The 60,948-nt window shown below is 37.5% G+C and overlaps 1 protein-coding gene across 3 annotated transcripts; it reads right to left on the bottom strand.

The window, feature by feature from the left end:
* Positions 1 to 18,881: 18,881 nt before the first annotated feature.
* Positions 18,882 to 51,987, bottom strand: AGL (amylo-alpha-1, 6-glucosidase, 4-alpha-glucanotransferase). Of its 3 annotated transcripts, XM_062497580.1 has the most exons (34): positions 51,440 to 51,987; positions 50,867 to 51,016; positions 47,781 to 47,991; positions 46,747 to 46,913; positions 46,107 to 46,310; positions 41,982 to 42,163; positions 41,662 to 41,773; positions 41,255 to 41,375; positions 40,975 to 41,077; positions 40,789 to 40,886; positions 40,070 to 40,209; positions 38,132 to 38,319; positions 36,446 to 36,569; positions 35,732 to 35,895; positions 35,113 to 35,214; positions 34,727 to 34,879; positions 34,496 to 34,646; positions 33,232 to 33,356; positions 33,007 to 33,119; positions 32,766 to 32,900; positions 32,125 to 32,255; positions 31,412 to 31,548; positions 29,792 to 29,925; positions 28,510 to 28,685; positions 26,752 to 26,854; positions 25,308 to 25,533; positions 24,800 to 24,911; positions 24,284 to 24,419; positions 23,004 to 23,116; positions 22,084 to 22,295; positions 21,442 to 21,539; positions 20,807 to 20,894; positions 20,595 to 20,728; positions 18,882 to 19,232 (listed from the first exon to the last, which is right to left on the bottom strand). In XM_062497580.1, exons 2-34 carry the CDS (start codon positions 50,946 to 50,948, stop codon positions 19,115 to 19,117), a joined length of 4,593 nt encoding a protein of 1,530 aa, XP_062353564.1. In that variant the 5' UTR covers positions 50,949 to 51,016; positions 51,440 to 51,987; the 3' UTR covers positions 18,882 to 19,114. The 3 variants fall into 3 exon arrangements, 2 of the variants coding, with proteins under 2 accessions (XP_062353564.1, XP_062353565.1); XR_009933382.1 differs by lacking the exon at positions 20,807 to 20,894; XM_062497581.1 differs by lacking the exons at positions 18,882 to 19,232; positions 20,595 to 20,728; positions 20,807 to 20,894; positions 21,442 to 21,539; positions 23,004 to 23,116 and having other exon boundaries at positions 22,137 to 22,295.
* Positions 51,988 to 60,948: the final 8,961 nt, after the last annotated feature.

Here is a 60,948-nt window from a genome sequence, read left to right on the forward strand (position 1 = left end):
TCAATTGAAAAGTCTTTTCTCATTGAAATGGGAAAAGTAAAAAGGGAGAAAAGGAGCCAACAAAGTCAAGTATTTGACTGGACTGGATTGAGTTCCCAAAGTAAGAGTTGCAAGCAATATTCAATTTCCACCTTAACGTTGTCAAAGCTTCAGGTTTGAGCGACCCTAAAATAGATCTAAAGGACTGAGAATACTACCAGACATCACCTCCATATGCAGCAATTTTCCCCGTCAGCTTTTTGTAAGAGCAATTAGAGGTCTTTGAAAGTCATAAGCTTTCTATTTTCTCCCCACATAAATCCCCATGCAGAAAGTTACAAGAGCAAGGCAGAGATGACCAACAAAATGATCACTGGCCTAGCTAGCCTCTGAATTAAATTTGCCCTTTTCTCCTATCTCAATATTAAATGTTTAATAGGCAACAACAGGGAGTTTATAATTTCAGAGCATAAAAATTAACTTCCATTATAATTCATGTTTGTAATATATGCTGTTAGGAAGTACAGAGTAGAGAAATTCACTCTTTATTATTCAGATATATATAAAATAAACCTCAAATGTAATGTCTAGGTGCTTAGCTGCAAGGTACCTGAAGTTTTTTACATTTATAATTTACATTCAAGAAAAGTTTAAGTGATGTTTCATTGTAGAGGGCCACTTCCTTGGAAGGGTTCAACACACAGTTCAAAGGTTGACACTGACCTGGAACCCTAGGGAAGTGGGATGGCCCTTAATTTATTATGAATTAATATTGTCACTAGTGGAGACACACCACAAATTTTCTGGCCTTTTCATTAACAGAAACCTTGATTCCAATTCCCTCATTGTGGAAACAAGCTAGTTGGATACACGTGTCTCACTGTGCTGCGGCAGCTGAATGCATATGATGTGGAGATGAGAAAAAATTAATAGAAATTCTGGACAAAGTCATTTTGAGACATCCAACTGATAGGTTTTTGGCGCCCCCACAAAAAAAAAAGGAAAATATTGTCAGTATTTTAAGTACTGAGAACAAGGATTATTATTTTTCCACTCCCCTAGGTTTGTATGGTTGAATTTGCAATCCTGGATTCTCAGTGTTTTTGCTTTCCCAGCTAAAGGGAAGAACTGCTGGTTCTGCTGCTGTAGAAATCCCTCACACCAACACTGGGGTTAGACCAAAATCTAATGATTTCCATGGCTTTGGTTTAGGATGTCGGCCAGGCTGCTGCTATTGACCTGCAATGCCACTTGTGCAAATGACAAACTGAAATTCCTGTAAGCAGTTGAGAGGGACATTTCACACCGTTAAACAACAATGTATTCTAAAAATGTGAATAATAATAATAAATTAGAACAGTGCTTTCCACTTATTGCTGTTTTCCACTTATTGCTACAACAAAAAGTGTGTTTGAATGACTTCAAGGCACAAACTTCTGGGTGTGTTCAGTTTAGTCAGACTCTTTTGACCATCCTCTTGTATATCAAAAACCTTTGAAATTGTGAAATGTTTTTTTAAATTTTTTTTCAATTGTTTCTTTAATTTTTGCAATGCAAGACTGAGAAACACAGGCTGCAGCATTACTGAACTAGATAATTTTCACTATGGTGAAGTTTGGAACAGTGCAACCATGAGTTTATTACTGCAACACGGGAGCAGGTTTAATCCACACTGTCCTACAGAAATAGGGGTCCACTAAGGCCCTGAATTTCTGTCTAAAAAAACATACATGATGGATAACTGAGATAATCTCCAAAATCAGGATAAAAGGAAAGAAAATGGGAGATCGCTGAAAATTGCATCTATTACGGCTCAGACTCCAGTATTTAACAACCACAGAAGCCCAGAAACTAAAATGGAAAGTGTAGCATTAGTGGCACTCTGATTTCAACCCAGCCACAGCTATTTATTTTGAGAGAAAATATAGAAAGAGGAGGGAGGGTTTTGTGAGGGAGCCAAAGGAGTGCTTCATGTTTCATCATATCCTGTTTTCAACAGTTTCATTAGACTTACCCTACAATTAATTTTTGGAACAGATCTTGCAGCACCCTAAGGATATCTGCTCTTTCCTGGCTTTGTGCTGCAGAATCTCACACTGAACTGATGATAATTCTAAGCCATAAACTTTTTTCAAGTTCATCAACAGTCTGTAAAGCAAATTATTTGCTTTATTCCAAAGCTCTAGATGACACATTAGTCTTTATTTGGAATGCTGGGGAGTTTGTTACACATCTCAGTAATCTGATCTACTTCCTACTTGATCAACTATGACCTGTGGATATTATTTTGTAGCTTAGAAGGAGAAAAAACTGAATTTTTCAAAAATTGTTTACTTGACATGAAGGAATGCAGTGGATCATACAAAATTGAAGTGCTAATGAAGAATGAAAATGAAAAGCATAGCATATACTATCTGTAGAGCATGCTCAGTGCATTGAAAAGACTAGAGACAAATTATTAAGTACAGAATCAACTATTTATTAGACTATTTTTCCTAAAAATATGTTTATTAATAATAATATTTAATAATAGAAGGGTGAATTTAATGTTAGAGAAAATGCATAATTATCTGAGCTGAAGTTTAAAGTAGCTATTTTTTTTTGTGGTATTGGATAAAAACAGGTTCCTTAAAATGAAGCTTGGGAACCAGTAACAGCAATGTCACTTAAAGGACCAGAGAATAATGGTAATTATACTTTCCACTTGCAAGCATAGCAAAATTATACTTAGTGTTATGAAAATAGGAGGGTGTCTGCTTCAATCTATTTGCTAATCTAGATGAAGGACCCTTCTTTGCTCAGAAATGGTGTGACAGGAGAGGTGTGGATACACAAAGAAGACTATTTATTTATATGGCTTGGGAAACATGAAGTTAGGTGTGCCAGGCTTGAGCAACACCTATTATCATTTCTGCAGATAGCTTACTGCACTGAAATCAGTCCTGTGATAATTATTTCAGGACTTGATTAGGTGGCATTGCATCAGAACTCCATCTTCTACTTTATAGCCAAACCATTTTCACAGTTCCAAAAGAAGATTCATCCCAAAGCACTTGATAGTAGTAGGATGAGAGAAAATGTACTTTCAGAAAATGATAAGGAAGAACACAAATGGCTCAGGAAGAGGCAGCTGGCACTGATGAGCAATACTGCTCATGGTAGGCTTATTCTTTAATGATAACACATGAGAGGTTGGTAACTGGAAATAAAAATAACTGTTTTGTCTCCTTTTTTCCCCCCAAGCATCTGAAAAAAAACAAAACTTGCTTGGGTGGCTCAACTAGCTAATTTATATAAACAAAGATTTCTCAATGACTTGGAACAAGAGCCATTTCTTGGATGTGAGCTACTTGCATATATTAGGCATAAGCACTGTGTAGCGCAGCTAAATTTACTGCTGCTGATGGTCAATAACTTCCTTATATCTTCATTTTGTGAGCTACTTCTAGACTATCCAATAGAACATTATACTGTAATAAATCATACTCTCACACTAACTTACATGTTTTCAAAACTGATGTACAAAATGGTTATTCAGGAACTAAAATTTCCATCTACATCTTCAGCAAGTTTTCATAAGCTGAACATAACTCTAATATACAATTTTTTTATTTAGATTTACAGCAATTACTATTGGTTTACTTCTAGAACTTATATGCTTGAAACTATGCATAAGACTAAAAACTCCGGCTTAACATTTTAAAAAGATGACCAATTAAGTGATCTATTCTGTGAAACACAAATTTTGTCATACAGATACAGCAATTGAAACCACAGTGAAAAGAATAACCAAAGAAAATGCTTTTATTATGGTCTCCTTTCTCAGAGAATCATTTGATTCTCACCACAATAACAATGACTTCTTAGAAAAAATATAGAAACAAAATAACAATTGCAACAGATCAGTTCTTCAAAGACAGCACCCAAAAAAGGTCTGCTACCACATTACAGATTTTGGAAAAAATACTGTCACTGTTACCTGGTTACTTCTGATAAACTACTCATGCTAGCTTAATTCTTGGTTAAAAGAAAGTAAAAATCAACCAGTAGTATATTTAGCCTTATACGTCAAAGAGATTGGTAAAGGTGTACCTACTCTACTCCTAAAAGTATCAGTATCTTAAGCTTAATTAAATAAGAATTTAATAAGGACCTATTAATAATTGAAGTAGAAAAACATTAATGTGATCCCATAAAAGGATACTCCCCTCCAATGTGAGAACTCCCTAAAGGTGAAAAAATTACCTAAAATCGGAAGTCTCTCTTATGCCCTACTCTCCCTACCTTGGACTGGATGTAGGAAATACATTTTGTAAATTTGACTGTAGATTAAAAGTCCAAATACCAAAGACTGAGCAAAAACATTTTGAAAACTTTGTCCAGCAAATCAAACAAATGTGTCACCATCAACTAATACTTGTAACAAAACTTCAGTGAGAAGATTTTAATGGTCCAAGATGGAATCTGAGAATGTAACCTGTAATCCAAAGCAGATGACTGATTAGGGCAGCTCCATCTCAGGCAGCCTTCCTGATTCTAAGCAATGTCTGCCTGCACCTATGTTAATGATAGTTCAGACCAGGAGTATCTTTCACATCACTCCTGAAGAACTTGTATTCATGAATTTCACAAAATCTATTTTATTCCTCTTTTTTTTTTCAAGGTACTTTGCAGATGTCATTCTAGTTCATCTAGCCCTTGCAATAGCTATACTCTGCCCAGTTCTGCCTGATCCACCAGGTCCTTATTTATGCCAAGTCAGCATCTCTCACTAGCTGTTTACACTCTTCTATTGAGAGGTAGTTGTCATATGGTATCAAGAAGGACTCTTCTATGTGCAAGTTAAATAAATTCCAGGTGGCAATCTATTTTTACATTTTGTGTAAATGCAAATGATTTTTAAAATATTTTAGAGTCTGGAAGTTGCTTCACTCAATTCATCTAAAATGCCTTCACTTTGGTGACGTGAACAAAAAGATTTAGTGAAAGTTAGTGAAAGATTTATCTTGTGTTTCTTTCCAGCAGCTACTGATGAGCTACAGTGAGTGGGTAACATGGAGATGCTGCATGTATCTATTGAATTAAATTCCTACTAGACAGACTAATTGATTTCACTTGATAATGAATTATCATTTCAATCACTTACACTCTTTAATTTGTAAAAATAAAATCCCACTTATTAGATAACTAAAAAAATGTTTGCAAGAAGATTTAGTAAGCTTACTAGAACAAGAGTTATGACTGCTCGTGGCATAAAAATCAACACAAGAACACCTTCTTGGGGCTTCCAGAGAAAGCCTTAATACAAATATATTAATTTTCTGATAGACACTTGGAAGGACCAAGAGAAGGCCACAGAGAAACTGTTTAACTGTGGCCTTTCTCAGCAGAAGGAGCTGATGTTTATTGTTGCATATTTACAAGTCTCCTCCGGCTGTCCCAGAACTGGGACGTGTGTCTTGGCACTGAGCACTTGCCAGTCAATCAGAGTCTAGATAGTTCCAGAGGTATTCCCTGACTGTTTCCCAAGCCCCTCCTTTCACTCTGCATAGCAGTGAGAAGTCAAAGCAGGATGTGTTCTCATGTCACCTGGGTTGCACAGGGTTTTCCCTTTCAAATGCAGAAGCAGGTGACTTCCCATTACTTTAGCAGTTAACACTATAAGGAATAGTCAGCTAACAATTTCTGTTCACTATTTATAACATTTTTTTTATGGTAAATTTGAAATCTACTACAAGGAAATAAACAACTCACTTTCTATAAATAGTCAGTTCCTAGCACCTGAAACAATGTCTCCCTTTTATTTCAAAATAGCAAACATTCCTGGAATCATATCTGAAATACTTAATTTGAAATGCAGTGTATTAAGAATATCTACATTTCAGGCACTTCTCTACTCACCAGTTTGCAATTGTTTGACTGGGATAGAGTTTAATAATGCCTCCCAACACAGTCCCCACAATGCCCACAAAGTCATTATCAAAACAAAAGCACGTGGCTTCTGTTTGGGATCGCCATGGCATGGTAATAGTATTCACAGAAGTACAGCAATAGAATGTGTAACAGACAAAGACTCAGAGCAACCAACGGCATACATGATTTCATAGTGCAAGTAGCTCTAGCTTGCAAAGACTGCTCACTTGTAGTTAGCAGAATGAAAGACAATGGATCTGGAAGCTGAAGACAAAACATGACTACAGAGGCCTTTTGACCTATGCATTTTTTTATTAATTCCCAATCCATTTCCTATGACATCACTGACTCTTCCATCAGAGAGCACATGGTCTTCCTGTGTGAGCTGTGGCTTGTACCAACTTCCTGTTGGCAAAGTCAATTTGTAAACCTTCATACTCTTCTGGCAAGTCTTTCAGTCCTGGGCCTTGATTTATCAGGCCAAAATTTTCCATGTTAAAGACCAAGCCAGAGATGACATAATTTTAACTCAGCTACGAAATCCTTTTTTTTTTTCCTCAGGTACTCAAGAATCAGGTTATTTAGACTCTCTTTTTCAAGATAAGGCAAAATGTTAACAACGTTAACAATGACATATGACTTCCTAGATGAAGTCATAATATGAGAATACACACAACTCCTAGTATTTTCAAGAGGAGAATCCAGTTTGGAAGACAATGGGAATGGAATATAAAAAGTCCTGTCATTTTTCAGTATCACATGACCCTATATATAAAGTGTGTACAAAGACCTGAATATAGAAGAAAATGCAGAAATTAACTGAAGAGAACATAACAACAAATAGCTGCAAATAGGTAAGGGACAGGCATCTAAAAATGCCTGTTTACAAAGAATCATGACGCACTGGGTACCTTTTTGGACAATGGAAAAAGGGAGTCCCTAGTATGTAAGCAAGCCCAGAAATTTAGAGGACCAGTGAAGTGCATATGCTTTATACAGATAAATACTGCTACCCTCAAGATAAATAAATAAATAAATAAATAAATAAATAAATAAATAAATAAATAAGCTTCACACCTGAGTACTATTCCCTTCCATATGCTAGTCATGAAAATGTTTTGAACTTTGACTTTAATAAATTACAGATAACCATCTCGTAAACTAAGGAAAATATCATGTGTTTTTGAAGTGGTCGCTCTTGTCCTTGCGTTTGATTGTCCCCTTGTCTCTTGTATTACTCATGATATTAAGCCTAAATGCAAGATTATCACCTTTTAGAGGCAAAGACCAAGTATTAAATCTTTGAAGCACTATGAATCCTAATTAGGTATAATCAATAATAATTATAGTTGTGTAATGGAAAATAGGAAGGTGAGGAAAAGGAAATGGATGAGATCATAATAATTACTTTCTATTAGGACTGGCAGGGAAAACTAGAGTGAGAAGCTGGTCACCTGAGAAAACAGATACCTATTTATATGGGTTGTCCTTGGAGTTGAAATAGCTAAGTTAAAGGATACCAAGTATACACTGACGATGATTTATAACTTTAACAAACTCTGGAAGCAGAGTGCAGGAAGTTCGTGTATGTCTGAGGGGGTTGCTGTGGTAACCTCTTTGGAACGCAGCAATTACTGCCTACCTGGCAAATGAGAAGTGTTACATTCCTCTGCTAGTAATCCACTCCTTCATTTAGCCAGAGGTCAGGGAGGAGAAGGAGGTGACTCTCACAGAGGGAACAGTCAGAGCCACAGAGCTTTCTGCCAGTAGGGCGAAGATGCACTAGGTGTTAACCTCACAATATAAAAGCCCCACCACACGGAACGTGAAAACCCTGTTAATACCCGTAAGATACAAAATAATTTGGACAAAACCAGAAATGGAGCTCCATGACACTTCTGATCCAATGTTTTATGTTCCTATGGAGTGCAGGTCTAGGCTATTCCTTATCTTCAGTGGGATATTTTTGTTAGGATGGTTCCACAGAGAAGCTGCTGACCATCCGGGCTGTTGGGTACAGAGTCCCTCACTGCTGTGCTGGACCTGTAGTGACTGGGCAAGCTAACCTGTACAGACAGCCAAGGTAATCAGTTACTGTGTAGCATGTCTGGCAAATTAAATTGTAAATCCTCTAATTTTTACTCTGCACCTAGAATTTACTGCCCTGATTTCTTAGGGCCATCACATCACTAAAAACAGGGGACTTCTGCTTATGAGGACTGACAAATTAGTTTTCTTGGGTTCCTCCAATATGATGTTCCATTTACTAAATAAATTCCTTACAGAAAGCATCATTTTTTATGATAACATTTGAACACAATTATAATAGATAAACTTCCTTATGGTGAAGTATTAATTTCCTACAATCCATTATTATAAAGACTTTCAAGCTTAGTATGATGTTATCCACAGTATGAAAGACAGGCTATTTATTAACATCTTATCACCCTTTCACAAAAGAATAGCATCCTTACGGCAACTGTAATTATAGAGGTACAGCAATATCAACATCCTTAATGCATCTTTTAATTAGATTTTAATTAGTGAAAATATTTGGGAGAGTCAACTCAAGGTCAGTTGTCTAAGGACCACTCTGCAGTGATTCAGCACTCTGTAGTGATTCACGGAGCACTGAGCAAGGATTTCCACAGCCACTCAAGAAAATGTGTTATCCCAGGTGCTCAGCCACAGTCACAGTGCCATGTGCATTGCTGAGGCACAAATGTGCCTTTGCAGCTCTGCTGTAAAAGGGTTAAACATCCACATCCACAAGGCACTTGAAATAGCTCCCAACATAATTTCAAATGAAATAATACAACTGAGAATGAAGAGAAGGCTGCAAAACAGCATAGGAAAGGGTAAAAAGGAAAATGGAAACCCATCTCAAGCCAGAAGTACATAAGTACTCATAAGTATTTCAGAGATATTTAGTCCACAGGATTTAGCTGTGGAGTTAGATACTTCCAACTTTAAATATAAGCTTTGCAGAAACAAAAGTTTAATCTTTAGGTATTTTTTTAATATTCCCAATGCTTTCTCTATCGATGAGGAAGTAAAACAAAGGTAGGAGTGTGTGGCTTCCAGTAACAGTAATAGAAACATGGTTTTTTAGTGTAGTAGACAAACCTGTGGGCTACACATCCGGAGATCTAAATTACAGAATAATTTTGCTAAAAAGTCAACCTGTATAGAAGTAATATACAGACACAACTTTCATGACTTAGTTCCTCATATGCCATGTAATTTTCTGCAGAATGTCGCATGGTGAATAAAATCTCCAAAGGCATTCAATTAATATTTGAGCTGTTCCATTGTATAAAACCATATGATGAACCAAAGAAAGAACTTTTCTGAAAACTTTTGTTTCAGAACATTTCAGAACTCAGTCTTTAGACCTTGCTTGAAACAGAGCCCAGAAAGCTACTGTGCACAGCTAGGTCAGACATGAGCATAGGCTGTGAGGTTTCCTGAAGGCTAGGCATGTGATGTGACAGATGTGAGAACAAAGGAACTGTAAATTGTAGGCGATTAGTATTTCTTTCTTATAAACTAGGTATTTAACTACAGGTCGTACAATCTAAAGGCACGTGCACCAGCAGACATGCAGGCCTGCTGCAAAGCGTGGTGAGATTTGGCATGGTGTGAAGTGCTGTATAATCCCTGGCACACGTACAGTGGGGTTACAGATCGAGCACATGCAGGTGGATCCTGACAACAGGGCAGGCAGAAGTAGCTTTTGAGGAGGACAGTGCTCAGACAAAACATCAAGTGTTACTGGGCACTGTGGGAGTGACCTAAGCCAGCAGAATTAACACCATACAGATGGGAAACTAACTCTAGACTTCCTGTGTTTAAATGTCCATGTTCTACTGAACTTGCCACTGTCTAAAATTATGACCCATTACCAGTCACTCTTCATCCATCTGTTAACAACAGGAGGCTTTTTCTTTTAATAGTACCCCCAGCAATGGAAGCAGCATTTAGAAATCACATGCAATACTGGCAGCAAAACCAATGGTTCTTAGCTTAGAAGACAGATTCAGCTAAGTAGGATTTGTGTTAGCAGCATTCTTATTTCCAGCAGAAAATAGTTACTGCTTAACTGTCAGCGGCAGTAAAAATGACTAAGCAAGAAACAAAGATCAAAACTTTCCAAAAAGAATTGTGTCCCCCAGCTAGTCCTACCTGCCATCTACTTTCCATGTGTTCTGAAGCTACCAAAAGTTCTCAGAGCACAGCAATGACAATTTTCCAAGAAAGTAAGATAAGGGCACTACATACTATGCCAATGTCCCTTCAGTGAATTCAGAGCAATTCTTAAATTTTTAGTACTGGAAACATACAAGTATGAGTGGTGTGCATTAATCACTGTCATAAATATTTAGTATTTCAAAGCATCCCCGTGACATTGTCCTGAAAAGAAATTTAACGTAACATGATATTTAAAGAATAGGGGAAAATGCTAAAGATGTAGTATCCTTGACTTCCACTGCTTCCCCATGTTTTGAAATACATATACATCAAACAGATATACGTTGAAAGAGTATATTTATTAGCAGTACATTGAGTATATAATTATAGCAAATTAGAGTACGCTGAGAATTAAATTTATGAGACAAAAGATACTACTACAGCAATTATTATTCTGAGTGACCTTTTGTATATGACATCAAAAGACTTTAAAATGTTACATTCAAGCACATAAAACCTTTGAGTTTGATGTAGCACTTATGTTTCCAGGGATTTTGATGACTTCTGGGTGAAATTCACAGTAGCATTTTAGCTATGCTAAAGAAGGGTGGAAAATGGAGAAATTGAATCCACTTTAAGACACCATAGTGAACTGGCTGAAGAGGTGGAAATAGGGCTGACAAAATAATGCCAAATTTTCACTTCAGGCAAGTGGAAAGTGTTTTCTCAGCTTCTGAAGGAGTTCTCCTTCAGAAGAACTCTCCTCCTGAGAGTTCAATATTTAAGAAGTTTCTAGTTTTCTAGTTTCTAGTGAAAACCAGGTGATAATTGAAATAAATTTGGAAATTAATCTGTGGTTACAACCAGCTCCTCAAGCTGCTCTTCCCTTCAGTGGACCAGAACTCTTGGTCAGGGCAGTGTTGCATTTTGGTGTAACAGGATTAGAGCTCTGTGGCTGTGCTGTCTGCTCCACTGAAACACAAGGTCATACAGACCAGCCAGGAGGCCCAAACTGAGGTAAACTGCAGCTTCCCCCTCTCCATCATTGTTGCTGTGCATGCATACAGCAACACCAAACATCAAAACTTCCTCTCCTTCATGCTTCCCCCATTGGAAACACTTCACAGGTGAGGAAACATTCTCCTTGTCTCTCTTGGATGTTCACTTAGAACATCACCTTCCTGTCATAACCCATCCTCAACCATCACCCAATCTCTGGCCTTCCTGAAGGATTCACTGACCACCAAGCAGCAGGGTTGCTCTTCAGGCAGTCAAACACTAAGTTAAAATTCAAACACTGGGGTTCTGCCCCCTCCAAGAAAGAGAAATACTTCAGCTCTCTCTCTAAACAAATATTGAAGTGCTTTATAATCTGAATGGCAGTAGATCCAGAAACACCCACTCCCCACAGTTAAATGGGGCCTTTTATGTTAAATGAAATCAGGGAGAAGGATAGGAAGCAAGATGTCATTTAACATCAATATTCAGTTTAGAAGAATTACTTCATAACCAATCAAAAGTATCTGCTGTAATTTGGAAGAAATAATTAACTAACTGATGGCTTCTTACCTCAGCGACAAAACTAATAAATAATCACTTTTAAAATATTATAACTTTCGAACTTTTCTGCTCAATCTTCCAGCACAGACAAAACAAGACTTTCTAATAACACAGGTACAAATTTCCAAATCCTAACACTTTTAAGGAATTTTTGTAAGGTCATATTTGAAAACATGATGGAAATAACCAGAGGAACACCTGTCTACTACTACTACCACCCTCCCTCCTCCTCCACCTAACCCTCAACTAGGTTTTATTTGATTCTAATATTCCTGAAGAGAATGTTTTCACCAATTGGATAAATCCAAAGTACAAAATGCTACCAGATTTTTGGGGCTACAGCAGAACTCAGGGTAGGTTTTGTTAGACTCCAGCAAAGATACTGACAAGGAGGGCAAAAAACCCCTCTGCACGTCTGCATGAGTGCATTAAGGAAACTGTTGTGACAATGAACCCCAGCACAGTACAGACTCCCTATCGTGGAACAAAAAACTGTTATCACATTGCTACATCTGATTTATGTTTTTAACTGCTATTTGCAAAGGTGTATAAACAGTCTAAAGACAAAATTATGCAACAATAAACCTGAAATCATTCCAGGTATGGAAATGAAATACTCTATATTTACTCTGAACCAGGTGATCGCAGCATCTCGTTCTTAAATTTAACTAAATGGTGCCTGGAGGCCTTGGACAGGCTCTGCAGTGACCTAGCTGTTCCAAACACATGAATCTGGCCCTCCAGAGGCCTGCAGGGAGACCTCCAGCAGTACTGGCCAGGCAGCCATTACAAGAAAACAAAACCAGCTCTTGAACAGCTGTCCCAGTAGGTCTAATTATAGGCTTTACAAATTACAAAATTACCTTGAAAATATGGGCGTTTCCATCCAGCTTCCAACAAGTGCAAGAACTGCTAGAAAAAAACAGCCCGTTAAACATACAATGAATGCAAATAAAAAATATTCATGTAACAACACATTTAAGTTAAAATAACCACAGATATAGTGAAAGATTGCCCAGGCAGAATTGTTTTCAGTTTTCAGATTAAATTTTTTGTGCATAAACAAAGTATTTAAGGAAACAGAAAAAAGTTGTGAGCAATTACAGAAGCATTAGATGAACTATGATGCCAATAATAAATAAATGCCCAACATACACCTGGTTTCATATTGTAGCATCTCCCATTCTTTAGGAGATAAATAGATATTTGAACTTAGCAATAAAACAGAGAAATAGATTACTGGATTTTTTAATACTGAAATACTCATTAGCTTCAGTTTTCACTTTAAAAAATCAAACTGTCACTAAACCATCAAAGATGTATTCCTTTCCCACTTCTCCTACACGAGGATATATTACTGAAACACTGTCTAAACATGTAAGAACTTATTATGATTTTGCTGGGCTGGAATGGGGAGCTGAGCCATTAAGAGCCAGCCCAGCGAGTGTAGCTGTGCAGAAATGTCGAGCCCTGAAGGGAGAGCAGGGGAGCTGAACGGCCCGGCCCGGCCTGGGCAGGAGACAGCACGGCCACAGGACCAACTGGTCACCCTCTGCTGCCACGTTGGAAACGTTATTTTTTATCTGTAATAAAGAGCTGCACTATTCTTACCCCGTCCATCATCCCCAGCTTTCCATGGAGGTGCTCACCTCCAGCCCACCCTTCGAGTCCTGGGATTACCATATGTTCAAGTAAGAGCCCTTCTAACATGTCATCCCCACCACTTTAATCAGTTGTTCACATCCACAAAATTAATACACTAACTGCAAAATCCTACCCCAAATGTTCCTTAGGTGTAATACTACAGCACGTCTTGGCAACACTTAACTTACTATTGCCCTCCAACGACGGTTCTTGATAAGACACTATTACCTCATTATTTGGCTGCTCTTCAGGGTGTTATACAAGCAGCTGTGAGCCTTACTCCTTGCATTTGGAACCGATTTCTCATTGCATACTATTAAAACAGGTACCCCTCTCCAGGTCTAGGCTGTATCCAGGACCCTTATAGACAATGGCTATAAAACCAATCACAAAGAAATTTAAAAAACAGCCCCTGAATTTATCACACAAAAGAACAGATTGCTAATTTTGTAGAAACCTTTTCCTTGAGATGTCACTTGCAGGAATTAATCTCAGTTTTCTCTAATTATGTTGTTTGACTCTAAAAATCACCTTAAAAAAGACTTCCACTATTATAATTTAATCCTACTCTGGAGTATCGTGCTTTCAAATAGTTGTACTTACACGTCTGTAAATGACATGACTGAAAATATCTTCCTTTAGAACTGATTAGAAAACATAAGATGATGTTTCTCAACATCACACAAAATTAAGCTCCAGTTTATTTGCCAGTCTGAACTCAGAAATACAGAACTCCACAAGAAGCTTACCTCCATTAGTACCTGGAGACCACATCATTCAACTTAAGACCCTTGCCAGGCTGCAGCATAATTCTCTTCTTTCATGACCAGCTTTCATTCTCATTGCAAAAAGGCACTATATGAAGAATAGCCTCTCTGTCTGAAGTTGTACTGAGATATTGCTGTGGCACAAAAATGGAAGGGAAGTGCTCATGGATCTCACAGATTGCCTAAATTTATGTGAATTAAGGTGAACAAGTTTATTATTTGTCAAATATAGTCAGTGGTACTGAACTTTGTGTAATACACTGAGATTATTACACAGGGTGAAGAGCTACCTGTGGCTGAAAGGTTGCAAACAGAACAGACACATGGCAGAGATTAAGATTTTTGAAAAAAACAGATTCAGGGAGGTAGTATACAATGAGACAAACAGGACTGGACAAGTGCTTACACAAACACAGGAGCCTGGAACAGCACAGATGGCTCAGAATGCCACCTGGCTAGCCACAGGCTGCTTTCTTTATTGTTCTCAGGCTCATGTTTGTAGCACCATATGTTAATTCTACTTCAGAATCTGACCCTGTAATAAACAGCTATCGCTAAAACCATTAACAGTCAACTTTGTGCCTTGTTCAGCCACTCATGCTTTGAAGTCAACTCTCCCCATTAAATATGGCCATCGGTCCAGTTGGGCAGCTGCACTTTGATGCAAAATTCAGAACCCGGAAGCCTCCGTTTTAATTTCGTCAGTAACTTCTGAGAAATACCAAACACAAATCTTGCAGAATGTGAATAGAGCTGACTTCTCCCTCGTACCGTTCCATTAGAACAACAGGTGTACAAGCTCCCAAGTTTGCACAAACCCTTAGATGCTCACAGGCAAGTACATTTTCCTTGTTACTATTTCCAGGCACATTCAAAAAGGAAAACAAGCCGTCAACTGGGGCGCATTTCCCGTTTTCCTGAGAGCGTGCGGCTTAGCCGCCCGCAGCCAGCGATGTGCACAGACCCCTCCTGAGACACCAGCGGGCACGCAGACCGCATCCCGCCCGCGCTGCCCCGGGCCCCGTCCCGCCCTGAGGGAGCCCGGCAGCCCCGGGCCCCGGGCCGCCCTGAGGGAGCCCGGCAGCCCCGGGCCCCGGGCCGCCCTGAGGGAACCCGGCAGCCCCGGGCCTGTCCCGCCCTGAGGGAGCCCGGCAGCCCCGGGCCGCCCTGAGGGAACCCGGCAGCCCCGGGCCGCCCTGAGGGAACCCGGCAGCTCCGGCCGGGCTGAGGCCGCATGGTCGTGGTCGCGCCTGGCCCTCACCGCAGCTGCCCAGGAGGGGGAAGCCCTCTCTCTCTGCCTCACCTCACACAGCAACACGGGCAGAGCTGCAGTGTCGTGACTGCAGGCGCCTTTCCAGCTGCCATCTGCAAGCTCCAGAGAAACCTGCCAGTCACCAGTGACATTTCATCCATCTATTCCTCGACTGAGCTGCTTGAGGTGGCATGAGGGCGGAGGTGGCAGCTCCGACCTTACCAATTCCCCCCAACAACTCAGCGACTTGTCACTTCTACATCTCCTTAACCATTTTTCAACAGAAAGTTTATTTAAAGTATATACAATAGAATAATAAACTACTTCTTAAAGAAAATTCTTGAATAGAGAATTGGAAAAAAAATTCCTGTTTTTATAAAGCATGTAATGAAATGGGGACACTGCAAAACATATTCAGTATACCAGGCACATGGGCTGTGAGACTTGAAGTTTTACAAAGCAGAGCTGAAAAGTGAAAATGCCTTCTCCACGATGTTATGGATTTTACTCCAAAAGTTAATCACTGTATCACTTGGGTATCTGTCAATCAGTTAACCAAGACTGTTGTTGCAATACTAAGACCTAAATTATATAAACATCCATAGTGGAAGATCTGCTAACCCAAACCCCCTCAAACTCAGCTAGGACAGCTGACATTGCCACCAACTTAAGAATCTCAAGTTTATGTTGTTTTTTTTGTTTATTTTTCCTAATAAGCTGTTGTTTTTGTAATAAGTGTTGTTAGCACATTTTAACATTTAACCGGAGGAGCTAGCAATCTCTCACCTGTATGTAAAATTGCAAGAAGTGAACAAGCAACATTGGCTACAAAGTTTGACTTTTTTTAAAAAAAGCAATCATAAGAGAGGGTTAACTCTGAATTAAAGAATTTTATTTTGTGCATTTCAGAAATGAATAATGACATTTTCTAAAATCAGTTGTTGCTGTGATAGACAGACATGTAAAGCTCATGTTTCCATTTTACATTACAACATGCAGTATGAGAATGATACATTAGTTTACTTGAATTCTCAAGTTAATCATCTTTGAATAAATCAAGAGCTATTAACTGTGAGAACATGGGTAACAGTTAAAATTATTTCAACTGGGAGGAAAAATAATTCTTAATACAATATAGATCAAGAAGTGCCAACTGGAACACAATGGATGCAGAGTTTTTACTGAGTTATTTAGTTTATTTCTATTTTACCAATTGTAAGTTTGCATTACTAGAAGTTTTTGAGTGTAAAATATAAATGATAATGGTGCAGCTCAGGACCAGTCAGCATAAGTCAGCTATTTTTAGGGGATAATGACTGGATCTATATGGATATCAGCACATTTTATGTTAAGAGTTAACATTGTTTTCTTCCCTCATTTTTAAACTGTCTGGCTTGACAAAGTGTTGAGTAGCTTTTTGAGAAAAAAAAAAAGAAAAATCTCAAAACCAATAAACCACCATCCCCCAAGAAAGTTAATAACCTTAAATCTTACTTTTGTTGCTACTTAACAGCAAAGTCAACCAATACATATTTTTCCCTATTTAAAATATTTGTCACTAAAACTATGCTCAACTAATCAATGTAGAAGCAACATTATAAGTGGGCATGTTTAGAAGTTTCATAACATATGTATTTTTGTGTAAACAGTGGTGATTTATCTTTCAAATTTTACTATTAAATTAGAAAAAAAACCTAGCAGTGACAAATATGCAGTCTCTATCAGCAGTGCAGGCTGCAAAACTGGAAAGCAATCTGTACATAGCATAGGAAGGTTTGGATCAAAAATTTCTCATGTTTTTTTTTTCCAACACTTAAAGAGTGTTATTGCCAATGAATATAATTTTGATACCTGGTAGAAATCTTACAGTCATAGCTCTTAAGCGCTTCACTTCCAATTTTAAAACACTTCCATGAAGTAAGAACAAGGTTCTTTTTTGCCATTTTGTTCCTGCTTTCTAAGTCACAGGAGCCATAAAACATACCTTGAAATAATAAACAAGAAATAAGTAATTTCAGTAGGAAACAGTAGGACATAAACCTCAATATAATTATCAAGAATTTTGGAAAGTTCAGTGCAGTATGAAAAATACTTTCTATGCCTCTTGCACATTAAAAAAATAATCTGTAGCTGACATTTCAGTAACATTTTTGATCAAATGACATTTCTTATGCATTATGTTGAGAGAATAAAAAAAATCCCAACCCATGTACTGCAGCTCAAAAGTTCAGGTATAATATAGACATTACCTATTCCTAACTCTTAAGGACTGAACACTTCAGCAAGGGAGTTAAAATCCTTATTAACCTTTCAAACAAATAGTATTAGTATAGCCACTTGTTACAATTCATCTCTTGAACCTGTTAAATTGCCCTTACAGTATCTACCTGAAATACATCTCCCTGAACAAGACAGCTTATGTGCACTGTACTTAAGACAGAATACAGAAACTTTAAAATACAGACACGATAAAATCTTGATCTATGTGTTTTAGTGCATTATCATTACATCCTGTATTTATTTTTTCAGTGTATGTTGTCTAACATTAAGAAATAGTGCTTTTGCTTTTCTGCCTTGTGATGTGGGAAGCGTTATCAACCTCACTCTCTGCCTGTTTATTGCACAAAGAAGGAAAAAATTGTATGAAGAGTTGAGAATTACCAACTACTCTCCTCTGTGTGTGAACCCTGAACTTAATAAGGACATGCAGCCATCCAGATACGAAAAAACACGTTTTGCATCACGTTCACTGGATTTGTTCCCAAAGGACAGAGGTAGCATGCTTATTGCTACTGGTGCAATTTCAGAAGGTCCAGAAGCCTCATATTCTCCTCTCTGATAACAGGCTACTATGTCTTTCCATTGTGTTAAGCGTTTCCACCTGATTAATAGAGCTAGGATTTTCCCAAGGAAGAAAGGCTCATGTGACCCTATCTCTTCAATAATTAATTTAATAAGCCATCAAGCACGTTGGCCTTCCCTAAGATATAGGCTGTGCATTGTATGCACACTTCTCATGAATTACCCATGGAAAAAACAGATATAAATGAAAAAACAGGTTTGCTATATGGCTCATGGTATTTAAATAACTCTAAAGACAGATTAACATAGGATGTTAGCTCATTATTGCTTGAGTTAACTCTCAAAGTAAAGTTTTCAATATTTTATGTATAACTTCAAAAGTTGATTTATTACAGTATTCATACACTTTATTCCTGTGGTTGCTCAGTGGAGTGTTCAATTGAACACATACAAAAACATCCCCATTATACAGTTCAATGGAGACAGAATATATTATGCCTTCAATAATGCATGGTGCTAGAGCACAAAGCATACCAAACTCAGAAAGCTAGAGGTTAGTCTACTTCCCCTTAAGCATGCATTTGCAAAAACATCCATTTACTCTTTAAGAGACAAAGAAAAAAAAACATAAGAGCTGTGCCACTTATTTTTAGCTCAGGAAGGAGCAAATTTACTTTGTTACATTAAGATTTTGTTTTGAAAAGGCTAAAAAAACAAAGCTACTTTAAGTTTGTGCATATTCTTAAAATCGCTCCTTAATAAAAGTTTCTGCATCAAGTGTGCACTGCCAGTTTTATTTTATTGTCATGCCCTGATTTTCAAAACACCTAAGCCCCACACAGTTATAGGGCACAGAAGCTGCTGGCATTCAGCATCTCTGAAAGTCAGGACACAGCTTAAGTGATTGTGCAGAACAGTTAATTTCCCTTGCAGTGTAAGCCAAGTGTTCATTTATGCCCAATAGTAAGACCACAGAAGTTTCATCAAATCAATCAAAAATAAACTTTTACAAGTCATAAAGGACTTCAAGGATAACACCAATTGACCAGGCTTGAGTTTCACAGCTAAAAGGACAATACTGCCCATTCTCATTGGTTAGTTCTGGAAGGCCTTTCCAGGATGATCTGATAAAAAAAACACAAGTGAGTATTGTTAGAATATAGATTGAAATTAAAAGAGTATTTTATTTTAAAGCCTTTTGGAAGATAAACTCAGTAAGAAACTGAAAATCTTGACTAAAGGTCTGCTCTCCTACAAGCACAGTATATCCTTTAATAAATAAGATCCTTTTTTTTTTTTTTTTTTTACCTGCAGTTAATTGTAGTGGGAGTGTCTCTTCTTCAAAGAAGACTGCTACTAATAATAACTTAAACAGGAACAGCACACCAGTTGTGTATCATTCTAGTAGTTTTGCATTTGGAAGATTAGATAACAATGGTATTCAAACTACACTTGAAATTGATTATGGTGCTAAAAAGTGACAAGGGCTGGAAGACAGCATGATTCCATAAACCTTCTTTTCCTCCTTAGGAATAAAAAAACTCCACAAACTAGCACTCCTACAAAAATACAAATAAAGCCTACTGCTACATGACTTATTCTGTACAGAAAAACTATCAACGCAGAGTAAAAGAACACTACTTTAATAAGAGAGAAAAAGCAAAAGTGTTACCAAACTCTACGTTATTTCTGGTAGCACCAAACAAAACACTTGGTCAAGACACTATACAAGACAAAATGTTGCTTCACAAACCCTTTTTTCCTCCTTGTGTGGTCAGACAAACTCTTTTGTCATGAGTCCTGAATTACTCTTTTGGGTAGAAATAAATATGTGTTTCATGTGCTGCAGAACAGATTACATGGAAGAGATATCAAGGGGAACATGTTTTGTTTATTTTAGTTTGTCTCAAATCCTTATTAATTAAAACAGACAGCAAAAGAAAAAACTCTGTGGATTTGGTGGTTTGGTTTGAGGGAAAACTCAAAATACAAGTTCCTCTGTCTCCTTAGAAAAACCAAAGCTATTAGTATGATAGCTTCAGAATCTTAATTTCCTCACTTAGAACACAAAAAATCCTAATATTTTGCAACATTATATCTGCTTTAATTTTAATCTGTCACTACTTGCCCTTTAATTATTAAAGTCTGTTTTAAAATACTTTGATTTAAAAAAACAACTCACTGATATTTTTTTCTGAAATTGATTCCTTGTATGAAATAAGATTCTAATTTTTACGTAAGATTTATTTCACCCAGTCTTTGCATGGATAAGTATTAGGAATTCTGCAATCTGTAAAAGGCACTAGATCTCACCTGTATTTGAAAGCTGACTTGAGATCTGCAATTGCATATATAGCAGTCAACTTCCTATCTAGAAGAGATCCTGTTTATACAGTAGATCTGTACTCTTACATGCAATGTTGGATGGTGGACACCACTAGATTGTTATTTTGAGTATTTTGAATCTGTGTTTATTGTTACCTTACCTTTCAAGATGAACATAGTGGCGAGAAAGAACATTCTTAATCATAACTACAGTTTTTGCATATATCTCTGGACCAATCAACCTAGAGAAATACAGTTTGGCACGAAGAAAATATCCAATTGGCCACACCCACTCCTAGACAAAGAATGAAAAGAGATGATTATCAAAGCAGATGACTACATTTTTTCTAAAACTGAAGGAAGTGGCTCTTACAGGTCCTTGGTGATAATTAAACCCTCTGGATACATTGTAGTTGTCATTGTCAAGAGCATTATCATAGACTCCACAGTACACCATATCACTGCAAGAAATAAAATGTAGTATGCAATCAAAGTCTTAATTAAAAATGATACACAGAAAAGAAGGAAAACAGAAATTAACCAAAAACTGTAATTTACATTTATTGATAGATAAGTTAGGGAGGTCTCCACCACGTTCCCTACTTTACAGGACAGTGGAATTCCAAAAAAAGTTTAAATTTGGAAGGAAAATGGTCAAGGTCTTGAAAGGACTTGAGTCATAACCCTTTTACTTAAACTGTAGTGCTGTACACTGTATCAAACACTATGTCCCAAAATGCAAATTCAACATCTTTGGTATGATATCAAATTTGACTTGTTTACTGTGAGGCATCCAAAACCACCCAGCCATTGCCTATATAAAGAAATCAATTGCATGGACTTCTAGAATGGCAAAAGAATCGTTCTGGAAGTACTTCCTGCAGCCTTATTTCATTGGTATAAATGAAGATTCCACACCATCACCACCACCCCTGCCCTACATCAAATAATTCCTACTGTCATGTTTATCATCTTTAGGCATTACCACTTGATCTTTACTGTACTTACTCTGGGTCTAAGGTTTTCATGCCTAATGGACCAAGAAGCTTTTCCTCTGCTATCTGCAGAGCTTTCCATGCTCTCTCGGGTGTAAATAACTCAGGGGCCTAATAAAATAATAAAGATTTAATGAATAATCTCTGTGCATATAAATACATAAGCCTGTGTATACAAATGCAGAAGACAGCAAAAAGCCTGAGTTTTGCATTACTGAATCAACTTCTGGAACCTGAAAGTCAGAATAAGCAAGAAACCTGAAGGTACTCAATGCTTTTATCACTTTGGATTTTATATACCAAAAAATGGATTTTATATCATTACTGAAGCTCTTTACAAATCCATTGATGACAAAAGATTCCAGCCTTTTAGCCAGTCTGATGGGAAAAGCAGCATCCCAGACCTAGCCATAAAAGATATTCTGAATACAGTGAACATGGCAAATTGGCAAGTCCTGTCTTGATATATTTTCAGGAGATAGTCCAAGATGGATGAATATTAAAAGCACTGAAAAAAACCTGTTTTCATAAAGTTATTCCAAGCAACATATCTTCCTGATAGAATGCCATGCAGATGGACCTTAACATTTTCTTTATAACTGAACTAAATTTGCATTTAAGTGCAAAGCCCTCCTCCCCACTCTCTCACACTTACCACAACCATTGCTACTGGAAAATTTGGCCTGAGTTGGTAATCACACCATGGACTTGAAGCTCCGTAGCTGTCTTTATAAATACCACGTTTGTGTACAAGGTCTGGGTGTTTTTCATTAGGATCTGCTGGATTCTCAGAGACAAAGAACAGCTTTTCAAAGTTGCCTTGAATTTTCCTGTCCCACTCATCATATGTGATAATCTCCTCCTTTCCTGCAAGATAAGATGTTTCACAGTTTTAATTTTCTGCAATCAACCACAGTGAGAACAGTAGAAGTATGCTTCTTGAATTCCTGACAATATAACAGGAGCAGACCTAGGATCACCTCTCTCAGTGATTCCCTATACTTAAGGCCAGCTGTACAGATCACAGAAGCAACAGCTCACTGAAATTTCTACTGAGACTAAAACATCAGTCTCCAGAGGGCACATACTCACTTGGGCTGGCTAAGCTTAAAGTAACTTTGTGATTAGAAGATTATTCCCTCTAAAACATACAGGACTTCCAATGACATTTATGTAAATATTTCCAGTAAGGGGCTTTATGTCTTATGAATACTGGGGAAGGGACAAAAAGAGAAAATAAAGACAAGCATCATTTTACTCTGCATTCTTGTAATGAATGATACAATAATCATAATACACATTAACCTTATCACTTACATACATTTTGAGGATTTAATTTTCAGGCTCTGAAATTGCTTTATAATCCACAGAACAAACTATTTGAAATATTGAGAAGACAATATAAACTTCTAATAAATTTTTATAGTAAGAAAAGGATTTTGATCATACAAGATTCTTCTCAAGTTTTTGCTCTTTTATCCCTAAGCCTTCTTCTGAGGTTATATGGTCACTATTTCATTGTTTTAGTTATTTTTATACCCCAGTAATACAATTATGAGATGTGCCTGTTTTTACCATGTCTTTTTACAGTGACTCCACGGAATGGAAATATGTTTTTCCCAGATAAATCCATCAACCAGCGAACAGCCGACTTACAGAGGCCAACCATTTCCACAGCAGAGCCATCTCTAAAACAATAATGATAAAAAAGCTCATTTTTTTACTTTAAGAAGGCTATTAAAGTTCAGTGAGTAACAAGAAACATTTAGATTCATAAGTATCTTATTTAGACAACTTCTTTTTTTCTTATTTCCCTACTATTACCCTTTTTCTCAGTCAGGAAATGAACTTGATTCTAAACTGGGTAGCAAAAAAAACCTTTTTCTGTCCAACAGCCTTATTTAAAGTGGTATTATTATACACAGATAACTATCACAAATGGAAGATAATTTTATACCAGTGATTAAGAACATGAAAAAAGGATCAACCCCAAATGTGGTCCTCTGATGTTAAAACTGTGTTCAATACAGTTTCCAAACTGCACATGCAGTTCTGTAACTTAGGTAATAGTTCTGCCATAAGAGATTAAAGTCAAAAGCGAGGGATTAAAACAAGCACTAAATGCAATTCTTGGACTTGCTTCTTTTTTCAGGCAATAGTCATGTAATCAATATATGCAAATATTTCATATTTTATCGTACTCAGCTTTACTGTCTACTTGACAGAATTTTCTCTCTCATATCACCATCTCAGCCTCTTTTGGAAAGTACCTCAACCTCTCTTGGATCCCAATTAACATGCTTGACTTGTAAAACAAGATAACGTTTTCCTCAATTCTCACCCATGGATGACAATTGATTTGAAACAGATACTGTACTAAATGTACTACTGTACTAAAGATGCCTGCAGCAGTTTGTTAGCACATAATAAAGAGCCTATTTCAAAATGCTTAATCTCAATTCTTAAAATGGAGACGTAAATATTTTTGAATACAAATTAAGAAGTATTCAAACAACACAATTATCAATATATAACTCATGTGAGAAGTCTGAATAACAAAGTACTGCTAGTACAGCAAGCATATAGTATTTCCTAAATCACATTTTACTACTTGAATTCAGAAGTCAACTCTTGGCATGGAGCTAGGACTGTGACAGAAACCATGGGCTTCGCCTGCCCAGTAACACATCTTTTTACTTCAAATCAGGACAAAGAAAAAATTTCCATTAACATTTTAGTAGGTAGACACATTTAGAACATTTGAGTGAATCAGATGTGTGAATAGAACTCATAGTGGTTCTGCAGAAGAATTTAAATTAAAAAAAAAAACCCTGCCTAAAACTTGGCTTTCATACCTCGGAGTAGCTGGAATTCCTTTATTGCGAGCTTTGTCGCTCTCTCCCATTTTATCCATCCAAGTGCCACAATTGAAGCGGTTCCCTCCAAAGACAAAGCCAGTTTCTCGGTCAATGCCTGCAGTTATGTTAAAACCTGGAAAGAAAGATTATCAGGTGTTAAGTTCATTTTTCATACAAAATAAAACCCCAACTACCCATACTCCCAACCCAAACATCCTCAAACACGAAGACCTTCCAACAAGAGACCTGAGGTAGGTTTCTGAAGGCAATTGTATTTTTAGTAAATTTTAAAGATAACTTGCACCTTAACATATGACCAGTAGCTAACAATAAACTATTACTTAGGCACTTCAAAAATATTACATGCATATAAAGTAATATAGTTTTAGTTACAATAAATATAATTTTATTTCAAAAAATATGCTCAATAGAAAGAGGAATTAAGAGGAAAAGGAAACACAAAGTATAGTCATCAACTTCTGTTTTGCACAGCAAGTGTTCTGTGTATGTTACCTTCATCTCTCATGTTTTGATCAATCTGGGGACCAGCATTCCTTTCTCGGAAATTTATGCCTTGCATATGTCGTTGCATTGCTTCCTGTATTACTTCATAAAGTGGCTGATCCTACATTCATTGCATATTTGGATAACATGGGAAAGGGAAGACAAAAAATGAGTAGAAAGCATTTCTTAATCCTCTAGTTTACATGATACTCCAAAAAAAGTCCCAAACCATCAAACACTTTCAATTAGCATCCTTGCCAATGGTGATACATTGTATACAACTTTGCATATCAATTTCTTCAAGACAAAAACCAAAAAAAAAAAAAAAGGTTTAGAAGCTGATGGAATTTCTTTTCCTCCTTGCACTTGATCTAATCAGGTGATGCAAGAAGTGCCTAAAATACGGAATTCTTGTGCTATAATCACATTTCAACAGGTTCTTGTAGCTAGAAATAATTACATCCTTTCATTGAGACATTATATTTTTGTTAAATAGTTAAATTAGAAGAATTTTTACCACAGTGCCTGCAGGTTGAGGAGAAGAGTCATCTCTTGGGTACATCCTAGAAACAGGACACCTGAGAATGTCTAATCCATTAGGAACAATTTTGCAGTAGTCCTGGATACACTGAAGCCACCACCAAACAGCATCCCTACAGTTGTATCTGGCATGTGTCCCCCCGCCGAGCAGATTGGGAATGAGACCATGTCTTAAAGTCCCAGCAAATGCTAAAATGATGTTTCTAGAACAAAAGAAAAATCCCAGTCTTGACTAAGTTGTCCTCAACGTCATTATTGGACCAAATATCAAGTACAAAGCATACAGGGTTACATTAATAGCAAGAAGACAAACAGGGTTTTAAAGATAGATGCCAAAAGCTTGCTGTTGAAAGCTACAAGTTTCTCAGTCTAGCATGAACTTTTCCAGTAAAAAAACACCCATTCCCTAACAAATTCCTCAGTATGAATACATTTAAATCAGTTTGTACAAAACATACATCACCTATTCATATGGAAAAGATAATTTGCTTTTTAATAGGCAGTGATATAGATCCTAAATCCAAATCCCACTGAGGTCACAGGGAAGGTTTTTGTTGACCTTGTGTATGATTACCCTGGTATCCATTCTGATGGGGTGGAATGGGGACGGAGGGCAGGAGTAGATGGGAATTTCCTATTAAAATACAGAGAGGTGACAGCAACTGAGGTTATGAGAAGTTTCATTTGAGAACCATTGTGCATACCTTGCAGAAAACATGGATTCCAACTACCTTTTAAAGGCAAAAAACATCTTAGTTGACTGCAGAGCTCTCTGCATGAGAAAGCTAACAGTTGGCCAAATGTACAACAGCATAAATACATGCTGATTTACACCAACTGATTCTTATATTTATATTATGTGCCAAGCTTCATTCAAATTAATCTTAATCAAAATATCAAATTTATCTGGCTTATGTATGACTCATTTGTCAGGTTAAATATTTATAGCTACCAGACTGCAACAATGCACAACTAGTTGATTTCTAGTATCAATACAAAAATACTAGCAGTTACAAAAAAACTGTGACAGACCTGCATTCACACCTTTCTGATTAAAGCAGTATTCTCTTTTGCCACTTGAATTTTTCATGTAAATAATTCTGAAATTATTGCTCAGCAACAATGATGCAAGTACTAGTGAAACAATCACTTTGTTCAAGGACAAACAGTGTTGCTGTGGTTAAAACTACCTTATCTCTACAGAACATGAGCTTTGAAGCAGTGTTAAGAAGGCAAAAGAGAACTGGAGGAGTATCTTAATCCCACTTAGCAGGAGCTCCCAAATATGTCTAGTACCATTCAAGTTTTATACTGCACATCAACTGTTTCTAACAGCTTGTGCACGAGCTCAGGTTTTGAGGGCATGGCTTTTTCCTAACTGCCTACAAAGCCAACAAGACCTAAGGCTAGACCAGTCTTACCTTGCATCCAGATAGCGCCCAGTAACTAACAGCAGACCTCTTAGTGCAATAAAGGTATCCCTTCCCCACGAGCGAAAAATTCCAGAAGAAAAGTGAGGTAAACCTGAAAAGAAATTATTCATCTAATTAACTGATATATCAGAAATCTCTAAGCACACATGTATGAAATAACAGAAGTAAAAAAATATATCCTCATTTTATACCTTTTTCCTAGATAAGGATATTTCAAATAAACAATCTCCTAGACAGAGCTCTTGAGAGAATTAAATACACCCTTCTCTAGAAAGCCGAGAATTCTTCTAGAATTTCAAGCTCACACAAACGCTTTTCTCATACCAGTAACAGTGACATTTTAATTTTTATTAAATCACCTGGCAACTTAATCAAAAGTCAATTTAAAGAACCAGAAAGAAAACAAACCCAAAAAATCCAAACTATGACAAGATTTTAACACTTTGCTGGCAAGAGTTTAGGTATGAGAGCTGTGGTATCTCAGCAACATAAAGAGGGTAAAATTGTTCTCAGACACTGTGGAAGACATCCTGCTTCTCTTTTCCATCAGCTTATAGAACAACATTTTACTGCAGATATTATAACACGTAGCTTTAAGAATTATTCCAACTGATAAGGCATAATCACAACAGTAAGGTCCACAGTTGTTTCTTCTTCCATTTATTTCCTTTAATGATCTATTAAACAGAAATTCCACATGGTAAAGTTTCAAACCAGTAGTCTCTTGTGCATGATTGGCAGAACAACATTTCACTTCTATCACTTACTTTAACAAAGTATTTACTAATTCTCAAATATGGCCTACACACATCTGCAAATCTGTAGCACTGGAGAATCCGTGTACAATTTAAAAATCTCAGGCACAACTACCAGAGAGTATGTGAAAGGAATATTTAAAACCAATCCCTTCAGTATAATTAATCTTTATGACCAGTTTAAGAGAACACTGTGCCTCTGTGCTTCTAGGGTAACACTAAAAGAGGCAAATGGAATGTTATTAAAATCCAGAAACTAAAAGCAATAAAGCTACACAAGAGCGGTGGCAAAAACAAGAAAAACACTCCACTGAGAGAGATGCCGCTGCATCTGTAGATGTTTAAAAGTTTCCATGGCTTCAGAAAAGTAATGAGCCAACTCAGAACCAAAATAAATTCATTCTAAGCCACAGAAGATAATACTTTGGGCATAGGCAAATGCCCACAGGAAGACTGCCAGATGCTGGCAGAACATTTGGAGGTATAAATACTACTTGCTGACTGCTTTTATGCTTTTTCCTTTTGGAGACACTTCCATATGAGGAGTTCTTCTGCTAATGGTGCTTCTTGAGAACTTGTAAACCATAGTCACTCTTGTTACTCCATTACAATTCACTTTTTAAATTCGCATTCGTAAAAGATAAACTAAAACCCTTTATGATAAGTACACTCATCTCAAGCAAGTCTTCTGGAAAGGAAAATGGTGTTTTTGCAGATTTCCATATATAGTAACAACAAATATAGTAAATAAAGCATTTATATAATAGAGCTCTCCCTGCCAACCCCCATGAGTATTACTAGAGAAAACTCCCATACTTTCAACATGAGTAAATCTCTACCTTCAACACAAGGCAAAAGTGAGTGAAATTACATTTTATCCACACTTTCTAATATATGGCTCTCAAACATGATGCAGAAAATTTTAATATAGTTACTAAAACCAGTTTAACTGTTTTGGAAGACTTCTTTTTTTAAGGTTGGTCTCACTTACCAGCTGCCATGGAAACACAACATTGCTCTTTTTGATTTGTAATCTCATTCAGTCTATAGGGAACATCGTGTAAGGAAGGAGACAGATCTGGCAGACAAGAGTATTTTCCTATCCCACATAACTGGATTGAACCCAAGGAAAGGTGTTTAACAAACGTTGATCCATTCTGCACAAAGCTGTAATTCAACATAATTAAATTAAAGTAACTCTGCATTCAACAATAGCAGTCTGTAAAATGCTATTTAATTTACAGATGGCTACAACAAGCATTAAACATAAGGCATGTAAGAAACTACAATGAATTAATACTAGCATTTTGCATTAACTGATTTTTAATCTAAGATTTAATTTGTAAATCACTTGTTTTCCTAAAATGGATGACCAACATTAAGAGTCAAATCTTAATAGATAAATGCCAGTGGAAGCATTTATAACACTTACTTCTAGAAAACAGTTAAAGTTGTCTTGGCTTAGTTAATGCCTATACACAGACCTAAGACTTAAAAAATATGATAAAAAATATTTTGCTATGAACAAAAGTTTGTCAGAACTAGTTCAGTATTTTTAGGGATCATATTTTTACGTATACATACAAAAACTGCAACCCAAATAATCTCTTAAGGCATTGCTTGAAATAGTTGATCTCATTTCCAGACTAGATGATCTCCAAGCATTTATTTATAAAATATATTATATATTACATGATTTCACAGCCATACAGAATTTTATTCCCACTTTAATGTCCCTGTTTTTACAAAACAATATTGACTTGTTCAGCATAGGATAGTCTCCATGAAATCAATCTCTCTTTTGCAAGAAAAAATAAGCAGACTCTGGAACTAAAACAGTTATTTCAAAAAAGTAAGCAGAGTTCTCAGATAATGGGGAGTGATAATGGAGAAGTGCTGAACAAAGCATCAGCATCAAATACAATCCAGTCTTTTCTTAGTTACCTGAATTTTAAGGAATCGTTGCATTGCTACTAAAACTATAGCCAAAAAAACAAAACCAAACCAAAAAAAAAGCTTCCAAAGCCTTTTGCCAAAAGATGCTGGCTTAGGGTTTCCTCCTCCTATTGCACAGTGCCAACAGCAGGTGTCTGAACTCTCAGTCTTCCAAAGCACCACTGTTAAAAGATGGATTTGATAATTCTCTACCAATTTTACACTTTTACATTAGAGGAGTATGAAAATATTCCAACTACATTCTCCAGCAGATAAAACTTAAAAGCTTCTGATATATAGAGATGCCCTTATAGCTCTGCTAGAAAGGCTGAGCATACCTGGACATCTGATGCCATCCCACATCCAGAAGTGTTGTGTATGCTCCCACTAAAATGGCATCAAAGTAGCACGGGATGAGGTAACGTGGAATTCTCTTTAGGTAGACAAACATGGCCTTCAACCATTTACCAACCTATTAAAACACAACAGAATTAGAACTTGATCCATCAGAGTCCAAAAAACAGTGCTTTCAGGATCCATATTGTTACAGTTTTGTACATGTATTACACCCCAACTATGCCGTATCCTTCTGCTTCAAAATTTCAGCTAAAAGACATGAACTCTAAGAAAAACAGTAGAGGAAGATGTATATTGCATCTGTACTATCAAAAAATAAATGGGTCAAAATGTAAAGCATAATAGGAGACTATATTTTGTAGTCTTATAGTCAAAAAATGAACTATCATGAAGTTGTTACTAAAATTAAGTAGCAAATGGCATCACTATTATCCACACATGGGAAGAAGTTTTGCATTGCTCAAAAGGCAGGACAGAAGAGATGAAGCTGAAGACCAGGCATAAAAAGTTTTCAGAGCTAAGTGACATAGAGCCACTAGAGAATGACTGAAGATCTGTGTCTTGGATTCAGGATTCTAGGGTTTCACATCCTTATACCATTGCAAAACATTTGACATCTGGAAAGTATTTTTCTTTCCTTCTAGTCCTGCTAAATAAAATTATGACAACTTTTTATTAAGCCACTAAAGACTTCAGCTTTGCAGATAAAGAATGCACCTTTCAAAACAGCACATGATAAGACTATACTAACAACAAAACTGTAGCTTCACATCACTTAAGTTTTTGAAACAGAATGAGACAATACAAATTAAGAACTCAAAAATACACCCAAAAAACCCAACAGTCTTTGAAGAGCAGTAAATGCAGCAAGTATCAGTCTAACTTGTTTTCTAGAAAAGCTGTTTCTCAGGTCAAATTTAGCATTAGCTTCAGTACATTAGACTGCTTTACCCATTCTTCTGCTTTGTATTACTAGACTTGACTTCAGGAATAAAATGAAATAACAATGTTAAAGCCTTTATTACTGTATTTGTTAGGTAAGTTACAAAAATCAGGTCTTGTCAATCAACAAGCAGCTTCCATGTAGGAAAATAAACTATGACAAAGAAAAGGACTGCACTGTAATGCAACTATAAAGGAACATTGAATCTCAGTAATTCCTGTCTTCCCAGTGCTTAGCTGACTTTAACTGTATCAAACTCATGTATGCAGTAGTATGCAGGCACTCTATTGAAAGTATTTTCTTAAAAGACACAAATGAAAAACCACCAAGAAGCCACCCCAAAACCTAGAGGAAAAAAATATTGGTAATTTAACTTTTTACTCGAGGACAAGTAAAACAGGGAGGAAACCCTGCAAGCCTTCACGCAAGAGCTAACAATACCTTTTTGTCCTATATATTTTTCATTTCCCTTCTGCAGTCTATTCTTAAATAGGATTGAGGGGAGGGAAGAAAAACATATTAGTGGTTTAATCCACTAGGAGAAATTGCCTAGACAGAAATATTATAGATAGTCTGAATTAAAAAATGTATCAGCAATTGAAAATGAAAAACTATCAATTTAGAACTCATAAGTTACCAAGTAAGTATTTTTACTCACTTCTGCACAGGCTCCAGCACGCGAAATCAGACGATTACTGACATAATCAATCATCCAGTCCCCAGATCTTAAATTATCACAAAATGGATGACCCAAATCATTCTTTGGTCTAATGTCTGCCATCACTGACATTAACCCTGAAGATACAAACCCAACTCTGTATTAAAAAACACATTATTATCACAAACAGCAATTATAATTCAGGAGGAAAAGGTACATAGCAACAGATGCTTTAACTGGATTGCTTCTCTCCACCCTGCATAACAAGTTAAGCTACAACACAATTCTAGTTTCCTCAGCATAAATCCTAGAAACCTATGTAAATCATTGCAAATAACCAGCACATTGGAATCTGTATGTCTGATAAATGACAGACATTCCTCAGTAATATAGTAATGGCCCAGGTTAGATGCAACTTTTCACTGGAAGTATATTTCTTTTCTTTTTACTTTAAAAGTCAAGGCAGTGGTGTTAAAACACATACTGGGCTGCAGTGTCGAGTTTCAAAGCATTGAGAGAGAGGGGTTTTGTTCTAGTATGAGATTTCTTAGGTACAAAAACAATTAGTAGCATGGTCAAGCAGAAAAAAAAAAATCACCTTTTTTTACCAAACAATGGCAAAAGCAATACAACAGCATTATGATGTGATCTAGATTGAGCAGCTCTCATTTATTTTTTTTACTTGACAGAAAAAATAACGCTGAAACTATTACCTTGGAGGCCTGCATACTTGAGGGGTGACCAGTTTGGTATATTGTAACAGCCTCCACCATCTTCCTGTTCTTCTGCCTCACATCTATACAGCACTTGATTTAGTTCTGCCAAAGTTAGTTTAGATGCAATTCTAAAAAGACAGTGGAAAAAAAAAAAAAAGAATCAAATCCAAAATAATACCAGTAGGGAAACAGGGAAATGATTTCACAAACAATTCTCATTTCCATCTTAAATTAAAATACTAAAATGTATATAATTCTCTCAATACTTCATCTTGGAAATTAGGAACCTGATTTTTTGGGTGCTACAAGATAGTCTAATATGTTTCAGTGTTTATTTAGAAACACAGTATTAAGTACAAAAACCACACCCAAACAATCACACCTCAACACTGAGAAGAAGACCATGTTAGAAAGTTTATTTTAAGCAGCAATTACAAACTGGGACGTTTTCAAGTATTAGCCCCATTAATATTATACATATATGAAGATCTCTCGGAGTTTTCATAGCACTCTGACAATTCAAACCCATGTGTATCACCACCACCACAACCCAACAACCCCTCAACAGGTTTACACAATATTCTCTGCTCCCCTAGTAGCTCTCTTGGCTCAATGTCAGAAACTTAAAGAACACTCACGAAACAAAAGGTGTTTTTAATACTGGTGCTGAGTGATCATCAGGAAGACTTCCAGACTTAAAATGAGAGCTGAACTGGATCAAATGATTGCGGAGTATCCCCACAGCCTCTTGTGCCTTTGGGTCCAGACTAACTCTATAAATAAGAATGCAGATCTTGTAGAAATACAGCACTTCGAAGAACAATTTTCCAGTCTTCTGTCACTAACTCACACAGCCATATGGCAATTATAATAACATACCTGAATACTATTACACTTCCTGGTGTTAATCTTTCAAATTCTATTTCTTGAACAAACTCATTTGGCCCTTTTATAGCAGTTCCAGCTTGCTTTATGATTTTACTGTCTTTTATCTTAAAAAAAGAAAAAAAAATTGCAACTGAAATTGACTGTCTTCTTTTCTAATACAAAATAACACAAATTACAAAATATTGCATCAGAACATGGGTGAAGGAGACTAATTACCTGGATATGCTCTCTGAGTTCCATTGTGAAATTAGGCAATCCATTTATAAAATGTAGATCTTTTTTGTAAGGGCTAGCACTTCTCTCAATAGTCCTTGCCTCAAGTACTACTTCGTCTATTTTTCCTAGAAAAAGTTAAACCATGTTGCAGCTCTTAGGATATTTGAAATTAAAAAAGTGATTCTTTTGAAATTGTGAAACAAAACCCAAGATGAAAAAGCTGAATGTTCAATATACAAGTTTCTGTCAAACTGCGGAAGAACAGAAACATATGGCAAGTATTTTAAATATCCTATAAATATTCATTACACACTCACATGGTGTAATATATTTAAATGGCAATTTTTTGTTATTTTATAATAAATTAACCATAATCAGATGATGAGAGAATGACAACCTGCCTTTTACTGGTCATCAGCTTTCTTAGTTTCCCTATTATCTTTTAGGAGACTCTGCTAGACTGCTTTCCAAACTGCAGCTACAGATGGTTTATCTTTAAGGGGTAAAAATTTATTATTAATATACAAATTCTCATTTTTTCTCTATCCTTTGAGTAATTTACAGATACAAGGAACATAAATCATGTAAATATCTCAAAATATAATGTGACTGATTTTAAAACAAGCACTCCATGCACTCCAAGAACTGAATATATTAAAAAAGCCAGTTTGGAAAGCTTCTCTTCAGAAACATTTCCAGGTAATGGATAAAAGTCATTATACTTTGCTACTTTTATGGGCAGTAAATACTCTGCATAATTAATAAATATTATATATGTACCGCATACATAATGTCTTTACATTAACTTATTCAATACAGAATTCTTATTAAGATGCATTTTCAAGCTACAAAATAGCTATATACATTTGAATGCTGAACAGCACTGGAATCAATAAATAGGATAAAATTTTAGTCTTTTTCCCAGCATAACAGAATAAGCAGTACTCCCCCCAACTCTATACAATTAATCATCTCACTACTATTACTAGTTCACAAACAGGACCATAAACCCCTCCCCACACACCCTCAAGGGGAGCTTGGAGCAGGATTATACTCAATATGAGTATTTCTGAAAACCCTAAGCATTGCAAGTCTGTTATTGGTTCTTTAACCACTTTTGGGACATACATGTTAGTACATATAAAAGGAATGTTATATACTGAAAGTTCTCATGGATTTCCTCTGCATGTGCTTAAAGTTAAAAAGAATGAGTAACTTGAAATTTTTGTATGTGACAACAGCTCTTGGAAAGGAGTCTGTTTACCTGGAATACACATTTCAGGCACTTCTTTACTGTAGAAACAAGTTTTAGGATCCCTGAAGGCAGTTCGACACACAGCCACAACAGACTGGTGTGTGGTAGGGCAGTGTCTTGTCACTGCAACTATATCTTCATCAACTTGATCTACATACACCTAAAAAAGACATAACATTGCAGCTGTGCTCATTCAGAGCACACATATCAAGAAATTGCAGTGTTACCCTCACTTCTTGCCTGATTAAAGCCTTTAGCCCCCAGCTCCTGATGCAGCCTGTTTATGGCCAACCTTCCTGCTAGAATTCCTGTTTGGAAATTAACTTCACCAGAAGTCAGATGTGCTGCTGGATTCCATTTTGCATAAAACCTCTCTTCAGATACTACCGAGATCTGTAAAAAAAACAAATTTAAGCAAATATGAACTACTCTGGGTAATAAAAACTACCACATCTTGAGGTCTGAACCGTATAAGTTTAAATTTCATATGAAGCTGGACCATCTGAAGTAACATCACACAGAAAATTGCTTGGAATTTTAAACCAACAACATTAAAATACATGTTCTAGGGTGAGAATAAAAGGCATGTTTAAAGGTATCTTAGGAGTTGAACTGGAGACACATACCTGGTGTGGTACTAGTTCATCATAGCCTTTGGTACTTCCTGTAGCACAGCATGCCATGGAGACAATCATTGCACTAGGAAGAGCATCATATGCAGATCGGTGCTGCATCAAAAAATAGGTAACTAATAAATAGTGAAACAAAGAAAATTCAGCATACAGAAGATACACTCAATTTAACAAAGGAAGTGCTAATCCCAAGGTCATAATTTTCTCAATTACAATACAATTACTGGAGAAAATTTCTACAAATTAACTAAGAGGAGCAACTTCAGAAAAATCATCAAAATAAGCACTCCTTGCCCACCACTCTCTCTCATTCCTGCCGGCAAACAAACTCAGGAAAACAGGTCAACAAGCAGTAACAGAATCACTTACAGTAGCTGGATGAAAGACTCAAACCAGCTTATTACTAACTTTATAAACTTCTCCCCTTGAAAGACAAAAATCTTGAATACCAGAAGGTATTATTTTTTTTTTTTCTCTGCATGAAAACTTCAGCTGAACTGCATTTGTTCTGAATACTGTTCAGGATACCCAGATTGCATCAAGCTCTCCCACAGTTCATAAATATCACTCCCAAAAACATTAAAGGTAATTTTTTGTTTGTTTTGGTGCTCACCTGAATTGGACATTCATTATCATGGGTAATATCCATGAACAGTGCATGAGCAATAGCAGGCATCAAAGGCCTCAAACGTGGCTGAACGAAGGATCCGACAGGCTCACCCCCAAAGCGATAGACCAGCCTCCCCTCCTCATGGCTATTGTAGGCAGTCATGGCCTCTAAAGAACAGAACGCTTAAGTATTTGCACAACAGTAACTACCACACAGGACAGCACACAAAGATGTTAATGTGGCATTTAGAAGTTGTTATTTTGATGTGTTCAATCAAAGTCAAACACAGCTATATTCTCCAGTGTGGAAACACAGCCTTGGAATATTCAACTCACTAGAACGTATTAAGGAAGAGAAAGGTAACGGAAAACAAAGGATAAAGCAGAGATCAAACTACTTTAAAAAACTCATGCAACAAAAATCAGACACGATGCACGAGTTGCATAGCAGAACTGTGCTACAGCTCCTTTTCCCTTCACCAGACCAAGAATGAAATATTTAACCTTCTGTAAACTAACAAAGGAGGTCTTCTCTTGTTTTATGGCAAGTACTATAATTTTCACCAAGTACCAAAAAAGAAACAATACAGAACCTGTACTTCTGATTATATGGAATATGAAATGTAAAGTTCATAATCTGGTAGAAGACTTTTTCTTGTAAAAGGCATGTCATCCATAATCTCTCGTTGCAAAGAGACCACACACGCAGCAAGCCTACCTCTTATTAAGGAGGTAATGCCCAGCCTATTCACAAAGATATTGTCCAGCTCCTCATTTCCTGTGAACAGTTCAGCCACTACATACAAATCGGCTCGCAATTTTCTAGCTGTGTCCAGCATGTACTGCAAAAAGCACAGCCAAAAAAGCCACAGAAAGGGGAAAGGTAGATACAAAAAAGGACAAGTTTCAAAGCTAGGCAGGGATTGGACAATGGGAAAATGCCATGCAGCAAAGATAAATAGAAAGCCAAAATTAAGGAACAAAACAAGTTGTTACATAGAAGAGGACAGACAAACATAAGCAAAACCAAGAATTAGCATACAACACAGAAGTTAAACAGAACATGAAGAAGAAAAGGCAATTGCATAAGCAAAGAACATGAATATGTAAGAAAAATAAAAAAGCATACCACTGTTAGTTTCACATTTAAAACTCCAAACCATACATGACAATCCTACATAATTTTCAACTGCTTATTGTACCTCTAATCAGGCTGGTAATTCCCAGGCGGTTGACAAAAACATTGTCAATGTACTCACTGCCCGTGAAGAGTTCAGCTATCACATAAAGATTAGGTCTGACTGATCTGGCTGTTGCTAGCATCTCCTATAGATCATAATACATTTTTAATGCAAGACATCCATTGTCAGCTACGTATACACAAACATTAACATGAATGTTAACAGAACATATATGAATCATTCATATACGCAGCACACTAAAAATATCGGTAACATGGAAGTTTCAGAAAACCATAGTTATTTTTACAGATACTACTTATGGATTGAGTAATTCCAGGAAATTTTCTGTAAACTTCAGGCTAACTACTACTTTGTTTTGAAACAAAATCTTAGCTCAAAATACAAGAGCAAAAAAGTCGGACAAAAGAGATACCTATTGAACTAAGAAATCTGAGCAGCACTCCAGTTTAAGCCTTTGCAGTTACTGTTCCAAAAATAGTAACACTAAACAAAGGAGTGGCAGAAATTTTGAAATGGCTGCATTTAGGAGCTACTTACAACTTGTGTGGACAAATCAACTTGTTTTAGAGAGCTCTTCACAGATCTAAATAAGCTGTGTTACAGAGTTGAGACTAAGCACTAACAAGCTGCATTACTCCAAACCTATTTAGAGCTAATTTACTGGCAAGTACAACTTGCGGATGCAGTCAGCTCCCTGAGGAAAAAAAGCAGCACTAGACTTAATAATACACCTGCCAGACTAAACTTTTTGCAGGAGTTCATTACCAGCTTTTAAATTCTGTGAAGCGAAGCATTTCCTATTTAATTTAGCAACAGCAAAATATACGGTAAAAAAATAAACCAGTCAGACTTTCAATCAAATATTGCAATGACTCCGGATCAAACTGACATGCTGGACACTGGCACTCGTTGCACTATACCCACAGTTCAGTGAGGGAAAAGTTAGCCAGGCCCATCCACATCCACAGTATTTCAGCTAAAGTAGAGAAGTAAAAGATGCAACAGCTCCACCACTCTTCTGTGTAACATAGCTGAAACCATCTCTCAACACCATCAGACAAGAAACCTTGCTTTTCTGCTATGAGCAAGATTCATTCCCACCTAAACTTTGCCACAAGCCCTGCAGCGTTGCTGTGAAATCTGCAGCATGTATTTCACAGACAGGAAGCAGCTTTATAATAAACATGCTTAACTTTGCGTACCTCAGCTACATGAATAGGTGTTGAGTGACAGTTGTCCAGACGAACACCATGGAAATATTTGGCAGTGATTTCAGTGTATTTTTTCATATGTGCCCAGAGATATGGGCAGTCTTCAGGTTTATTACCATAACGCAGCTTCACACTGTCTCCCCAACAAATGAGCTCTCTTCTCAAGTAAACATTTGAACCTGCAAAGGAAATAAATTCACTTTTAGTGTGTGTGTGTATATGTATATATATATATATACACATATACACACACACACATATACACACACACACACACATATATACGTAGTATAGGATGGGCAACAAAATGTGGCATTTTTTTTCTACTTCTGGAGAGCAGAAAAACACTAATGACCAGTAAAAATTATAAAAAAAACATATCAACTCAAAAATCTACATATACACTACACTGATGTACTATTTCAACCTCTTCCACTGGAATATTTAACTTCTATAGTGATACTGAAGTAATTCTTCAGATTGAAATAAAATTCCTTTTAATTCTTCAACATAGTATAAAAACTGTACTTCTGAAAAAGGAAAAAAGTATCAAACAAACAAACAACATCAGTAGTTTTGTTTTGCACACTGGCCAAATTAAAAAAAAATAAAATCACTGTGTTATCATCAGTCACAGCCACAATTTACAATTTTATCTTCTTTTAACAGCAGACTGTGATGGATTTCTAAAGCCAGTAAGTAAAAAACAGGAACTGTAAATTACCACAAATTCCCAAAACATTCATATAAGGACAGCCAAACCTTTTCTACACTAATAACGGCACAGCCAGATGGAGAGAAAAACTGGTTTTATGGATGTACACTGTGATTTTTTCAAAAGGTTATTTAGAGAATTGGCTGCATTTGTTTTGCAATTCCTTTCTTGTGCCTTTGTGTGCCACATTTTCACATGGTGTTCACAGTTGAAGTGGTATAAAACAAAGGCATAACACAAATATAAAGCACTCAAAAACCTTTAGCTGAGTCACAAGAGAAACTTCAGTAATGGAAATTAAGAATGCTAACTAAAACCAGTGTCTGAGACAGGAAAAAAAAACCAGGAAAGTCTGCCTAGAAGAGAGGGCAATAATCTGAAGGCAATTGAACAAAAACACTCAAAACATGTATTATCTCAATCCTTGAGAAAGAGAAAAAAATAAGTAAAATTTAGTGAAAGGATGTAGATTACTTTGCAGAAATTAAACATTTCCTAACTGCAGATCACTCTGCAGTACCATCAGATTAGCTTGTAAAGCAGACTCAGACTTTGAGATTGTTTTTAATTACAATTAAACTGGCCTTTGTTTCATTTAGTTTACCAAGTGAATGGCTACTCTGAACACAAGCTTGTTTTGCTTTTACTGGATATCAGCACTGTCCCCAAAGGAGTCAGAATGCAATATTTTAATGCATGGTGATTTCATGCTCTATTTTACCTTCGCAAGTAATCTGCATACTTAATTTGGATTAACTGGGTCATCTCTTGACTGCCTGACTGCCACTCAGTGGACTTTTCAAGGATCCAGTTTTTGCTCACTAATGCAGTAAAATACTATTCACCTTTTCATTGCATTAGTTTTTCTGCCACACTGTCATTGTCTCATGGAAATGCCAACAAGCACTGGTGTTGGAACAAAGTACAAAGTAAGCAACAAAGACAATGGCAAAAGTGGGGAGGCAGGACATCCCCATTTCAGTGGCAAAAAGCTGGTAATTTCCCTCTCAAATCTTGTAAAACTGTACCTCAAATGCCAGTTCTTACAGTTCATCTGCATGCTGAATGGGAAATTAAAGTGCTATAAATTTAGTGTCTGCTATTCTGCAGCTTCATAGGAATACATCTGGAAAAAAAGACAGATTAAATAAAGTCCTTTTTGCTTTGGCTAGAATATCAAATGGTTTGTAAGAATTCAAATTTCTTTTACAAACCCGGCTCTGCAAAGTTTCTAAGAGGATCATCTCCCATAACCCAGCCATTATGAGCCATGAAATAACAAGCTTTATCTGGCTGATGTATCATAGTTTCTTCTTCCTCCACAGTCAGCTCTTTGAATGGATATGTAAAATACCTATGGAATAGACAGGCAATTAAAAGAGAAAACAAAGAGACAAGCACCAAACACATACGGTAACCTAAGCTGTAATTCACTGTCTTTGAAATTAAAGTATCTGATATTAATTGACTTGTACATAAAACAGATAAAAAAAGAGAGCAACTTGCATAAATGATGGAGAGTTTTCTATTTTGAAGGAAGCTTTGAAGGAGCAAGAACAGATGTTGCCACTATCTTGGTGTCAGCTGGTAATGTAAGATTAAAGCTGTAGCTCTTTAGATATGAGTGGCATCAAGTACATAAAACGTGAAAGGTGTAAACTTTCCTAGTTCTACTCCTCTTCCACCTACAACAGCAATTTGCACTATGTAAGGTTTTGATGTGCTCTGAGTGTTGTCCTGTGCTTTCTGATCACATTTATTTATGAATTAGCTATTGCTTAAAAAACCCCTGTCAATTTGCTAAGTAGCATTTGTCCATGTGAAAGAAAATGTATATTTCTACATATAAATGTATACTTTTATTGAACTTTGAACTTGCTTTCCCTGCACAGATTCTAACAGTTTCCAAACAAACAAAAAACCATGCATATACCTGGTAACCAAGGGATGTTTTCTACTGATAGGTCCCAACTTGGGACCATTACAAGCGATTCGTTCATAAACCACAGTCCCCACAAGGCAGTTGACAGCCTGTAAGTAATTGAATTATGCATTATCAAAATGCCTGCATTTATTTGCAATTTTAAACAATTCAGCATTAAAACAGTAATTTCAACACCTGTTCTTGATGGTGACTAGTTTGTCTGTACTGCTCAGCATTTAGTTCCTCAATCCTCTTGCGAAACCAGTTACAACATTCTTCTATTGCAGCTGGACCATTGCTTATCAGGAGGACATTAAAAGCAGAGAACAATTAGAAAAAAAACTTTAAAAACATTCAGGTTAAATTACTAAAGGAATCAAAAATTAGTTTTTCCTCATGTCTGAAAATAATGTCTTTTTTGGCTTCATAAGTTTAGCTTCACTTAGATTTTAAGTTGCAATCAGCAACACAGTACCTGTGTGGTATGAACGTTGCCAGTGCTATGTTCATATCTACAGTACAGCCAAGTCGTCTATAATCAGGGTCCTGAAGTATTTCAAGATGTTGATTTGGATCAGGTTTAGTGCCCATTTTGCCTGAGAACAAAATGGAAATAAAACAAAAACAGGAATTACCTTTAACAGACATGCAAGTTCTATAATTCTAGCGTAACAAAGATGTGGGTGGATGAAGGCATTGAACGGGTCTTTGAAGATTTTCCTAGCCCTCAAAGCATTCTTGTATGCTTAAATCAGCACAGTGGATGTCTCACATAGCAAAAAATAGCATTTTCTTGTTTTCTGTCTGACTGTTAAGTTTACCTATGTGTCTTGAATTATAAATATACAGCTCACATGCTTCAGCAACACAATCTTCCTTTACCTTGAGTTAGAAGGGTTTTAAATTGCTGCACAGCTTTGTTAACATCCACTTGGAAAAATTCCCATAATTTAATTTTTGGATATATATCTTCATAAATTATTTTACGTAAACACTGTAAAAATAAAAATTGCATTAGTTACTAAGGTTATCTGTTAATATAATCAAGAAAAGTTAAAAAAGGGGAATAGGGGCTCATTTCACTAAACGTATCTGCAAAGTATATATCCTTTTTTGTGCATTTACACAACCCTAGAAATACTAAAGGTTTATTCAGCTATTTATGCAGTTCATTAACTTATACTTAGCTCTCATTCACTTACATTCAAGTGCTGATCATTTTCAATCAAGGGAGGGACCCCTTTGGCAATGCACTTTCCATCAGCCACCATACCAGTCAAATGCCACAGAGCTCTGTCCAGGACCCAAGCTGGCTTCAGGTGAGGAGAATTCACGAGGTTATAGCCACATTCTGGATGCATCCTGAGCCATTCACTGTTAGTAGCTTAGTGAAGAAATGGAGGTGGGGGTGGGGGGGTGGGTAGAAAACCAAACAAAAATGTAAATACATAATTTAATACCTTCATTGTGCTTTGCAAACATCTTAACACCAAGAAGCAGAGATACTATAGCACATATAGTTCATTCACATTTCAACTAAAGTTTCCCATGTCAATAAAAAATAGTAGCTTATGCAGAAATATTATTACTGATTGACTGTTCTTTGTCAAAAACACAGCTGCAGAGACTGTAGAAAAACTTCGTTAGTTACATTAAAATAAGCAATAGTATCACCATTTCTAAATCACTAAAAAAAAAAAAAAAAAATCAAATTTTTGTTGCACGAAATACATCAAATACCAAATGTAAGATACTGATATTTTTTAAGTGTTGAAAGGTAAACATACATCCCAAACTCATTTTATAAAGTTGTTTATTTTTTAATATTCATCCTGTCAAGATGACACATGCAGCCAGAGAGGAAGAGTGCACATACCCAAAAAATAATGAATGCAAAATATAGTTCAATGGGCATTTAACAAAGGATTAGCTGTGACACTTGTGTCCATAGAAAGAAGCTGAGTTGTAGGAAGCAATGTTACTGAGTCTTACACAGCAAGATGAGTGCACTGTCTGGTGCATGCAAATGGAACACTCATTCAGGTCAAACACTACACTCTGTGTCCATTTGCCAAGTGCCCCCTGCAGCATCAACAAGCAGCAGAAGATATGCTGAACATTAAAAATTAACTCAGAGAAGGAAAGGAGCCTTCACTAGAAAACAGGTGTAGTATTCCAATATAGACAGCATACATGCAGCAGTACAGGTAAATACATACATAGCACTGAACTTTGATTTTGGAAACATGACAATGAAGAAATATCCAAGAGTTAATTTCTTTCTATTTTTGCAACTCTTTTGCAACACTGTTTAATTGAAAATAAATTCCATATATTCTTCTGAATATTTTGAATGGAAAAACTAAACTATAAAACTAAAAATAAAAAGAGAACCTCACAGAATGCCTAAGAAAAAAACAAGTTTTCAGAAAAGCTGAGAAAAACTGTAGTACTTCACACATGGGAAAATACGTAACAAATTATTATATTGAAAACATGAAGAGTCACTAACATGTCCAGAATTATAGCAGAAAAAATAACACTTGAAATCCCAAGCTTCCTTAGTTCAAAGAAGTTAAAACAAAAATGTCAAAGGGAAAAAAAATGTACTACCTCAGTCTATAATGTGAATAGATCTCTGAGCACCTTTTTACATTATATCTCAAGATATGGCAAAATTCCATCACAAGGTCAAACCATTTATGGAAATTAAAATCCTTATGGTTTAAATACAAGCTACTACTAAACCCACCACGTTTTCAAGTTATGCAAAGCAATATTAAGCTTAGGCTGTTAAAGACTGTTCCAGGCCAAACAGATTATTTCCTCCTGCTCTTTTCTTCTCTATACTTCATTACTTCTGAAAAACACTTTTCTCCAAAAAAGCAAAACCAGCTTATTCTATTCTTCTAACAAGAATTATAATTTACTATAAAGGAATTTCATAATTAAATACAATTAAATACAACACATAATTTAAACCTAAAGAGTTAGCATTAAAAGAAAAAAAAAAAATAGTCAACAGCCTTCCATTAGTTCTGGTACAGAACAGAGGATGTTTCCTGATCAGAAGGTAAGCTCCAGTGACTCACAATGTAACACCAAGAGAAATCTAACTCTGCAGAAGAAAAATTATCCAAAACATCACCGGTGATTACGTTTGCTACAGCTAAGGAAAAAAATAAGCATAGTAAAGAGTATGTGTATAAAACAAAGTAAGTGTAAGAATATGGAAATACCAAAATGAGGAATTACAGAAAAATGCCTAAAATTAATTACATCATTGTTAGAAAAATCTGAAATTTTCTTAACTGACCAACTCATTTTTATATAAATTGAACACAAACCTACTATCTAGCTGTGATGCCATGACCCAAGATTACTTTTTTTTATCCTTTAAAGCTGGGAAAAGATGGTATTTGATACGACTTAAGTACATGGAAGTAAGATTTACTCAAGTGCAATTGTACAATAGTAGCCTCTCGTGAAATAAAAGTAATACATAATTTACTTCACTTTATTTTTACTACTTTATACAACTTATTACAGCCATGGAAAGCATGAAAAGAAAAAAACTCCAATTGTCTTCTTTCTGTCTCCTGGTGAAAAGTGAACATATTTCTTATTTGAATATACCAGAGAGGGTTTGCAAGTTAATCTGAGATACTCTTGTGAAGATGCCAAAGGCTTGGGGACATTTCACATCAGCACATGACTTCTCTTTTCAAGTTGGGCCATAGATGCTGCCTTTCATTAGAGCCTCACAGAGACATCCAGAGCTGATTCCCATTGCTTCCTGCTGTGCCCACAGTTCAGGCTCCACTCCAGAGTGAACACCAAACACCTCAGCTTAAGGCCTGATCCTGCAGGTGATGCTGCCTGGCTCCAACAGGGGCAGAGGGGAAGAGATGCCATTTTTATACAATGGTCTCCACCAGAAAGCAGAAACTACCAACAGATAGAAGCACTGTAAGCTGAGGGGTCACGACAGGCAGCAAAGCCATGAAGGATACCTTGTCTAATGATCTAAGAACCACAATCACCTGAATATTTCTATCCTCTTAGAAGACACTTCTGAACATCCTTTCATCACAGTACAAATGTTGAGTCATCCATCCCAATGAAGATTACTTAAACTCTGAATGTAACCTGAGAAAGCCCTCCCACAAATGTAGCCAAATAACATGACATTTTCCTTCTCAAATATATTCTGGTGTCTAATTATTACAGTTAAATCTTTCTGTCCATCAAAAAAACATTCTCCTAAGTAGCATGCAAATATACAATGTTAAAAAATGAGAGGACCTCAAGTATCTGTAAAAGAAACTGGGCTTCTAGATGAAAACGTAAGAAATTTTTTATCCAGAACTGGGATTATGTTTAAAAGCCCAATTCCCTCAGACACAGAGCCAACAAGTATAATTAGCAACTTCTCAACAGACAGGAAAAGCACTGTGTTGCAGACTGATTGGACAGGAATGTTTGGCAGCAGTCAACACCAAAGAACTAAAACAAATAAATCTTGAAACTCACAAATTATTTATGTTCAGGCATTTTGAACCTCAAAAGACATCAATCTACATAACCCCTTGTTCTAATCTCTGCTATGAGAATGGTAATTATGATCTTTAGGATTAAAGTACACAGTAACAACTGCATTATAAATGAAGAAAACCCATTATCCAAATAATCAACAAAATTACAAATTATTAAGTACTACAATTTAAATTTCATCAGATCACATGGAAGAAAATCCACTGTCCTTCAGCAATTAAGAAAAGTAACACCTTTGATGTGTCAACATATCTGTGCTTAAAAAAGCCTGCCCCAAACACAAAGCTCTCTCTTCTTTCTTTCTCCACAGACTGAGCTGCAACAACTCACTCCTACCTTCTTGTCCCAACTCTGTATGTTAGACCCAAATTAGAGCAGTTACTTTTAAACAGCTACAGCAGTTTTACAACAAAGTACTCAGTTTATGCTCATAAAACAATTCATAATACAGACTCTGTTCAAATATATGGGAAATGCAAGCCACAGATCATGAAGATAGGTCTACTACATAAATACAGATACACAACTTATTAATTATTTTAAAGAAGGGCTCTCCTCATTCTTTCAATAGCAATACTAAGTTCTTTTATACCTGTCTCTATACAGAGATATATCAGTTCTAATTGCAAGGAGTTTTCCTGGATTTGAGAGACTGAGAGACAACTACATAGTTTAAAACAGCTACTAAAAAGAAGTTCAAGAGAGAGAAGTTAAGGGAAATAATGAAATACAATCATAGGACCAATCTGGTTATTAACACAGGAAAATCATACCAGTATGATTGTAGACTACATCTGTGATGCAAAGCATATTCCATTCATTTTTCATTTTTTCCACAAGCGCTCCTATATCGCTCCAAGTGCACTTTTTATTATGGTTTGAAAATTCAGGATTTACTTCTAACTGGTCAGCCAATGAATAACATGATCTAGATAGTCCAAGCTTCTGTAGTGGCGTAAAATGAATCATGTTGTAACCTATGTAATAAAAAACCATTTATTTAGAGAAAAAAAAAAATCAATCAAAGTTACTTGAAAGAAGCATAATAAGCTGCACCTATGTATTTAGAGCTAGTGTTTGGAATAAGCAATGTAAATTAATCTGAATCTTCCCCTTGAAATTCTATGTAACACAAGCTTTAAAAAATACCCTGTAGGTTCTACAAACTTCCAAGTCTACCTAAAATGAAAACAAGTAAGTGGTTTCCCATATTAGGAAACCCCTGAATTTTCACAATTCTGCCAATACTTTAATCAATTCACTGACTTAACCTGTTAACAAAACTGAATGTAGTGGAAACTATATTATCGACAAAGAATCTACGAATTGTTTACAGTGAAGCTCTTCTGTACAACTTGGTGTTTTGATCATAAAACAAAAACTTTTATCCTTGAATATGTGCATTAGCATTACCTGTTTCTTTTGCCACTTTAAGCCTATCTTCCCATTCATGAAATGGCCCCAGACATTTAGCGAGGTACGTCTGGAGCGTAACACAATCCAAAGGCAGTACACGATTATCGGCTCCAACATGCAAAATGGGATCCACAACTATGTAACCTCCACCACTTTTTTCATTTCTAGGAGAAAATAATTTTCATTGGTATAATTAACACCCATTGTACCAGTCAGTTTCAGAGAGAGAATTCAAACAGCACAGGTTTTCAGAAACACAGTAATCCACTACAGCGGCTGGTAGGAGAGGGGGAGCAGGACCCCATGACACATGAAGAAAACAGTAAACACTGAAATGTTCATCTCTTAGGCATTATCTCTCTACTGGACTTAAATAATACAAATGGGATACAGAGCCTAGAACTCTGGAAAAGTGAGATACCTTTGTTATTTTCTGAGATGGACTACTGGTTCCTCCTTTTGGCATATGGAAACACAGAAAGCATGACTGCCCATCTATTACATAGAGATTTACATTTTGAGCCCCATTCCGAGGAAGGTATCTGGGCTAAAAGTCCTAAGCCTGGAAGAATCTAACCACCCATCTTCCAGAAACACAAAATACCAGACTACAATTATTACAGATAATGGCATTCTCTTCTGCAGTTGTGTCACTAAAACAAAAGACAAAGGATCCAAGTAAAGAATGCCATAACCTCTGTGCTTAACAGAAAACCCTCAAAGTCAATGAAGAATGTCAAAAATAATGATTGAGATACTCAGAATGCTGATGAATTTGAAAACCTGTAAAAATAGATTGCTTCTCCAGCATTCACATAAAGTTGATCAACTTGGTTCTGTATATTCTCCAGAATACCTCTCCATCAGAAAGTACTATATAACTACCAGTTACTGTCTTTCATTGGTGGATTCTAATTGGTCCCAGGGTTGCAATTTGAAAAATGCATGGAAAAAAAAAGGGGTTTTTCAGGTTAAGATGTAGACCAAGGGAGCAAACTCAATTTGGCTGCAGGCATACAAATTTCACTTACCCAAGACTAAAATAGTACTGATAAGACCCAGAAATTTGGAGATCCAACTTGCAGTATTTGTCAGAGTCATCTTCTTTTCCTGTAGGATTGTGCCATGATAGTGTCCTGAACTTGTGGCGATCAAATACTTCTCCAGAAGCTGGATAATTTGTGTACACAGTAACAGCCTTGCCCTGAAGAGTTGGGCCCAACCGGAATTGTAGCTCAAAACCTCAAGAAAAAAAAAGAGAAAAGGTAAAATCACTTGATCTGGAGGACTAAGTACTTCTAGTCTTATTACAATTCTTAATTCGCTACTATGTTAACAACACCATTGTATCTGCCAAGAATTTCAGCAGAATTATTATTTTAATATTATACAGCACAGAATCATAGATTATCTAGAGCTGGAAGGCACACAAGGACCACTCAAGTTCAGCTCCTGGCCCTGCAGAGAATTCCCCATGTGCCTGAGAGTACTGTCCAAATGCTTCTTGAGCTCTGTCAGGCTGGTGCTGTGACCACCTCCCTGGAGACCTGTTCCAGTGCCCAAAGACACTCTGGATGAAGAACCTTTTCCTGATATCCAACCTAAACCTCCCCTGGCACAGCTCCGTGCCATTCCCTTGGGTCCTGTCACTGTCACCACACACCAGAGATCAGTGTCTGCCCCTCACAAGGAAGTTGCAGACTGCAATGAGGTCTCACCTCTGTCTCCTCCAGGCTGACCAGGCCAAGTGACCTCAGCCACACCTCAGACAGCTTCCCCTTAAGGCCCTTCACCATCTTCACTGCTCTTTGGACACTCTCTAATAGGTTTAAACTTTTCTTATATTGCAGCACTCAAAAATGCATCATCTGTCCCTTCCTTCCTAACATTGTTCTTTGCATACTTGACATATATCCTTTCCCCTTTACTTACATGGCACCATTTATCTTCTTTCCAGTATGTTTGTCTTTGCTACACAGAAAGCTTTAAAAGCAAAACACACCAAAACACCACTATCATCAGACTACACACAATTTTATGTAGATTTTGGATTATGTAGTCATAAAGTACTTAGGTTCACAAGTCTGTATAGTAGGCTGACCCATGAAAATATCTGAAAAAAAATATGAATACATTTAAAACCAGAAAATATTTCAGAGACCTTCATTATTCACTGAGGATTCACTAAACAGGTAAATTCCTTATGCTTTTAACTGAAGAATTATATATACTTGTGTGTGATCCACAACACACAAATTGTTGAACTTTCAGAGAGCTCAGCGAACCAAAGGGAGTCTTGTATATGTGTTTCAGGTCATACACACACAGAAAGAGGCTTAGCTTTAAGCTTAAGATACCTGTGATGATGATAAGAAATTAAGTTTAAAAATTAGAACCTAAAAGCATATGTACTCCATTGAGTTAGACATAAAGAAAATCTGTTTAGTCAGGAGGTTTTAGAAAGGTTTCCCCTTGCAGTTATGAGGGTCACCATCACAAGGGGCTAATTACAGGGTTCTTTCAAGTGAGTGAAACAGATAAGTTCTTACACAGTACACACCAGTCACATAGTTAAGTATAGTAAATCACCTACTAGCCCTAGCAGTCTACAAAATTGCGTGTAAAAGAAACCTGAATATTTAGGAAAAAAAAAAGGAGAAAATTATAAGTAAATAGATAATGAATCAGGTAAGAATCAAAAAAAATCTGGACACCAAGTTCTCATACCTTAGGCTGAAAAACACCACTTGCTTATTAAGTAGAATCATAGAGACTCTAATACCAGAATTCAATGTCTGAATACATTTAAACACAAGTGTTATCCAGCTTTGTGTTTCTTTCATTAAAAAAATCACCATTGCACCAAAAGCCACCAGGCAAAGCAGCTGTTTTCCGACCTGAATGTCTGTCAGGTAAAATGAAGCTCATTTGAATGCAATATATATATATGTATAAAACCACTTTTAGAAGGTTAAGTACACTCCCATCTGTACTGGCCTGACATTTTGTTACAGGGATTACTAAAATTAGAGCATGGGGATATATGCCATTGATATCTTATTTCCTCTAAGAGTTATACTGACATCAGGAATGCTGTGCTCAAAATTAGCTATGCCCTCTCAGAGGCTGCTACCAGCAGTGCCACTTTGAATGTTTGACAGCCACTTCTGCTTCCCTCCTTTCAAGAAAATTTACATAACTGGATGGGTAAGTTAGAAATGGAAGTTAGGATCAACTCTACACTTCTTCACTACTAACATTTCCTTACATTAGGCAGGTCAGAAGACTTGGGAATCAATACAGTTGAAGAGAGTTTTTAATCTCAAGAACCAAAATCTTGCTCTTCAATGTTCCTAGATTAGTAATACATCGTAATAAAATCCACAAAAACTCTTAATAAAAATTGTTGCACTGTTAAAAATGTTTTTAAAGACAAGGGCTTTAGTATTATAGTCTAAATTTGCTGACCAGCGTAATAGAGGACCAATTAGTGGATGGTTTTAGGAGTTTTTCATACAAATAGACTTAAAACGCTCTCAGGGAGAAATAACTTCAAGTTCTTAGAAGTATGCAGCAGGACACATAGCTCTGATAATATAACAAATCTGATAATAAGATTTAGGAGTTGCTAAAGAGCTTATATTCTGAAACACTACCTCAAACCTGCAGACTAGGCAAAATGCTAATATTACTGATAGATTTCAAAATCATAATATTAAAACACGGGGTGCTACATAAGAAGATAAACACTGGAGACCTTGACTTATGAGGACTTTTCAGGTCACTGAAGCACAGGCTATAAAAGGAGAAGGACAAGGCCTATCTAAAAAAACACTTTGCTCTTCAGTCCCATGAAGACTGACAGCTCTTGGCCAATCTACTCTTCTCAAGAGTTTAACGAGTCAGAATAAACTGTGTATGGAGCCTATAAAGCTCTGCAGTGGCAATGAATCAAAACAAACCAACCCAACCCGCAAACAAACCCAAACCAACACCACTCCCCGCACACCCCCAAAACTCCACCACTTCAGGCTGAGGTCTCTTTCTATTGCCATCCAAAGCCTATGTCAAGGTCCCGGCCACTTCCTTCTCACCCGGCCCCGGCACCGCGACCTACCCTGCTCCAGCCTGAAGAGAGTCTTGTCCAGCTTCTCCATCTCGGCGAGGTGCAGCAGCCGCGTCTCCTTACCGCCCGGCATGGCTGCGGCCGCGCGTCCGGCGCTCCCGCCGCGCCGGGACTCTCAGTGCGGGGAGGGAGAGGCGAGCCCTGCCGTGAGGGAACACAGACAAAACCCCGCGGGTCAGCGGAGACCCCCGGCACGACGCGGCCGCTCAGGAGCGCCTCACGCCGCCGACCGCGCTTACATGTTCCCCGGTGCCGGGGGAGCGCGGAGACACGGCACTGCAGGGCAGGGCGGAGGGGAGGCGGGTACGGGACGAGCTGTCAGGCAGCGCCCAGCCCTGCCCCGGCCGGGGACCGCCGCCGGAGCACCCCGGAGCAGCGCCCGTCCCACAGCGCGGCCCGGCCCACAGCCAGAGGTACAGGGGTGCCCCCGGGAGGGGAAGGCTGACACCTGTCACTCTTCGCGCCCGCCCCGGCGCTGCCGGAGTGCCCCGCCAGGCCCCTCACGGCCGCCCCGCCGCCCTCAGCGGGGAGCGCTGCCCACCGCAGCCGTTCCACCATACTCACGAGCGGGGCCGCAGAACGCCGGAGGCGCCGCTCCCCGCGGAAGGCGACGGCTGCCGAGGCCGAGCAGAGCCGGGACTGGAGCTGCCCGCAGCGGCCGCCCCGGGAGGGTGCGGTGGTCAGTGACGCACTTGCCCACAGCCGCGGCTGTACCGCTCCTTTCCTGCCTCCTTTTTTTTTTTTTTTTTTTTTTTTTTTTTTTAAACAAAGTTTATTGGTTCCGCGGCAGCCGCGCTCGGAGACGGGCGGCGCCGGCGCAGCTCCCGCGAGAGCCCAGGACCCACCCCGGCGGCGCTGCGGGACGGCCGGGCCAGGGCTACCCCGCCCCTCCGCTCTCGTTTTCTGCCCGTCAGGTCCCGCCCCTCCGCTCTAGGCCCCACCCGGCCTCGCCCCTCCGGCCTTGGTCCCGCCCTGCCCAGCCCCGTTCTTCCGCTCTCGGCCCCGCCCCGCCGAGCTGAGCCCACCCCTTAGCTCCCGCTCCCGCCCCTCCTCTGGCGGCCCCGCGAAGCGCGCCCTGAGGGGAGAGGATAGGTCTGGGATACCCCGGGATACCTCAGGGGTACCTCAGGCTCCCCCGTGTCCCGCGCTGTTGCCGCAGCGAGCGGGCTGATCTCTACGCGAGCCTGGGCCCTGCGGCCCGGCAGGGCGGTCGGACAGCGCGGCATGCTGGTACCTGAGTACTGTCTCAGCCTCTGCAGCCGCAGCCCCACCGGCGCCTTTACACTCGGCTGGTGCGCACAGGCACGAGAGGTGTCCCTGCGGGGCCGGGGAACCCGAGTTCGGACCTCTGTGCGGTTTATCGGGCACTCCGCTGAGGACGAAGTGGCTTTAAGGTTGCCCGGAGTATCCCGGCTGCCGCCTCTGGAGCCACCGCTCCTTGCCGTGACCGGAACGCCGCTCCGCCGAGTTCCCTCAGCGCTCCCGCCCCGCTGCCCCAGGGCCGGCGCCCAGCGCCGGGCGGTCGGCTCCATTCTGATAGGCTGCTCTGCTATAAAAACATGATGTCAGCCAGAGTTTAAGTGCTATATATAGTGTGTGGACAAGACTACAAACTCAGTGGATCTGTATTTAACCAAGAGGTAGCGTGATTTTTTTAAAAATCCCGAACAGCAGAGCAAACTCCCCCCCCGCCCCTTGTATTGCAGCGTACCGTCACCCGAACTGCTGACACCAGCCAGCCCTTGCCGTTGCTTTGTATTGCAGAACACCTGGGACATTGGCTCCAAGCCTCTCACGACCGAAGTCATTAACTGTAAAGGTCCCAGTGTAAAGGTCAGCCTTGCAGCTTTGGAAGGTCAGTCTATTTTTATTGCCTAGAAATACTTTAAAGAAAAAAAGTGCTTCTCAATTTACAGTGACTGTGTTGTACTGAGTTTTTATTTTTTTTTTCTACTTCTCAAAGGTGGTATATTTTGTGGAATTGGAAGGAGTCTGCAAAACAATTTAGGCTTAAGCATTTACTTCCAGCCATCCCATGCATACCCTTATAAGTGTATTTTACTGCAGAGTGTTCATCCAATTAATTACAGTGCATTTAGGGGAAGTCCAAAGGTCTTGATATTCATGAAAACACTTCCACTCATTTCAAACTGAGGTTTTTTTATCATTTGGTAGCTTTTCTCCTTTATTTTCTCTTTTACTTGCTCCTCCCTCTGAAAATTCCAAGAAATATGTTTGTTCATCATTACAGTTAATGTTTTTTGGTATTGTTGAGAAAGGTTTTCATGTTGGTGTAGTTGAATATTTCAACTTGCATGCCCTTGATACATATTAGGGTTCCTAGACCGAATGTGGGGAAAAGGCAAAGCACCCCTGTGAATGCAGCTCCCTAAAGATTCATCTCATCGAGGCTCATTCAGATATGATCCGATGTGATACTTAAAATCTGAGTTTATTTCACATGGCTATTTCCTGAGTGCCCAGTAGAATTCTCTCATTGTCCTTGTCTTTCTCTTTATTCTTTACTCAGCTTGCTGGCCTGCATTCATATACAGGACAGAGTTCCCCCTAGCAGAAGCCTGACTCTCCTGGTGTGCTGGCAGTTTCCTCTGAATTGCATGTGTCCCAGAAAAGAAGATGATTCAACATAGGAATGGGAAATATAAGAAGCTTCAACAGTTTTGGAAGTCATAGGTGCAAAACCAACAGAGGTAATTGAAAGAGATCTGGACTGTCTTTTTTCTGGGGTCCTCTGCAAGCTTCAGTAGCTTGAAGTGACTGCAGTTGTTCTGCCTCAGAGCCTTGCACAAATGTCTTTTCCTTCTTTTCCTCCAGGCTTTCTGTTGTCCTGTCACGTACTGCAAATGGGCTGGGATTTAAAAATTTCATGAGCTGCTTATACAGAGAGCAACTCTAAGAGAGGGAAAGCAAATAATGCCTATGTAGCCAAGCCCTTTGCATAAATAATTATCCTAAAGTGCATGTTGAATACTTTGTAAAAAGCAAGATAGGAGCCAAAAGGAAGTTAGGGAGAATTGAAGGCAATTTCTCTCCTGTTACTAAGTTTTAAAATGTGGATCTTTTGATTTCCTTACTCCATACAGAAACTCACCCTACCCTTACTAGGTTTGCACATCTCCTCTATACTTTTCATTGAAACAGATGTTGAAATACACCCTGGTTTATGAAAAATATTTTTTTTAGTGTCTTGGACAAAAATCATTAGGAAACCAATCCTGAGCCAGTTATTTTGACATCATTTGTGACTGTAGCTAAACCAGATGTCAACAGAGTAAATAAAGGACTTGATTCACTACACAGCTAAAAAGTTTCATAGGTACTGTGAAATCACTTAGTAATTGGAACAGTCTAATTTCACTGGCCTTCAATTCAATATAAAAAAATACTGTTTCAAAGATAATGAATGTTGCAGGTCTCTTGAGGAAGTGTAATCAGGAACAGAGCAGACTTCTCTAATCCTTTCTCTGTCAGCATCATCTCTTATGCTGGCCCATCCCTTACAGACTTTGGGTCTATGTTCATTTAGCACATGTCAATTGAGCAGTTTTTCTCTGAATGGAAACCACACCAGTAAAACATGAATGCACAAGTGCTACCTTTGAGCATTGCACTTTTGTCTAGAACACAGCCAACACCAACTGAGCATTTGCTACACTGGCATCTAAGGGGTGGTTTTCACAGTGCCATTTCATCTTCAGTTTGCAGTTTCTCTGTGTATGATTATGATATACCAAAGCAGGAAATGATCAGTAGTTGCTTTAAAATAAGAGTACATACCATATCAATGTTAATCTGGAAATAACTTTGCAGCATTTTCAAATGTACTCATACTGGAATTCTTCAGTCCTTTCACCTACACCTTCCTAGTGGTCCACTTTTCTTGCCTCCTGATTTGCAGCATAGTGTTACAGAACACTTATCCTAGCAGTGGTGTCAATACACTTTGGGGAGCTTTTCACTAGGTGTCACATCTCACTAATACCATATTGCTTATGCCTGTTTTAAAGAGTAAAAAGTAAATTACTCTCATGGTGGCAGTGGTTTTTTATTTTTAAGAACAGAAAAAAGGTTCCCAATAACAACAGTAAAATCCAACTATCACAGAGAGAACTTAACTGAACATCTAACTAAAATTAAAAGCAGATTCCTTTGGCCTGCATACAGGAAATATGAGACTTGGTAAAATTTAAAGTGAGCACATTTTTTCTCAATGCTTTACACTCATGCCCTGTAAATTAATGAATTAACGTTCTGTTATTGTTCAAACAATAAGAAGCTTAAGAGGTGTTGAATCTTCTGTCTAGCTTTTGTTTTCTAATGGGGATTTCTCAACCAGAAATATAAAGTTGAAAGAAAGTTCCTTTTCTTTAAAACTGGGTCTCTGCAGTTTGGTTAAACTGCAGTGTTTTCTGAGTTAGATCTCTGCTATGCAGTGACTGAAAACAAGTGCTTTCTTAGACAGTTACATGCTCAGCAGAAATTTGGATATGTTCTTGGACATTAGAATCTAATATTGAGTGGAAACATTGGTGAGAACGTTGACATAATCACCTATAGCTTTTTAAGAGTCCCTTCTAAATGGCCAAACTGATTGCAATAGCCTGATGGGCAGTGAATAAATGATAGGCTGGAATAAAAATGTCTATTTAAGCCAGAAATCGTATGAGATGGAAAGTCTAGGACACGAACCTATTTAGTTTGTCCTTACTGGCCTTTCATGCAAGGCAATGTTGGTTTGACCTTTCAAAGATTAACATTTTGGGTTTGTTTTCAATTCCAGTTTGGCCATTCTTTTACTGTGTGGCGTCAAACAATCAATGCTCTAACATGCATAGAAAGTTAATTTTTAATAGAGTTTAATTTTTAATCGAAAATTGTAAAATTCAGTGCAAATATCTTTAAAGAGGACCATATAAAATGTTATTAAAGGGAGCTTTTCAAATAAGTGTTTAAGATACACTTGACTGTGCTTTAGCTAACAGCATCATATTAATTTGATATTAATAACCTGGAAACATGGGGACTTGGCAAACAAAATGAAGTACATGAATTATATTCTCATACCATTTAACTTAGTTAAAATTGATTCACATATACTGGGCCAATTTTTGCTGTAGAAGAAGAACATATCATACCAGTGTGCTGAACCACTACCAGCACTTCTATCTTCCTGTAAATTGTTCCATGTAACACTAGTGAGATATGCTGATATTTAAGACTTCAGTGGATCTATTCCTAAATGAACTGTAGCAATATCTTATCAAGCAGATCTATTTCCTCCTCAAAAATAAATATTCAGAGTGTATCTTGCACACTCCATCTCCTTTATGATGTTCCTTCATAATACATTGAACTATACTGAGAATACCATGAATATTTCCATGGTCCACTAAAATAATAATTCTTAAATCTTACCGAGAGAGGTCTTTGAGTTCAAATGGTAACCAACTGATTTTGGTTTTCTATATATTTGACATCTGATTTTTAAGCAGAGAAATAATTACATGAAGTTATCTAAAAGCTAATGTAAGGAACTGTAGTCCTGCTCTGTAATCTTTTAGTGCAGGCACAATTCAAGCTAGGGTAATTTGAACAGGCTAGCATGATGTGATACATTGCAGAAGATAAATCTTTAACCAAATGTATTAATGCCACAAGCATTTGTTTTTAAATATATTAAACATGAGCAGGAAGAACAAGGAAGATGATATAAGAGTGGTTTGCATTAAAGTGCTACAAAGCTGGAATTCAGACTGGCAAATCTTTTACTATACAGCAGCCAGACCACAACAACATTTATGGTTGAACCACCTCCAAATGGTACTACCAGAATATAAAAGTCCTTAGTGTTTGTCTCACTGATATCATAGAATCTTTTTGTTATCCACGAATTTAAATTTAGGATTTTAAATTTAGTTTGCCCATAACTGGGCAGTGGTTCCTATGTGAACACCCAGAACCCAGGAATTACTGTTGTATTTTGGGACAAACTGCTGCTGCTATCCAGGTTTTTTTTGAGTATCCTACTTCTGCACAAAGCACTGAGTCTCCATTTCAGCTGGATGAACTAGTGTCTCATACAATAGAACAGCTTTGATATTTTGCTTCTGATAAAATTTGGAACTTCCTTGGAGGGACTGGCTTCCAAAAGTGACAATGTACTAACCTGACTGTGAAGGAGGCAGCTTTTCATAGCATGTCTGGACTGGGTCCCTTGACACTCTGCTTGATGTTGCCCTGTGCTCATCATTTGAATATTGCTGCTTACAGGACTTGAAGTCTGGTACGAAACAATCTTCTCTCTCTTCTTCTCACAGCTCAAGATGTTGGATATGCCTTTTACCAGCCCTGTTATGATCTGACTGGCTCATTAGCTTTTGAAAATCTCTGCAAACCTTTAGGTGAGACTTGCTAAACTAAAAGCTAAAATCCCTGCAGCCCTTCCCATGGAGAGTACTCAAACATCACCACATGGTTCCCCCGCAGGGGCACTGGGCATATACTGACTAGAATGTTGCTGCAACTGACAGTGCTGTGCATCATCTCTCCTGCAGGACTGCTTGTCCTTGAACCCAGAGCAACTGCAAAACCCACAGACATGCTGTGTCTGAACAAAGAATGCATTTAAAGCCATGAAGGAGTCAAATTAGGAGCTACTGAGAAAAGGTGAAGAAATAGAAATGGGTTGTCTGCGAAAGGATTTCTGAGAGGAGATGAAAAAGGTTAGGAAAGTTAGTTCCTAAGGCAAGTGAAAGGGCAGAGGAAAATAGCGGGGGGGGGGGAGGGGGGGCAAAGGTGGAATTGATATTGGCTGGCAAAGAAACTGATTTTGTGAGAGAACATTGTACAAGATTTCAGTTAATCTTAGCCGGACATTATGAATTCTTTAATCAGGTCTAAAGTGCCTTTTACTGAAGCACTTACAGGTCAATGCCTTTGCCAGCAAGCTGTTTGCCCCTTGTAAAGCAGAACAATAAAAACTTATCACATCTTGCTGATACAATAAAATCAATAATTTAAAAAATCATCACAGCAATGGTCAGAAAATACAGAAAACTCAATCAAGTTAATAATGCAGTACTTTTATCAGATAAAACTTGATAGTGTGCATCAGATAATGCACTGACCCACATCACTGGGACAGGTTGAAATGATTTTACTGTAGTTCTTTAGCAATTTATGTGTATTGGGCACTGCATAAGTTGAGACTCTCAGAAAAGTGTCAGGTTGTGTGTCATTTTCTCATAACACCTATACAGACCTGTCTCAAATTGGTATCAGGGAACCTATCTTAAATATTTTGTTTCAGATAAGCAAGGAAGTACTTTAAGGAAAAAAAGTCTATTTAAATCAAAGTGAGTACATATTTAGTAGAAAGCTGTGAGGCAGGGACTTCAGCTGTTGTGTCAGAATAGAGATGCAAAACCGAAGCAGTTTTCTGTGCAGTCGACTGGCAAACCTTACTTGACTGATTGGCTACTGCCACCAGGTGGCTTGTTACAGTCATTGAAAACTGTAAAATGCATTTTACCTCTAGGTATACAAGTATTTTTGTATAAATGTGGTTCCAAGTCTGAATTTTATGTGTGACATAAAAAATTAATGTGATTAGCAAAGAACCAAAAAATGCATACAGTAGAAGGAAATTTCTGAATAAGGGGAATACTTTAATCTAGTTTATTAATTAACAGTAAGTTGGTAAAACAGGTAAGTATGAAACAGTGCCAAAACTCAAGGGAAAATTAATTATGGAGAAAAATAGTACATTCTATGTTGTGACTTTGTCATGATTTATTTCCTCTTATATGGTAAGGATTTTTTCAATGACTCAATATTCCCCTCTCTTTGTGATACCCCCCCCCCCCCCCCCCCGCCCCACCATATACAAATTAGTTTGGTAGGAAGCATTCTTCATATCTAAGATAACAATATTGTTATTAATTCCCTAATATATCTTTAACTAAGACAATAATACTGGAAAGCTTGAAAACTGCTGTAAGCTTGAAAAATCTTGAAATGTATAGCCTTGTATGTGTAGGTTATGCAAGAGAGAGGGAAGTAAATACTGGTGCCAGGACTGTTATCTTCAGGGAAAGCCTAGTATCCAGCATGTATTTAGCCAAATAGCACTTTTCCAAACACATTTCAGAATTTCAAAATAGGCAACACTAGTAACAAAAAAATTATTTGATCCAGTTATCCATCATCAAAACAATCTGGTAGGGATGCAGCCTTTTTGCACATCACTCAATTTGAGCTCCAGTGATGTTTAATAACCTTGCCAGTAACATAGAGCTCAATGCACATATATGAAACTTGAGCAAGGTCTGACCTAAAATGCTGCAGTTTTGCTGAATAGTTAGCTTAATACCTAGGAGGAAAGTTGATTAGAAGTAATCACATAGAAACATGGGTTCTCTTCAATGGCTTATATTGTTTCTCATATAGCCTTGGGCTTAAAAAATAGAATAGCTATCAGTACAAACCTTGGGCTGTACAGTAGTTAATTTCCAAAATTATATATATTTATTTAATTGCTTTCTCAGTTCTTTAGCAAGAGAAGTTTCCCTTTATATACTTGGAATGAAGTCTCCTCTATGAAATTCCTACTGCTTTCAAAATGATAAGCTTTCACTTACTTCCTTAAGTGCCTATAATAAACCATGCAAAAAACCTCATCGGCTTCTTTTCATGTTAGATGTTGTGTCATTCGTTTGCCAGTTGACATCCTCATCCTCTGACACAGGTTAATAGTAGGTTACACAGCTTTATCTCTCCTCGGGCTTGCAGGGAGATTCAAATCCACCCCCCAGCCCTCTGTGTCTCTATCTCATTTAGTTAAGCTAGAATATCTGCTTTGTAATAAATAGAGCATTGTTGTGAACACACACAGTTGCAGCGTGCCTTACAAAGAAGATGCAGCTGTGGACTTTTTATAGTTCATATACCCTAATGCATTTTATTTACTTTATACTGGATATGACACTTAACAAATTAGCATGCAGTACCCTTTCATAGAAACATTTTCATTAAGACTGCAGAAGTATTGATTTTATTATTTTTTTAAGGAGACTGGTATGCTTGAAAAGAGCCCTTCCAGACAGATTGATGATCACCCATACAGTTGTATGGGGACTTGTACTCAGTAGTTACAGACTTGATTTTTCTTCTCACTGGTTCTCTTGATGTTTTCTTGGTTTTCTTGCTTTATAGCTCTTTAGCAACAGCTAACATCTTTTGAAATAAGAGATGATAAGAGAATGATAAGCAAAACAGTATTCCCTCCCTTACCCTCTTTTCACAGAAAAGAGATTTTTTCTTCTTAAACTCTGATTACCATTTCCAACAGAATTGTAGAATTGTAGCTTGCAGTTTCATCCCTCCTCGCGGGTCTTAATGAGAAAACTACTTCAATATATATTTATATATATTATAATGTTTCAGACATATATATCCCATCCTGTCCATGAGCCAAGACCCTAAAATAATTTCTTAAATATTTGTATATTAATTCCATTATACTCTATGGAAGTTATGAACCTAAATATTGTCAAGAATACTGGTCCCTCTGCTCACCATTTTTGAGTGTAATATTTTGTAAATATATTTATGTTATTGTCTTACTAATAATGTATCTGTATTAGTTACAAACACACAAGCACATAGACACAAGCAATGTATGTACCTGGGCCTGCAATTTTATCAAACTCTTTCATATATGGGAACTTTATAAACGTAGTTGTAAACAGAATTATTTTTTCCTTCAGCCAGGGAGAAATAGCCATATTTCGCTTCAAGCTATTGCTTATGCATTATGTTTCTTCAGTTACTGAACACTGAGTGAGATCTCATCTTCCTAGTGACTTCCATGAGCAAGATAATACAAATGTAACAGTCAAATATTTTTTTCTGATTAATCAAAGTAATCCCTTATTGTTTTTCACGTTAAATATATATTTTTTAATCTATTATCACAGGATACCTCTAAAGGTTAATGCTGCTTTTATAGAAACTGAGAAAAGAGTGAACACTAACAGAGCATTTCCTAGTCT

This window comes from Cinclus cinclus, chromosome 8 (genome assembly GCF_963662255.1).
Source record: "Cinclus cinclus chromosome 8, bCinCin1.1, whole genome shotgun sequence".
NCBI lineage: Eukaryota > Metazoa > Chordata > Aves > Passeriformes > Cinclidae > Cinclus > Cinclus cinclus.

Bases quoted from the DNA above. Each gene is read 5' to 3' on its own strand.
- AGL (XM_062497580.1), bottom strand. From the start codon at position 50,948: ATGCCGGGCGGTAAGGAGACGCGGCTGCTGCACCTCGCCGAGATGGAG. The intron at 41,078-41,254 runs GTACTGTGTTGC...CCTCCTGATAAG, and splicing joins GCAACGTTCATACCACACAG to CAATGGTCCAGCTGCAATAG. The intron at 25,534-26,751 runs GTAAGACTGGTC...CTTTTGTTCTAG, and splicing joins GGGCGCTATCTGGATGCAAG to AAACATCATTTTAGCATTTG.